Genomic DNA, 72,089 nt, shown 5'->3' with positions numbered 1-72,089 from the left:
ATGCCAAAAAATATTAAATAAAGAGAGATGTTATTTGAAAAATGCTAGGTAGACCGATGTTCTACCGAGGCATTTGCACCGATAGGTGCTTTCCTCTCCTTTTTTTATTTATTTTTATTTTTATTTTTTAATTTATAATTTATAATTTATTTTTATTTTTTATTTTTTATCTTTTTTTTTTTTTTCCTTCTTCTTCGTAACTGTTAAGAAATGATTTAAATTAACTGTTAAGAAATATTTTTCTTATTATTTAAGGGAAAAAAAATATTTTGGAGTGATCGGTTAGTTCTATCTATAGACCTATTCAGTCTCCATAGAATTTTCCATATTATTTATCATCTCATATCATGCATTAACATGCAATTTATTATTTTTATTTTTCTATTTAAATACATATATTTAGATATTAATATGCTTGTGTTTAAATAAAAAGATAAATCACATATTGATATATAATGTATGAGATAATAAGTAGAATTTTTCTTGAATCAATATCATACTTTCTATATATTATTTATATTCAATGAGAAATTACAATATGACTGTACTTTTAGAGGTTTTCCAAATGTTTAGAGTCCAAAGCACACATAAAATAGATACTAGAGAATTATTCAACCTTTAATACTGTTTGAAAATATTTTGTTTAAGAGAAAAAGTCATACTAGGCTTTTAACTCCACTTTAAATCCTATAGGAAGTTGGATGTGGAAGTGACTTATCATGCCAAATTTTGGTGGATTTGTCACTACCAATACACTAAAAGAGCCATTCCTCAATCAGAGGCCTTGCTACCATAATACTCCTCCAGATAAGAGAGAGGTTTCTACACTATCCAGGTTTTAAAAAATCATCTTTTGAAAAATATTTGGTAGAGTACTCTAGCAGCTAGTGAATGTGGATTCTGGAGCAACCACCAACCTTGCTTAGCCAACATGGCAAGGTTAAACTATTCTAGATCTCTACATCCAAGTCTTCCCACTACTTTAGCATTTTCCATTTTTTCTCATGAGCACCAATGGATTTTCTTTTCTTCAGTTTTCTGACCCCACCAATATTACTGCATAATTCTGTTTAGCTCTACTAGCATGTTTTTAGGAATCTTGAAAACTCTCATGCAATATGTAGGGATAGCTTGAATCATAGCCTTGAGGAGTATCTCTTTTTCAGTTTGGGACAAGTATTTCATCTTCCAATTGCTAATTCTGCCTCTCACTCTATTTAGAATGTTCTTGAAGCCTTTTGATCTAAACCTGCCAACCAGTGCTGGTAAGCCTAAGTACTTTTCATAAGGCTGTGTAGACTTATTATTACTATTTTGTATTACTATTCAATACTTTTTTATTACTTTTTTACTACTTTTCAAAGAGTATTTGAGATCACTTGACTATCCAAATGCAACCTTAATCCCAACTACTTGTGTAATGAGCTCCTTAGCTTCTACCCTTGTGTTTTTGCTTAACAAAATATAGGTTTTTTCTTTGTTTAGTTTTTTACCTAAGGCTTGCTCATAAGTTTCCAAAAAATGCAATAACTTGCTCCACTCCAAAGGGCTGGCCTTGCAGAATAGAAGATTGTCATCTATAGAGAAAAAGTGACTAATACGCATCTAGTTTCGAGCTAAAGGCACTCTTGTAAGAGCACTTGAGGCTTCTGCATTTGAAGGAGAGTGCTTAGTAACTCAGCACACAAAATAAAAAGATAGGATGAAAGAGGATAACTATGTCTAATACCTTGAGAGGGAAGGAAGGGGTTTTGAGGAATCCCATTAATAATAAGAGAATATGAGATTGTAGATACACATCTCATAATAACCTATATCCATTTGTAATTAAAGCCCATTTTCATCATGACTACTTTCAAAGAAGTCAATTCAATCTTGTCATAAGCCTTACTCATATCAGACTTCAAAACCATATAGCCTTCCTTTCCTTTTAATTGGCTTTGCATGGTATGCATTACTTCATATGGCAAGATAATGTTGTCTATGATTAATCTTTCAGGCACAAGGGCACTTTGTGTAGGTGAGATAATCGTAGGAAGGATGTTCTTCAATCTGTTTGCCAGCACTTTAGCAAGGATCTTATAGATGACATTGCAGAGACTAATAGATCTGAATTCAGTCACTTCAGTAGGATTTTTTACCTTAGAAATTAATGCAATGTGAGTGGCATTAAAACCACTAGGCCAAAGTCCAGATTGAAAAGCTTCTTGTACTACAAAACATACATCAAACCTCACCACAATCTAATGATTTTAATAGAAAGCAATAGAAAAACCATCTGGAACTGGAGAGCTTAAAGCATTCATTTGAAAAATTACACTTTCTACTTCAAAGGCAGTGATTTTTAAAGTCAATAAAGCATTCATTTCATTAGTAACTATAGTTTTAAGATGATGAATACATTCCTCTATCTTACAGGATTTGATGATGTAAATAGATGCTGAAAAAAACTTTGAAACATAAGACTCACCTCTTTAGGTGTATTAGCTAACCTTCCATCCTCATATGATATTCTCATGATTGTGCTGGTCTTCCTCCTCTCGTTGGCACACATATGATAGAATCTTGCGTTTCTATCTCTTTTTAGCCATTGTTGTTTGGCTCTTTGCTTTCACTTCACATCTTCCTCTTCAATCAATCTGTCCACCTCCTTCGTTAGGTTTTTTATACTTTCATTACAATCACCTGCATTGGCCTCTTGTAGCTATTTTAAGTTGAGTGAGTTTTGCATTTATGAGCTCCTTTTGGTTCTTGAAGGAAGCTTTACTCCAGTTCATAAGATTATCCCTACATCTTTTTAGACCATTTGTAGTTTCTTGTATCCTGGAAAATTGATGAATGGTGTTAACCCAAGCTTTGCTTATCATCTCATAGCATTCCTCTCTTTTGCTCTAGCATGCCTCATATATGAAAGGTCGTGTCAACTTCCTCCCTCTCAGGTCTTCATTGCTAGCAATAAGTAGAATTGGACAGTGATATGAACTCTGAGCAGCTAGAGTAACTACATTGAAACTTGTAAACATACTAAACCAAGCCTAATTTCTAAGAGCTCTATCCAGTTTTTTCTTAATGAAATTCCTCCTTCTCTTTTGTTGCTCCAGGTAAAAAAGTCCCCCTGAAAATTTACCTCACCAAGACCATAGTCATCAATTGTTTCTCTAAAATTCTCCATCAATCCATAAGGTCTCACTGCAGCCCCTTGTTTTTCATGTTGGTGTAAAATCTCATTGAAATCACCTATGAATAACCAAGCAATGTCATCATGTGGCGTCAACCCTCTAAGGAGGTTCTAGCTAGTAATTCTTTTTTAGGCTTCAGAGTTTCCATAAAAGCCAGTTAGAAACATCTTCTTACTTATTTCTCGGAGAGGCACTTTGAGAGAAATATAACTTAGTGTAGGTCTCCAATTCAACATCATTTTGATCTTTCCACATAAATGCAATACCACCACTTAACCCCTTGCTATCAACTACAAAGTTGTGCTTAAAACCAATCTTATCCCTTATAAGCTCTACCTTATTCCTATTACACTTTGTTTCAATAAGGAAAACAAAGTCTGGGTCCTTAACACTCACCTAATGGTGAAGTTCTCAAACTATTCTAGGGTTTCCAAGCCATCAACAGTTCCAACTTAAGCAAATCATGACTATTGGTGGGGCTACATAGGAGCTACCACCTTTGAAATAGTAGGATTGCTCTCATCGGAATTATCCTGATTCTTTGGTTTTTAAGTGCCATGGAGGTGTAGTGAACCCCTCAGAATTTTACTGCAATCTCTCTTCTTGGTTTCTTTTGTTAAACCAAAAGGCTCAGTAGACCTATTTTGAGGCAACTCTCAGGCTCTTCTCTTCCAACTTGTTTTCTTAACTGAGAGTAAATTCTTTATGTTAGATATCAAATTAGGAGGGACAGTGTTGCTACTATTGATGTTATCTTGTGAAGTAGGGGTGGGCAAAATTTCTGATATTCAGATTCCATCTGAACTCCAACAACCCTCTGACTCCGACTAAGTCGGAGGTTTCGGAACTCGGAGTCAGAGTCTAGAGGCCTTGTTGGCTCCGGATTCCGACTCCGAACTCCGATTATTTATACCTTATATATTATATATTATAAAATAAACATTAGATAGCCAAGTGGCATAATGGTTGAGGCACGGTTTTGGTTCTCAGAGAACCTGTGTTCGAGTCCCTCATGTCCCATTTCACATTTTGCATTTTCTTTTTAGAAAACCTAAAACAATACAATTTTTAATAGAATATAAATTTATCTCTTTCCTTAAAACCCTACACATTTATGATCTTCTCTCTTCCCTCTCCAGCGCCTCCACCCATTTCCTCTCCTTCGCACCACAGTGAAGATTGAAGATGCTCCAGCCAACAGCACAACGAGCAGCACCGATGCAATTCTTGATATGCAACTTCCATGGAAGAGCCGAAGAGGTGGGGCTTTTGTTTTGTGGAGATGATCACGGAGAGTCCCACGAGCCGAGGTTCATCATCTCATCTTGGTCTTTAACTCTTCACAATATCTGATTAACGGCACGAGGTGGACGTGGCAGAGCTGGGATTGGGAGAGTAGCTTGATCTCTTTTTTTTTTTTTTTTTTTGCTTTTTTTTTTCATTAATCTTGTGAAAAAGTAGTAGACTGCCAGACGCATTAGAAGTTCTCTATAGCTTGATTTGTGCATATAATTTATTGATGTGGGTGATTTTCGCAATTTGATTTGGTTTAGTTTTTACTTCTGTGGATGATTTGTATTTTGTGCATATAATTTTTTGATTTGATTTGGTTTTTGCTTCTGGTGATTTGGTTTGATCTTCATTTCACTTCAACGACTTCGTAGTTCGTAGGATCTAATCTCTACTTCAGTGACTTCACTGTTGGATTTATTATTATTATTATTGTTATTATTTTGTGGGTAATAGGTATTTTGGCAATCACCTCCGACATCTCAACTCCAACTTTGAGAGCTCCGATCAAAGTCGAACTCCAATTCTAATTGGAGTTGGAGTTGGAGGTGGTTTTGACATCCGACTCAAGTTGAAGTCGAAGGTGGGCATTCAGACTCTGTCGGAGTTGGAGCCCACTCCTATTGTGAAGAGTCTAGTATGGACCCACCAAGATCATATACTAAATTAAAGTTCTCATATTTCCTATCAACAGTTGGGGACTTAACTTCAAGAGAAGATATTGTCTTGGACATGATCTATTGTGATGTCCTTTGAATTGCCTTTTAAGGTGAGGTGCTATCTTTGGCAATTACTGCAATATGGGAACCATTACCTGTCATAAAGATTTGTTGACTTCCCTAATTCCTTTTTAAAAAACTAAGGTTACCATACGTGGTAGCATGATCTTCAGTTTCCAAATTCACTATTCTCTCCTATGATTGTGCCTCAAAAAGTTCCTTGAAATCTGCATTTCCTTTTCTGTTTTTACTATTGTCCCCCGCCATGGATTGCTTCTATTGCCTAAATTTTGACTGGTCTGATTCCTGTCGGCCGCCATATTTCCTAGTCTCATTCAAGTTGGTTCTAGTTGGGGCTGCTCTTAACGAAAGACCAAATTGTGTTGAAGAGCCATCCATTAGATGACTATCTTGCTTCTGTTTTGGACAGCCTCTCCCTTTATGGTTCAGGACACCACACTTAAAGCAAAAGTTTCGTAGCCTCTCATACTTGAAAGCAACCCATGTCTGCCTACTTACAACTTTAAGCCACCTACCACGAGTCAAAGGCTTGGTGAGGTCAATCTCCACCTTAACTCTAGGACATCTACCCCAACCCCTCCTTCTTGATCCACTTCTACTACTAGGACATTTCCTATGACAGAAGCAATTAGTTCACCATACTCTTTTAGCATTGCCACCAAAGGAACATTATGAAGTTGCACCCAAAAGGGTTCATGGTAGAAGATGGCAACATTTGGAGGGAGACTTCCATCACATTCTTGAAGGGATATTAAGGATCTGTCGAAGGTACAAGGCCTTCCTTTTAAAACTTTCCCAAAACGTAGAAAGATCTTTCTCAGCCATGCATACAGTCCACATACAAGAGTTTAGAGACAAATTTCTCTGCCAAGACAGAGAAACCAATCTTACTCCTCAGAGAAGGACTGAAATCATTTAATATCTCATACTAGGCTTTTATAAATCTGCATAGAACATTACAAGATGTTTAATATTGTTTGAAAACTTCACACTAGAAAAAATAAATAAATGCTACAGAGTCTAGTTTATATGTTTATCTCTCTCTTACTTTAAATTTTCTAATTTAGATAAAAACTTGAGTAAATTTCTTTTTCAATTTTTAACTTAAAAACAATATACACTAGGTAGAAGCTCTCGCTCGCTTTTTATTTTTTAGTTTATGAAATAACTTAATAAGGCAATATTATTAACAATCTAAATTATATAATCCACAGTTAGGACTTATTTTAAATAACTATATATTTATGCTAATCACTTGAATAAAAGTCACTTAAAATGCACAATGTCAACCAATGTTAATCTTGGCCTATAAACTTGATTAGATAATCAAATAGGACAATATTATTACCCATCTAAGATATATCAACCTTAATTATATCTACTCATATGACTTATTTTAAGTAACTATTTGTGTTAATTATTTAAATAAAAAGGTTACTTAAAATGCATAATGTCGATTGATATTATTAATAAAATAACTTAAAAATTAACAATAATATTTCTCAAATATTGTAACTAATATTCCTAATATATATATATATATATATCGAAGATTCAATAGTAGGCTAGAAATTAGAAATTTGCTTCAATTTTATATGGTTGGTGATAATTAATATTATTCTATCATATAAAATTACTCAATTATAATAAACATTGCAATTAAATGATTAATATTTAAGGGACGGTTTTAGAAATTAATAATATTATTCCATGTTAGATTGGGCCACAATGATATTATTGATTGTCACTTAGGAAATATGAATCAAACAATATTATAAGATAAATGATAGTTGCAGTTGTGATTATACAAACGTCGTGCAATTATTTTGAATAAAAAAAGAAATAGTATGGAATCCACATGAAAAAAAAGATTAATTTTTTAATAGTGGATCCCACTCTTTTCAAAACAATTACACAGATATTTATACATTTCATAACTGTACGTAACATTACTCATATTATAATTAAGAAATATTATTTTTGGGTCAACGCCCCTTGCGTTCTTCTTTGGGTGAAATGGAAATAGATGCACCATCATAAAACAAAACGTGTGGGGGATGCTTTCATTAAAGAATTAGATGTTGGTCAGCTAATACGAAGGTTGTTGCTAAACAATGAAGAGAGATATAAATTAAATTGCTTTGTTTTGTAATAATGATCTTACATATTTTGGTTCTAAATATGTAGACAAAAGTACACCTTGTACTATAAATTTTCATCATTTTTAATTGAGTGGCTCTACAGCCACACATTGGAGGATCCTCGGATCCTAACAGTGCAATTTTATTTATTTATTTATTTATTTTTATGTATTTTTTTAATATTTTGAAGTATTAAAAAAATTACAATATAATTAAAAATTATTTTCTTAATCATTAAGTAAAAAATGCCGAGATCTCCATGCATGACTTTAGCATTTCTGTTTTTAATTTAACTACATTTTAAGTAATATTTATATAACCAAGACACTAAATTATCAAATTTTCCAATTAATATTTGGAACTATCAAATTTTAAGAATTTGAATGTTTGGTTGGAAAAGACAACTTTAGCATAACAAAAGATAACAAAAGTGACCCATTTTGTATTAACATTTTATTTTTTGCTTTTTTTTTTCTCTTTTTTGAATGATGAGAAAGTGGGGGAGAAAATGATGAAAGGTGAGAAAAATACGATACAAGATAAAAAGGTGATCGTTTTTTAAAGTACAAATTAAAAAGAAAATGATTAAAAAACGAAATTATTGTACTTTCTCAAAATACTTTGTACGTGTAGTGGCAGGACACATACACAATCACAATGTCCTCTTCAGCAGTTTAATTTGAATTATTAATTTTGTAATCATTGTGATGTGTACTAAATTCCAGCATTCTCATCATTGCAAATATAATGGCATTGAATTAGTTCTGAAAAAGGAAAACGATAAACTTATTTTTTATTAACAATTTGTATGTAATTATCTAATAGAATAATATTATTTTAAATTTTATTTTGATTTTATTAATAATTTGATGTGTTTAAATATAATAAAAAATATTATTATATTTAAAATTATTTATAAATTATAAATAAGTTAGTGGTATATTATTATTCTTTGAAAAAATAATTGAAGCAAATGCCTAATCAGAAATGCAAAACTACACACGATTGTGGATTTGAATGTGATTTTTTTTATTTAGTAATTAAGAAAATATTTTTTTAATAATGATATAAATTTTTTTATAAAAATATTAAAACATATTAAAAATATACAGAAAAAAATTTAAAAAAATTATTTTAATCCCATGTGTGCTGTAGAGGCACTCAATGGCCAATATATCTAGTCATGCTTTTCTTTTTTTATTTTTAATTAAATTGGTAAGATAATATATATATATTTGTGGTCCAAAAATTGAAAAGATAAGATCGATCATATATTTGCGACTTTATTACATGAGTGCCTTAGGAATTTTCTTAAGGTTTTTAATTGGATAGGACTCCAATTAATTAAAAGAAGGAATATGTTAAAGGTTTTATTGTTTTATTTTTGAAAAAAATATACTTTGTATTCTAAACTATCATATAAGTGTCTTTGGGAAAAAAAATATAAATAACCCCATCAAACTACCACTCTAAACGACATTAAAAATAAAAAATAAAAAAAAAGAAAAAGAAAAAAGAAAAAAGTTTCAATATATAAAAAAGTGAACACAGATATTTTTTCATTACAAATTACAAAAATAAAAGAAAGAAATAAAAGAAAATAATTATTTTATCTTTTGGGTCACTTTTTCTGTTTTTAATATATATATATATATATACACATATTTTCCTTTTAATATAAACCACATCCGAGCCATTTTAAACATTATTAGGGAAGATAACAAAAAAATGATTATTAGGCATAGGCGCCTTTTCAAAGAGAAATATGATGATACATTATAATTTGTTGATGATTAAAGAATGATTATCAAAATCATTAGTTTAGAGAGTGATGATAAATGATGCATTTGAAGCTAAGGGTGACCCATGTTGTATTGTTTTTTTTGTTAATTATCGCTATCGTATCTCAAATCATCATCGACAAGATATTTCCTGCAAGTGTACCTCAAATAGGTGATTAAACAAAAATTAATCCAATAAATTTAAGAGCATGAATGTGAAATTCTAAACTCGGAATATTTAAATTATTTGGCTCATTTAATAATCGCTATGTCACCCCTTGCCCCTTGACATGTTGTATTTATCTATGTTGTATTCAGTATTTGTCTAGAGTCCTTTTACTCATCATTCATACACCATATACTATAATTTATTTATTTTTTTCATTCTTTTTAAATTAAAAAAATTTTCTACTCATCATCCATACATTACACATTTGCTAAAAAAAAAAAATAATAATTATGTGTAGTATGCGATATAGGGATGATGAGTAGAGTTTTTCATTTGCCCAAGTGCTTACGTAGCCTATGATCTCAACTGATCTGAAAACTTGTCTATGGAGTTCTGACCTGCTCCAATATTGCCATAGTTCTTTTGGCTCTATCTGTTTAGATGTCACTCTCCAGTGGAAGAGTGACTTCATTGTGTTTTTAATAATGCATGATCTTCAACTATTAGTGCTTTGAGCACAAAAACGCAATATATAATGTAGTCATAGAAAATGGTTACTTCTCATTGTATATGTGACTCTGAAATTCTATAGCTGAATCATTACCATATATCCATCACACCACATAAGCCACAGTTTTCATACAAAACATCAAATATATGTAGTATTTGAATTAAGTATAAGAATGCAGTTAATGAGATTCTATATTACTCAAGAAGGAGAATTTTCTACCCTCTCTAATGTTTTTAATAAATTCTAATTATAACATCGACTAATCTTGTAGAATATAGACTCAGATACACTATAAATCTTTCTAAATTATAACAACTACTAATCTTATAAGAGATGCTAAGGGTTCGTTTAGACACTTAAAATAATTCAAAATTCTGTGAATGATAGTTAAATAATTTGTTAATAATAGTGAAATGATTTTAGTTAAGATGTTTTTATTGAGTTTTGGGAGAGGAGAGAGAAAGAATTGAATATATTTTTATTTTAAAGTTTGAAAAAATTATATATATTTTTTATTTTATTTAGAAGCTTGGAAAAATTGTGTTAGATTTTGTGTTAGGATTATGATTAGGTAATGATCAGATGAAAAAGTTAAAAATTTAAAATTAAAAGTATTTTCTCTTTAAATGATGTTAGGAAAAGAAATTATGAGAAATTTTAAAAAATTTTAAAAATATCTGAAAATATGTAATTACCCAAATAAGGTCTAAGGCTCATTAATCATTAGAGAATACATTAGTTCAAGTTATATAGTTGTTTAGTGTGCAGCATGAAGTAGGCAGCACTGAAACCCCACCCCCCCCCCCCCCCCCCCCCCCCCCCCCCCGCGTATTCCCTTCCCCTCCCCTGTTTTCCTCTAAGATACAAGGCACTTTCCATCTGGTTTGACTTGTTTGAGAGGGACCCCATGAAACCTGTGTGCATATATATATATATATATAAAAGGATAGACTTACTATTTATTAACAATTTGTTTATTTATATATATATATATATATGTATATGTATGTATGAATGTATGTATGTATAATATTTTAATCATAAAAAAAATTCACTAGAGTAAATTTACGATCTGATGCAGGTCTAGCTCAAAGGGTAAACGACTTAAGCATTTGCTTGAGGCCATATCGTCAAGGCCCCCAAATTGATTTTTTTTTATATATTTATTTTTTGTCAAGATCTCCCGACTTCTCTTCTTGTATTCTTTTTTAAAATTCAATGCAAGTTTCATGAAAAAATAAAAATAAAATAAAAAAAGGAAGAAGAAGAAGTGAGCAGGTATACTATCAATTTGATATTCAATTCATAATTGTGTCATGTTCGCTAAGGGACCCTTTGATCTATTTAAAATAAATAGCGTTTGCATTCCTTGTTAAGGAATGCAATAGTTCATGTTTTGATGCCTCATCAAGGGAGACACTTTATGAGTAGGTCGGTGTCTGTAAACCATAGTGTTGTATATGGGCCGCCAAAGCCCATGAATTCCCTAGGTTCACCCTGAAGTAGCCCAAGATGGGGTACAAGACACAAATGGAGTTAGTTGGCAACTTGGCAGGCAAGCCATCACCCACAAAAAGATGGTGGACAAGTCACCACGTTGGCAAGATGGTGGGCAAGCCACCACTCATGGCGAGAAAAGCGTAAAGACGAAGCCCCATTCGTAGCAAAACGAAAAGCAAGTTACCATTTAGATGTTGTAGTACTTATATTTATTCTTGGTGAAATGCTGAAATCATGTATGGGGAAACCACTTTAAGATTAGTTTTATTTCAATGATTGATGGATTAAGAGTGTAACTAGTCCGGTCTGATCCAGATTTGAATAAAATTTAAAATGGAATCGGTATGTATCAGTTTTGTATTTTTTAAAACTGATTACGTATTGATTATCCTCTTAAATTGATACTCCAGTTTTAATATATTATATACTATATAATATAGTATATTATAGTATATAAAACTATATTGATAATATATCGTAATATATTATAATTATATTATAGACTATAGTGATATATTATAATGTATAATATGGTGATATATTATAGTATATTATAAACTATAGTAATATAATATTTTAAAATCTAATATTATATTAATTAGTAATTTATCATATAATACAAAATTATTTTATATATAATTATATATTATATATATAAATTATATACAATATAAAAATTAAAAAATATATATATGAACCGGTCCGGTTTTAGTCCGGCTTTAAAAAAAGAAAAATCAGAACCGGACAGATTTTGACTAGTTTTAAAAAAGATAAAATGGGTACCGGTCTAAACTAAACTCAGTACTGGACATAACTCGGTAATGATCATGATAATTATACCCATTTGAACTACTATTAGCTGCCCCTTCTCCATTTTGAAAATCTAAGGATTGCATGAATTATAAGATCGTTGTGCCCATAAGGATTTGTTTGAAAATGCAATTGTTCTCATATTATTTTACTATTATTACAAATAATTTACTACTATTCATAAACTATTTTATTATTATTCATAGATAATTTGAAATACTCGTAACTTCCAAAAAGAGTACATTAGATGTCATAACCCAACTGAATAAAACACGAATGAAATATTGTTGAGACATGCATGACATAACACAAAAAACATTTTCTCTTCGCCGCGTGGGTGAAGACGGCCCAAAAGGGTATGAAAAAGTTTTTGTATTATTACAGCTCACATATACAATATTCATCTGCAGCACAACACTTGTATAGACAAAGTTTTTGTAGGCCCTTTCTGTGGTTTGGTATAAAAAAATAATAATCAAGGAAAGAGTATTAAGGATTCAATTCGTCTTTCCAGTTAAGAACTATAAAGATTTTATTTTTACATCAAGAATGGGAGTGATTATATCACTATACAATTTACAAATGGAAATGTTGTCTTATCACGATGGAGATGCATGATTTATGGGAGTTGCCCTCAGGTTTGTTGAGCTATGATTTCTTTAGAGACGATGTCCGATATTGAGCTATGATTCTTTGATCTTAGCTTTCAAAGAAGAGCTTCTACTTCCATGATCTGTAAGTGCAGGATATGAGCGATTACGCCCCCCCCCCCCCCCCCCCCAAACTCATCAGAGATGCACAGAAAGTGAGCTTGGTACACATACATGAGAGTTTTGGAGAATTTGGTTTAAATGTTTGCGGGTTGATCTTTGCTAGAGATGAAATGAACTTGAAGTTAGGCTTGAGCAAGTACTCTCTCACAAATAAAGTAAAAATTAATAGCAAGGTTTTTTGGACGTGCATGAAATATTATTACAACTCAATGTAGGAGGTTGATGCTTAGTGTTGGAATGCGCAATTGCTTGATGCTTGAGGAAGGTCCAAGAAATAAGATTACACTCGCATAGCCTTATTCTATGAGTCTACCTACGCTACGCGCCTCTCTTTGAGAGTCTTTCTGCTGTTTTACTTTATCGGCGTCATTCAGTGCCCTTATTTGTATTCGAGCAAGCTTGGGAAAGGAAGGAAGGCGTTCGAGATCATGAAATGGATTAAGACATGGGACTTGGCATTGGACATATTTGTCCTTTGAAGGATGCCTTTGATATATTTACTCTTGCAAGGAAAAAGCCCATCTGATTCAAAATGGGCCGCAATGCCCAACAAGTAACCGAGGAAGATGGTATCAAAGACGATGCGCCAGTTCATCTATGATTCTATGGCATGTTGAACAAGAATATCATCCACATTGATCGAGACTTGTCATCCTCAGAGCAGTAGCATCCAGCTGTGTACACGCATCAAGTTGCCACATATATGAGGAAAAGTGAGTAACTTTTGTCAAAAATCGTTCCACGTCCGGCCCCACATCCGGCATCAAGTTGCCACAGAGCATGCAGTAGCTTTCAACTGTTGTTTCGTAAGCGCATTCCCATCCTTATCATTTTTCTTAAATCTTTTTCATGAGAATCTCTTCTACTCTTTTCAATAAATAAAATAAGGAGAGAGAAATCTTAAAAATTTTATTTTTTAAAATATATTAGAATTTATGAAAGTTAATAGATAAAATTAAAAAATTATTTGAATATAATTTTATAAGTGTTTTATTTTAGAGTTTGTAAAAATTATATGAGCAATGATATTTACAGTTTTAAGATATATGATCCTCGCACTCCATTTGTAAAAGTGAATAATTACAAAATTAGTATGAAAAAGTTATTATTTTATTGCTAGACTCTACTTTTTTTTAAATAAAATGTGCGGAACTTTTAACTATATTTAGCATTATTCAAATTATATTAATGATATGAAAAGTTGAAATGGCATTTTTTTAGATTTAAGTTATAAGTTGATGCTCTCATGCTTTTTAGTTTGGTTTAGTGTTTTTTTTTTTTTTGTTTTAATTCTTTGCGTCTGGTGGTGGGTGAAATGAATTGTAGTAATGTGTATTAAGCACGTTGATTTATTTTTTTTTTTATTTTTATTTTGGTTCCATTTTCTTGTTTAGACTGATTGTAATCAAATGGATTAACTCATTAGCAATTTTTCAAAGATCAGAACCCATTACTAATAGTTGTAAACAGTAGTGAGACCCTTTGAAAGTACTCATAAGAACTTTGAAATGTGCTCCAAAGGGAATCTCAAACAGCTAAGTTAACTTTAGAACTTTGAAACGTGCTCAAAAGGGAATCTCAAACAGCTAAGTTACCTTTAGCCCCATTGGTCTAAATAGAAAGATTGTATTTATTAATTATATGTGGTGATTTTAAGGGCTTTAAGCCAATGCACTCATGATTGATCATAGCTGATAGTGGTAGAAACCAAAATTTTGTAGGTGTTGATGTAACACACAAAAATAACGCAGGCTACTATTTCTTAGAAATGTGATTGTTAAGCACTTACATTTTCTAATTGGATCAAAGCTAACCGATCATTAAGGCTTCAACCGTGCTTTGAGATTGCTCGTGAGATGGAACAGCGGGAGAGGAATGTTCCGTGCCTGCTGTCCACATTTGTGCATGGTTTGATGTAACATCGTGCCCAAAATTTGCCCCTCCTTTCCTCAATTAGAGATGCTCCATTGTACATCTAGGGACAAGTTCTTTGCTTGCTTACTCGGAAAGAAACAACCGTTGTTGGTCTCTATCGCCTCTCTTAACGCGCTTCATGGGTGGTTCCTGTTCCTATGTTGCTGCTGTGCATATACAGTCGGCAAGGTCTCAGGTGTCTATCTATTCTGTTGTGTTCCAGGATCGGAGGTGTATGTCACATCATCTCTATGCAACGTACACACTCAAGTAATTGCCCATTATTATCAACTAACATGTTCTACTGCTCATTTTGATGTATGAGCTGTTTTCACAAGTGTAGGTTACATGGCCCATGTAATGCACCACGGGACTCATAGCTTCGCTTGTCATGAGGTGGAGGTCAAAACGTGGATGTCCAGTTGATTCCCATCCAACTGTGGGCAAGATTAGCGAGTCTCTTGCCCATCTGCTTCTAGGTTGGGCGCTAACCCCATGGACAGTGGTGTTTGTTGCATGGGCATGCCAGGGATATTACGACCTTGCTCCCCATGAGGTGGAGGTCCTTGGCGAGCAGTCAGTTGGCATCCCATAGACGTTCACCCATACTTTTGACGTGGGCTTGTTGCTTGCCATGGAGGTGGCGAGTTGGGAAGGCCCGTGTGTTGCTCATTGGTGACTCATGCCTATTAGTCTCCATGTTGGTGAGTTGGGAGACATGCTTGCGACTGTTGCTTGTCACAAAAGTGGCAAGTTTAGAAAACATATGAGCTGCTTGATGGAATGTTTGCCGCTTGTTGCCCTTCATGGAGAGCTCATGTGTTGTCTTCATGGGCAAGGAAGGTCAACAAGTTTACTAATAGTGCATGGTGAGGAACACTTGTAGGTGAGCAATCATTGTGAGGAACTAGTTGTGGCGAGGAATACTTGTGGGTGAGCAACTGGTGCTAGTAGTGAGGAACTTTTGTGGGCTAGCACTGGTAAGTGTGGCGAGGGGTTGGAACTTCAGTGGCAGGCATTGGTGGCGAGAAGCTTTCATAACAAGTATTGCTGGTGAGTGACTTTGCAGTGGGGATGTAACAAGTGCAAGTAGTGACTGCCGACGACTTCATTGGCTCACTATTGTCACAGAACGTGTAGAACCATGAATAACTCATGTTAGTGTTTAGGTCCTTCGGCAACTAAGAACTGGCGAGCAACGCTTCCATGGTCTAGGATCTTATTTGTTGGTGGTAAAAAATGCCAGTGAGGTAGGTGGTGGTTGCTAGTGGCTTCAACAACTCATGGTCATCATGAGAGCTGCAAATTCATGCCCAATGATGAGAAACTAGTGGTAGGGTAGCTAACAAGATTAGCATCCATGGTCAAGGGCTTCCTTCTCGGCAGAAGAAAATGCCTGTGGGTCAAGTGGTGGCTTATTAGCTCATAGATGCCTAGACATGGCCCTTCTAGCTTGCTTATGTGGTTCTCAACGGTAAGAAGCCAGCTAAAAGCTTCCATCGGCTCTGTTAGGTTGTTCGTCTAGGTGATCGACATTCACCTACGACAGGCACAGGAGGTGGTGGGTCCTCATGCCCACCAATGCAAGCCATTGGGTGCATGGTGGTGTGCACCTGTCAGCCCCACTATGCATGACATGCATAATTGGTTCCTTAGGTGCATGTGGGAGCCTTGTGTACACAGTGCACGTCCCATGTGTTTGAATGGTGGCTTAATTTTCAATTGAAAATGCCATTCCAGAGACTTTGCTTGACTGTGGCTCAACCCTAACTCAACTTTGGCTCGAGCGAATTTCAAACAGATTGTTTGCTCGACATCTGCTCGACATGTCGCTCGAACGAATATTTAGAAAATCTAGTTTTCACATTGTTTTATTTATAAACATATTTTTTGTAAAGTGAAAATTGCGGCTAGTATACAAACAAAAAGAAAAGTTCTTATGTGAGATTCTTGAGAACTAATTGGGTGTATTAGGACTTTGGGATTGAGAACTTTTGTAATTTATCTCTTGTACTCCATCTTTGTGATAGTGAATTCCTAGAGATCAACTCTACTAGTGGATATAGACTATTATTTAAGCCGAACAACTTAAAACTTGGTATTTTTTTGTGTGATTGTTGAAGCTTTTGTTATTTGCTTCTGCTAATCTATTTCAAAGTCATATCTAGATATTGAGTTAATCCCAACACCACGTATTTCACAACTGTTTTCTCTCGCATTTTTTCCTCTCCTTAGACATGGAATTAATGAAATAAAAATAATGGGTGGAAAGCTGAGAGGAGATCTTATATGTTTCTTAGAGATGCTCTTGTAAGTTGAGGAAGAATTCTTTTCCCATTGTTGGTGCAAATAATAATTCAAGATCCTAAAGATGGTGCCAATTATTCCTAGCCCAAGATGATGATTTGGGAGTTGATACGGTATTTTTCACGTTCATCAATGAAATAAATAATAAACAAGCAAATAAAAGATAATTAGAAAGACACAGAGATTTACGTAGTTTGGCATAAAAGCCTATATCCACATGGTGTTTGGGAGAAAAATTCACTATAATAGGTAGTTTTACAATCTCTCATAGTCACACGTATCTCTCAATACAATTGAGAGATTTAGGATTTTGGGAGGGGTTAATGATACACTTACTATCCTCTTACCACTCATTTATAGCTTTACTAATAGTCAATTCCTTAACTATTAAGTAAACAAAAAAATAAAAAATATAAAAAAAAAATAGTAAAAGGGTGGTAGGAGGGTAGTAAGCCTATTATTATTCTTTGAGAGGTTAAAGATGATGCTGCCCTTTAAAAAAGATCTTTTGGAGTCATCTTGCTTAAGAATGGGCAAAACCTTCGGTAGCTTCGAGCCCAGCTGATTTCCACTTCGACGTCAACTCCAACGGAGTAAAAAAAACTCAGAGTTCGGAGTTACTCTGAAAAAATATTCAGGGTTGACTCCAACATTTATACTTGATATATTTAATATCGTAATATATATATTAGGTAGTTGAGTGACCTAGTGGTTGAGATGGTGTTTTGGCAACATGAGAACCCGCGTCCAAGTCACCCAGTTCTGTGTTTTTCAAATGTTTTTTTAAGAAAGTCTTAAATGATGCTATATTAAATAGGCTATATATTCATCTATTTCAAACCTAAGCATTTCCTCTCTTCTCTCTTCCCCCTCTAGTACCTCCACTCCTTATGTTACGTTTGCCACTCCATTCTCTTCCTCTTCTTCATCTTCCCTCTTACTCTTGTCTTTCTCGAGTTTGCTTGCTTGGCTGGCTTCTAACGCTTCAAGATTCAGCCCAAGGCCAGGTTATCTTCAACTGAAGTGTTTTGCTACTACAAGGACATCATGCACATGTTCTTCCTCATCGTCTGTCCTTTGCATGTTATCTTCAAACCAAGTGTTTCATTGCAATTCTTTCTCTGTAACTTTATTTGTGCATATAATTTCTTTCTATGGGTGATTTTTATAATATGATTTGGATTGGTTTTTCTTTTTGTTGATGATTTTGGCAATCATATTTGGATTGTCTTTTTTTTTTTGGACTATTTTTTTCTTGGGCTCCAACTCTCTGACTCTGACTCTAGCAACTCTAATCGGAGTCAGATTCGGAGCTCAACTTGGCCTTTGACTTTGGTTGGAGTCAAAGCCCAGCTCTATCGTGCGTAGAGAAGTCGTCAAGGGTCAGTCTAGATTTGTATAGATATCCTCATTTTATAGATTTCTCTTTCTTCTTTTGAGTAATTGAGTCATACTTACCTTATGAAACTCATTCCTTTCAAGGGTTTGAGTCAACTTGTCTTATCTTTTGGCTTTATCTCTTCTTTTATTATTAGTGATAGGTTTTCAATGGAGTTGACCCAACTTTATCCATGATAGAATATTTTTCTTGAAAAATACAAGGGAGTGGTGATTTAGAAAATGCTAAACACAAATTTATTTTTTCTTAACTATTTTGCCAATTTATATTGGTGGTTGGTACTATCTTGTTTAATATCATGATTATTTTTGGAGGGCCTATTTAAACCGAGGGCCCATTCTATCATAAAATTCCAAAGTTGGGAAAGCTCACAGGAGATGTCTGTGTCTGATTGAAGGGAGTAAGGGAGTCCTAAGTGCATCAAAATTATACATGCACAACCCCATCTTTCACGGAAAGATAGAAACTTCATGTAGTTACGTGAACATTTTAGGTATCGGGTGATGATCAGATAGATACTTCATACAGTTACGTGATCATCCCAGTTATTGGGTGATGATCCATACTGATAAACTCTGAATAAGATAAGTATCGTGTATGAACTTATATATGCCAGGTAACCCTTGATAGTAAGGAATTGAACTCTCTTTTTAATTCTAAATTCTTTGGTTACATTTACTAACTTAAGCATCAAAGTTTTTCCAGGTGGTTACACAAGAGCCTCTGAACAGTACGTCGTTGAATGGTTACAGAGGGGAAGTGGGACACGTCCTTAACATTGGCGCTGTCTATGAGATCTTATAATTATCCAGTGTGGTTCTCACATGCCAATTGTAACACATTCCGTAGCAACCTAAACGGTGGATACATTGCCACCATCTATGGAGGCACAGTTAGCAGCAGTAGAGGAAAGGCTAAGGAAGGAGTTGGAAGCCATGGAAATCTTGCAGAAGGAAAACGACAGCCTGTGGTGGAAAAATGTTGAATCTGGTGATATTGTTATGCCTGCTCACAGTGAGCAAGGTGAGGATGAGGCACACTGGAATACTAAGGCAACTATGGGGCGAATAGAGAAGGAAAGAATGCATGATAAATTAAAAGAACTGGCAAGAAAGTATAAGGAGATGGAGAACAAGATGGGGGGATCTTCCTCAATGGAATGCCTGCTACACTAGACAGATCTGCCATACAGCAAAAGGATTATGGTCATACCTCTCCCGCCAAAATTCAAAGTCCCCTATATAGACATGTATGATGGATTCAAAGATACAGTAGATTATTTGGAAAACTTCAAGGCACACATCACGCTCCATGGTTTTTCGGGCAAGATTGCATGCTAGGCTTTCCCTTTGACCTTGAAGGGGACGTCAAGAGGATGGTTCGGAACCCTCAGGCCAAAGTTGATAGATAGCTTCGAAGAATTAGTAAAATAGTTCCTAACTTGGTATATGCCTATAGGAGGCATCGGTGCCCAACCGCCTACCTACTAACAGTCAAGCAGAAAGAGGATGAGAACCTGAAAGCTTACCTTAACCGCTTCAACAAAGAGCAGTTAATAACGAATGACTAGGATGAAAAGATTACCCTTGCCACCCTTTTAGGAGGAGTATGGCCATGCAGTCGCTTTATGACGAAGCTGGCCCGAAAGACTCCTTCTACCCTAAGAGAATTCATAGATAGGGCGGATGACTTTGTTAATGCAAAGGATATGTTGCAAACTTTGATGGATTCTTATAAGGAGGATAAGAAGATCGAAAGGAGGAGCGGGCAGGTTGACAAGAAGGCTAAGGCAAGTAGGCAGGAAAGAGCACGAGAAAGGAGGCCAGATAACAATCCTAGACTGATACATAGTAATTTAAACATATGAGAGGAAGAGAATGAGAGGGAAGAATGCTGCCCACTCAAGACAGGCAGTCGCTACTGCAAATACCACCAGACAGGTTCACACTGGACTGAAGACTGTACGACCATAAAGAAGAGAGTAACTGAACTATCAGGAATAGGCAAATTGGAATGGATGGTGGTAGAGCAGTCGAAGCCCAAAAGGTGTTATCAATCTAGGCAAGAAGCTAGGCAGGGCAGTAGTCTAGAACGAAGGCACCGAGCTAGTGGTTGCCAGAACGATGGAGACAGGACGCCCCTAAGAGGCGATAGGAACAGAGTGCCCATAGGAAAAATAAGGACCATAGCGGGAGGTTTTGCTAGGGGTGGCGTTTCTGCATCCAGTCAGAAGGCATGTGCACGAAAGGTGACGTATGAAGAAGTATTTGTCGCAGACAGAGCTCCCAAGTAACAAAAGCTTAGCAATGATCAGATGGTAATATCTTTCGGAGAGGCAGATGGAGAAGAAGTGCTATAACCGCACGATGATGCTTTGGTAATCACCCTTATGATAGCTAACTATATGACCAAAGATGGAAGTTCAGTTGATATACTATTTTGGGAGGCATTCACCAAGATGGGTATCAATGCTGGCAAGTTAAGGCTATCTCCAACACCATTAAAGGGTTTCTCTAGAGATACGATCCAGTTTGTAGGGGCTATCACCCCTCCGATAACCGCCGGGGCTATCACCAACATGGACGGCGACCATCATGACTGATTACTTGGTGGTAAAAGTTTGCTCTTCTTACAACGCCATATTGGGAAGACCAACACTCAACCATCTCGCGAGGTGGTGGAATCACGGGGCAAGTAGGCTTTAGCCCGAGAGAAAGGTCTGAAGTGAAGTTTATGTAGTAACAAAGCAAAACAAGGCGTCCGCACCACCTTTGGCACCACCATTGGCTGTGACTTTAGGAAAAGATGTGGAGGTCAGGGACAACCAGAGTCGACAACATGCTGAAGTCAATGAACCATTGGAGCTCATGACGTTATATACAGACCGCCCAGAAACTACCACACGCATTGGGACACAAGTCCTGCCGGCGGATAGAGAAGCCCTGAAGTAGCTGTTGATAAAGCATAGGGATGTCTTTGCATGAAGCCATGAAGAAATGCCTCGTATAGACAACGATGTCATTGAACACTGCTTGGGTGTGGACCCTACTCACAAGGCAGTTTACCAGAAAAAAAAGATCATTCAGTATGGAAAAAGTACGCTGCCATTAACAAAGAGGTAGAAAGGTTGCTCGCAGCTGGTATCATCAGGGAAGCCCATTATCCAGAATGGCTGTCTAACGTGATTTTAGTGAAAAAGGCGAATGAAAAGTGGAGGATGTGCATAGACTTCATAGATCTGAATAAAGCTTGCCCAAATGACAGCTTCCCATTACCACGCATCAACGTTATCGTGGATGCAATGGCAGGACACCGTATGTTGAGCTTCATGGATACATACTCAGGTTACAATCAAATACGGATGCATGCAGCAGATGAGAAAAAAACCTCGCTCATAACAAACCAAGGGCTGTATTGCTACCAGGTCATGCACTTCGAATTGAAGAATGCAGGGGCTACCTACCATAGGTTGGTCAATTGAATATTTAAAGAACAAATCAGGAAGTCTATGGAGGTTTACGTCGACAACTTGTTGATAAAAAGTAAGGAGCCCACCTTACACCTAAGGCTGTACAAATAAACCGGATGGCTGACCCGACCGTTTTTCGACCCAACTTGACCCGAAATCTCGAACCGCTTACATGTAGAATTGGAAACGGGTTATGCCATAACCGTTTATATTTTTATCGGGTAATACCCGTAACCCGATTCCATCCAAAATGTGCAGCTCATGTTGGCGTTGTTCTGTTTGCATTTCCACAGTTTTGATTCTCTCTGTCGGTGTTGCTGTTGCTCAGAAGGTCTCCCTCAAGTCTCCACCTGATTTTGGGAATAATCTATAGGTATTACTCTCTCTCTCTCTCTCTCTCTCTCTCTCTCTCTCTCTCTCTCTCTCTCGCTTTGTTATTGTGATTTTCGTACGTGTATTTTCACTTTGTTAGGATGCTTTTCTTTGGGTTATGAGATTTGGGTTTCATGGGAAGGTGGTCGTTGGTGAAGTGTTCCAGCTAACTTTTTGGGTTTCATGGGATCTGGGTTTCATGTAAGGCAGCTATTTGATTAAATGCCGGTTAGGAAAGTCTTGCATTAGGAAACCCTGATACCAGTAAGTTCAACTTGTGCCACTGCTTCATTAATATCATCAATGATGTCCATTTCACCCCTGCTTGCGGCCTCATCCATTGGAGTCTTCTCATAGCTGAACACCCAGGATCATGATGATTACGAAATTAGAAGGGAAAAAAGAAAAGAAAAGAGTTTATCACTCTGACTCTAACACTAGAAGTTGAGATTTTCTTTTTGCCGATGAGTACAAGATTTGATCCATTAGGCAGATAAACTACTTAGTTTATCTTGTGAGTGTCTCCAAAACTCGTGAGTGTCTATTGTTATGAAAGTCAAGATCGATTATTTCGTCCTTAGGAAACAGTCCAAGCCATCTTTATTGGCTTTGAAACCATCTGTTTGTCAGTAAATAGGGACAAAGTTGTATCATGTAAATATGTTAGACACTGTCCAATTTGGGAAATTTCTAAACTACTCAGTTTGCTTTCTAGAAGCTAATGGTTTGTTTGGTCTGATTTATGTGTCAAGCTACATTTCAAATTTTGGTTTAAAAATGTGGGTGCTTGATTGGTTGAGTATTAGCCATTTGACAGATCCTTTTGCAGCTAAAAAATGCAGTTAGGGGAATTTACAACAAAAAACCCCTATCTATTAATGTATTTAATTAACACTTTATAATTTATCACCTCTACCATGTGGGTAGTGTATTTAATGAGTGGTGTGTAATAATTACTTGTGGATGCTCCCAACATAGCGGTTAGTGCACTAGGGAAGTAAAGAATTCCACTACCAATGGAATTCTTGGCTATGCTAATAATGACAGTACTCTGTCTTTCCTTGTTGGAAAGATTTCAAGTATTGCGAGGTAGAATATTTATTAAGGAATGGTTATGGACCCCCGGCTTGCTCTTTAAGAACACAGATTGAAATCATATTCTCCTTCTTCTTCTTTAATGGCTCGTGAAAAAGCTCATTTTGTAAACTGCATATAGAACATGATTGCAGATAAATGTCTAGTACTTGTTACAGGTCTAGACTGAGCAAGATATGCTTGTTTTTTTCCCGGGCTTCATTTTGTAAACTACATACAGAACATTTTGTAAACTATTGTTTTTATAAAGGGTATGGTTGACTTGGTCCTCTGAAAGTGATAACATGCATTCTGATTTTGGTTCTTGGTTAATTTTCATGTTTGTATACACATGTGTATTTGATATCCTTGTGCGCTATGAATTTAGAAGAAATTCCTTACATGCAGCGATGTATAAGTATTACAAGTATTATAATATATATATTTACAAAAAAAAAAAATAAGGGTTGGAACACTATTTCGAATTCTTATCAGGTTGGGTATCAGTTATCGAGTAAACGGGAGGCAGTATTATCGGGTCGGGTCGGAATGTGTGTTTATTGGGTCGGGTCGGTTCGGTGAACAGTGCTGCTTACACCTTAACAACCTGTGAACGGTGTTCGGGATCTTAAGCTACTATAAAAATGAGGTTGAGACCTACAAAGTGTGCCTTTGGAGTCTAGTCAGGGAAGTTCTTGGGTTTTATTACATCTGAAAGAGGAATTGAAACCTCCCTAGAAAAGATAGAAGCCATACTCAACATGAAGCCTCCAAAAAGTCTAAACGAAACTGAGCGATTGGCGGGTAACGTAGCCGCCCTGAGAAGATTCATAGCCAGGGTAACGAATAAATGCCTCACTTTTTTCCAAATACTATGAAAAGTGCATCTCTAGAACGAAGAGTGTGATGAGGCATTCGGGAAGTTGAAGCAGTATCTGGCCAGTCCATCCCTTTTGAATTGGCAGAGAAAGGTAATGTGCTCTGTGCATATCTAGTAGTCTCTCCGCATACTGTGTCCACCATCTTGGTGAAAGAGGAGGGGATTGCCCAACATCCCGTGTACTACACAAGTCAGGCTCTCGGAGGAGCAGAAGCAAGGTAACCTTAGATGGAAATGATAGCATTTGCCTTAATAACTGTGGCTAGAAAGCTTCGCATGTACTTCCAAGCCCACACAATAAGGTGCTTATGAAAGCTCTATTAGCAAAATCCCTGAGAAAGCCAGATAGCACAGGAAGACTGATCGGATTAGCGATCGAGTTAAGCAAGTTTGATCTAGAATTTGGGCTAAAAAAGGCAGTTAAGGGTCAAATATTGATAGACTTTGTGGCGGAGTTCTTAGGCTTTCCAGAAGAAGACACGATAGCCCTATTAGGAAAGCCATGGGAACTTTTCATAAATGACTCATCCTGTCGGGCAAGCAGGGGCCTGGGAATACATTTGTTAAGCCCTGAAGGCCAAGAATGGTACTATATGGCCACATTGGCGTTCAAAGTGACAACAACGAGGCTGAGTATCAAGTACTCATAGCAGGACTTTCTATAGCTACCAGGATAGGGGCAACTGAGATAGAGGCCAAATCGGATTTGCAAGAAGTGGTAAATCAAGTGTTGGGCCTGTATGCTACCAAAGGCGAAAAATTGAAAAAATATTTAGTATGAGTCTGGGAGGTGCGTGACCTTTTCTCGTACTTCACCATAACTCAAACACCAAGGGCAGACAATGAAATCATGGACAAATTGCCACGAGTAGCATCGAGGATGGAGGATATGCCCTTCCCATGGCAAGTTGAAAGAAGAGCCATCGAGGTTCCCGCCATTGGTGTAGAAGTAGGCGCCTTGGGCTCCAACATCTTAGATTGGGCAAGCAGGGTGGTTGAGTACTTAGACGAAGAAAAGCTACCAGAAGCAAAAGAAGAAGCAAGGAGGATGAGAAGGAAAGCGGCAAGATTCCTACTCATAAACGGAGTCCTTTATAGAAGGGGTTTCTCTGCCCTACTGCTGCAATGCATTTCCACACAAGAGGCACAATACGTATTAACAGAGATACACGAAAGGATATGTGGAAACCATTCCGGTGGAAGGGCCTTGGCCAAGAAAGTAGTCAGGGCAGGATACTACTGGCCTAACACTTTAAGAGATGCTTGAGAGTTCATCAAGAAGTATGTTGGGTGTCAGACGTATGCGCCTATACCGCATGCCCCCCAAAGGAGTTAACATCTGTGACTGCACCATGGCCTTTTGCCTAGTGGGGTGTAGACCTGATGGGAACTTTCCCACAAGGAAAAGAGGGAGTGAAATTCATGATAGTTGCTGTAGATTACTTCATGAAGTGGGTCGAGGCAGAACCATTGACAATCATGACCAGCAAGGTCGTAACAAGGTTCTTGTGGAAAAATATTGTTTGTAGATTCAAAATCCCATAGAGCAGAGAGACAGACAATGGATGCCAGTTTGACTACGACCATTACAAAGAGTGGTGTGCCAAGTTGAAGATCAAGACAAAGTACTCCTCGCAGGGCCACCCCAAGCAAACGGGCAAGCAGAAGCAACAAAAAAAGTGTTACTCTCAATCCTTTAGAAGAAGGTTGCGAAAAAGAAGGGAGATTGGGCAGATGAGTTGCCTGAGGTACTTTGGGTGTATAGAACATCAGTCAAAACTCCAATAGGGGAATACCCACTCACACTGGCATATGAATGAAGGTAATCCCACTAGTCGAAGTAAGGCTTCCAAGTTACAGAACGAGCTACTTTTCAGCCAGCCAAAATGATAAAAAGATGGAGGAGTACCTTGAGTTATTAGAGGAAGAAAGAGAGATAGAGAAAGCCAGAATGTTGCAAAAAAATGAAGAACTGAGCAGTACTCCAACAAGAGGGTGAGGCCCAAGACTTTTAAAGTGAGGGATCTAGTTTTAAAGAAGGCCAAAGTGACTACCCAAAGCAAGGGAAAAATGGGGCCCTGATGGGAAGGGCCCTATCTTGTAATACTTAACAACAAGCCTGGATCATACCGTTTGAAAGACAGCCAAGGCAAGGAGTTGCCACATCCATGCAACGCTGAGCATTTAAGGAAATTTTATCAGTAGCATTTAGAGCATTGTCATTTCTTTCGAATTTATTTCTTCAGTATGTACAATATTAAATTCATATTCATGTTACGAAAATATTTGCGTTCACTTATCACTGTCTAAAAATTGTTGTGCTCAATTTTATTAGTAACTTTCCGATAAAAGGTAAAGAACATCCGATGGAGGACATTGGTGCAAAGCCTGACAAGTACAAAAAGTAACGGGTGCGAAGGTCATGAGATCATGCCACCCCTAAACACCAAAAGCAAGCCTTAGTAGCTTGTGGTGCTATGAAAAAGGGCACCGAGGTCATTAGACCATGTCACTCCTAAACACCAAAAGAAAGCTATAGAAGCTTGTGGTGTCATGAAAAAAATGCGCGAAGGTTCTTAGACCACACCACCTGTAAACAACAAAAGCAAGTCTTAGCAGTTTGTGGTGCCATAAAAAAAGAGCGCGGAGGTCATTAGACCACACCATCCCTAAACACTAAAAGAATGTCTTAACAGTTTGTGGTGCCATGAAAAGAGAGCATGGAGGTCCTTAGACTATGTCACCCCTAAACACCAAAAGTAAGTCTTAGAAACTTATGGTGCCATGAAAAAAGGATGCGGAGGTCATTAGAGCACGGGACCCCTAAACACCAAAAGCAATTCTTAGCAGCTTGTGGTGCATGAAAAAGGGCGAGGGGGTCATTAGACCATGCCATTCTTAAAACACCAAAAGCAAGTCTTAGCAACTTGTAGTGACATGAAAGAGGGCATAGAGGTCATCGGACTATGACACCTCCAAAATACCAAAAGCAAGCCTTAGTAGTCTGTGGTGCCATGAAAAAGGTTGTGGAGATCATCACAAGCTGACCAAGAACAAACAAAAAAATAAAAAGACAGAAGAGCCGAAGCAGAAACAAGAAGACCAAAGAACAAAGATGTGCAATAGCAGAAGTAACAAGATACTCATCGTTGTAAACCACAGTCTATTAACAAAACAATATTACAACATGTGAAAAGTACAGAAATTTTCACAAAAACAAAAGGGAGTAGGCCAAGAAACTAAGGAGCATTGTTGGGAGGCGGCAACGGAGGTATGCCTATGAAAGCATCAGGCATATCATCATGCCAAAACATGTTGACTCAACGGCAAGCATTTTCCTCAGGAGAGAATAAACTTCGATCTAGAGTTTTGAGATTGGTGGCAAGGTTGGTCAGAAGGTGGTTGCTAAGACTCAGAATGCCAAAATCGTGGTTGTAAGCAAAGGCATGATCCCTTGTAGCAGGAACGTAAACTAATTGGGCATGAAGTTGTGCGATCTCCACCTGAGCAGGAGCTAGCTCATTTGCCTTCTTAGTCAGCCTTTGGTGCTTGGCTACAAGAGCCAAGTTTGCCTTCCTAAGATCCTCATCAAGGTCTTTACAACTGTCCTTGTACTGCTCGTGGCAATTTTAGAGTTCTACCAAGGACCCCTGTGCCTCTAAAAGATCAAGGACAGTAAGGACAGTAAGGCAGGCTTTCTCCATGGCAGCTGCCAACTCCCGTGATAGCTCACTACAGCCTTCTTGCGAGCGAGCAAATTCTTCACAGGTTGAGTTTAACTCCTCGTTGTGGGTGAGAAGTTTAGAGTTTAGGCAGGCCTTCTCGGCTTCAAAATCATTTTGAGCCTTAGATAGTTGGAGCCTGGCCGAGTCCCTTTTAGACTGAAGAAGTGGCAGGGCAAAGTCGTCTCTGACCTTAGCCTCTTGGGCAAGGCGAGTAACTTCACAGAGCTCGAGGATTTCTCCCTCACTCATTTCTAAGTCGCCCTGCAAAGAGTGAGAGTAACCTTCTGAGTACTCCAGCAGAATCTCCAACTCTTTCTTCTTCGCAGTTAAGGCTTCCAACTTAGCCTTATCAACTAGCCACTTTTCAGAAGCACGATTGGCAATGTAGCATAACTTATGCCGCTCCCTGACCTCTTCCTCAAGGCAGGCACGATCTGCCACAATCCAGGTTGCCAGATCGTTAATGCCCTGTAGAAAGAAAGTGAAACAATCCAAAGTAAGAAATGGTGTGTAAACAAAAAAGGAAGAAGAACAAGTTGCATTGTACCTCAGAGAACCAGAGCTTTCGCAAGCCCCAGAGGTGAATCCACCACCTTTTCTGATAGACCCCCGAGGCGTGCAGGTGGAAGGGAGGGTGTAAGCCAGGTCAGCCTCCATCAGGCGGGCATCTTCTTCCAAAAAGTTGCCCCACTCCTCCTTAAAGAAGGAATCAGTGTCTCCCCAAAGGATGAGGCGTGGAGGAGAGGAAGAGAAAGCCCTTCACCACTACCAACCGATGAGGGGTGCTTCCCTAAGAGACAGTGGCTGGTGGGTTCTCTGGGGCGGTTTGCTTTGCCCCGGTCTCGTTGCATGCATCCTCGCTACGAGAGGGCATGCACTCTACTACATTGGCATGGCCACCCTTTGGGAGTGGGGAAGCTTCATCTGCCCCATCTATGGAAAAGGCTCTGGCTACCTCTCCACGAATAGCTTCAGTCAAAGGGGGTGGGTGATCCCTCACACCTGTGATAGAGTTTAAGTTAAAGGCAGCCACCACTTCAGCATCTAGCTCGCCTTCCCTCATCAGACTCTCTAAGATAGGAAACTCAAATGCAAGGTCGGACACCAGAAGGCGCACCTGCGGGGTGGTCAAGACTTGGAAGGAAATAGTCAAGTCAAAGAGGGCTAATCTAGCTAAATCCTCAATGTCCCTCAAACTGGAGGAACACGACTGTGCGGGGACAGGAGGGTGATGGGAGAGCGGCAGTATCTAGCGGAGTGAACAATAGGACCTATTTGCCCCCTGAGGGTATGGCAGTTTTCTTTAATGGTGGTCCCGAGAACGCAATGGTGGCTAGCTGCACAAGTGGACGAATCTGGGTGCCATCCAAGGGTGCCAAAGCTCTTGTAGGTGATGGTGCTAAATGCATAGTTGCGGCTGGCGACGTTGGCATTTGGGCATGGATGCCCTCTAAAGGTGCCGAAATTTTCTTTTAGGGAGGCAAAGGGAGAGGAGAGTCTTCAAACGGGTCCTTTTTCTCTGGCTTTCATCTTCATTTTTTTTCTTGCTCCTTTTCTCCCTCTTCTCAGTGTTCTCCTCCTTTGCATATCGCCTTTTTTTCTCTTTGTTTTATTGAATGGCATGGTCACGCCTCTTACTTTCTTAGGAGAGTTTCGGTAGATGAGGGGGAACAATGGCTGAAATCATAAATGAGCGCCCTTGAACATAGGATCAATTGGGAGACATCAGGAACTGGACAATATAAACGGGCGTCAACAAAAAGTCAGTCCAGAGGCATTAAGATGAGTTTCAATCCAAGAACAGGCAGTTTCAATTCGGGCTAGTTCCCGACATGATAAAGGTTCCATGGTAGCCTCAAGCTCTTGTCATCAGGTACAGGGCGCCAGATCACCCTAACTGGAAAATCTCTGAAAATGTCTACTTGGGCTGGAAACTCCCAGGCCTGACCTGTAATAAAGAAAAACTTGGTTGTCCAAATTTTGGCATTGGAGTATCGAATCTCAAACAGGGCCAAGGTCTACCCGTTGTCTTTCTTGCAAAAGCTGACAACATTGCCCTTAATAGCAGCCCTTACATTATAAAAGGCCAAAAATCTTTGGGCAGTCAAATTGGAATAGGGGTCACCGAGAGGCTCCAAGACCATATGGAAGACGATGCAAGTGCAAAAATAAGCTCTCAATGCAAAGGGGTGTAGTTGAGCCAGTGCCAAACCAAGAAGGTCCAAGATATTACGAAGAGGGAAGCAAAAGGGGCGAGCCTCAACCTATGTGACAAAGGGATATGGTTATGGCAACTTTACCAGCAAATCCCTTGTCATCACAACATCCAGACGAGGGAGCCTCCATCACAGTCGTTTTAGGGATGCAATATTCCTCCCGAATCCGTGGTAAATGCTTCCCTTGGAGGCCTGAGCGCCACTCGTATCCATCGAAAGTTGTGCCTTTCGGGACTTGGAAAGGTTGTATTGAGCTATTGCCTTGTTTAGCCATGGAAACTGGAAGAGAGAAAGGAAGCAAGGAGGCGAAGGAAGACAAAGTGGGAAAGAAGCAAAAGCAAGAAAGGAAGCACGAGGAAGAAAGCTAGCAGAGTAACAATTAAAAGAGATAGAGAAGGGGTATTTAAAGAAGAACGAATACGGCATACCAATGACCATAGACTCATGGCCTGACACTGAAGCAGAAAAGTAACCGTCGCACGAAAGCTCCCCTCCCCTGCTGCCACGATAACGGGAAATCATGGGTGCTCCTTGATTTTTGAAAAAGTGAAACGGCATAGGAGAAGAATATGAAAGGTCGGCGGGCACTCAAGGGTTCATAGATGGGCTGAGCTTATACCAACAGTTATTTGCTTTCTGTGTGCCCAAGCCCATGGTAAACCATCAAGAGATATAGGGTTTGGAAGCAAGGAGGAGGCCCATGGCGAGGTTCACAACATTTACAATGTGGCAGGATTAATCAATATAAATTCCTTATGCCTAGGGGCGAAGAGAATTAGCAGGGTAGCTGGAGGGTCTATTTAAATTGAGAGCCCATTATATCATAAAAGCCCAAAGTAGGGAAAGCCCATAGGAGAGGTCCTTGGTTGATTGAAGGGAGTAAGGGAATCCAAAGTGCATCGAAATTATACATGCACCACACCATCTTTCACAAAAAGATAGAGACTTCATGCAGTTACGTGATCATCCCAAGTATCGGGTGATGATCCACAACGATAAATTCTAAATAAGATTAGCATCATGTATGAGCCTATATATACTAGCTAATCCTTGATAGTAAGGGATCAAACTCTCTTTTAAATTTTGAACTCTTTGATTACATTTACTGACTTAAACATCAGAGTTTTTCTAGGTAGATTACACCGGAGTCTCTTAATAGTATATGGTTGAATGGTTGCAGAGGGAAAATGGGACGCGTCCTTAACAATTTTAGAGATGGATTTCATCAGTCTTGATTAATTTTTCTTTTACCAAAGAAAGTTTGAGGCATAATGGGAAAACAAATAATAGAAGAAAAGAAATTAGATTAGGATAAATAAGAAAAGAGTTAAATTTATTTATATTGAAAATAAATTGAACTATAAAATCACGTTATTTAAAAGAATAAAGTCATTGATAATTAAAAATAATATAAAAGGATAAAATAAGAGTAGAGAAATAGTAAAAAATTATATTTAGCTAGAATAATTAAAGATTTGAAAAGAAGTCAATTAAAAATTCAGGTTTCAGCTTATATTTTTATATTCTCAACACTGATAACTAATATTTTTAAAAGAATAATACTATTATATCCCATAATTCATATCACTCGATTTACGCCATCTTAATTTTCCCCTAATTAGAAGAGTGGATTTTTAAAAAAAATTAAAAAGAATTAACAAAAAGTAATTTTATGCAGAGTTGTGGAGTGCATAAATACCGTGCAGTCGCTTTAAAAAAAAATGAGTTTCATTATTAAAAAATTAATTTTTTTTATGTAGATCTTATTTATATTCATTTTTTTAAATGATTGCATAATATTTACAAAATTACGATTATAACTATTATTTTTCTATTTTATTTTTTTTAATAAGCCATAGTTGGTCACATCAAAAAATAAATTGAGTGATATAAATTAGAAGATATAGTATCAATTTCTTTTAATAAAAATAACAATTAAGAATAATTATAATCATTATTGTAGGTGTATAATAGTTTTATAAAGATATTAATAAAAAATAAAAATTTATAAATAAAATTCTAAAATAAAATATAAATAATTTATTTTATTCAAAATTCGAAGTTAGTTAAATATTAAATTAAGTATTTATAGTTGATTAAAAAGTTGAAACCCAAGCTCAAAGTCAATTAAATTTAACTTATACTGAATCAACCTATATAAAATTGTAAAAAACATTCGCATCAAATGAATGACATCCACAATAATGAATAAAGTGGTACAATAATATAACCATATTTAATTTAAAAGTAATAGAATAAATTGTATATTATTTTTAAATAAATAAATATAAAATTTATATTAAAATATTAATTTTTTATTAATAAATCTTTTCCCTCTACAGCATTTATACGATCATAATTATATATAATATAATTATAAACTGACAAAAGATTGTCATGTCCTGTTTTTCGAGATCCACGCGCCTTTGCATCGGAAAAATAATTGAGACTCCTCCGTTAAAAATACGACACGTGTACAGCCGATTTTACTTCGAAAAGAAACTCACCTTCCAGCCAATCATCTCCCACCGACGAAGCTTTCGTGGAATTTACCTTTGCTTCGTAGATTATATAGACTTGCGCTTCGCTTTCTCAGTCTCGTCTCCACTACCACTCCACTCCCCCCGGCTTCACTTCCGCTTCCATCCCTAAATTTCCTATCCAACAGTTGGCTGTAGATCTAGGTTTTCTGAAATTCCCCAGCTCCCATCGCGCAGAATGTAATTAGATGTAATATAATGTAGATTTCTCCGTCCAATGCTCCGATTCAGTATGGGTCAGACCTGGTTCGAGCCAATGCAGCCTAGGGTTCCGAGGAGGGTCTGGTTAGGGTTCCAAAAATCAATGGGTGTCCTCGTGGGTGGGAATCACACCTCCTCCAGGTTTTGCACTCGCTAATCCTTTCTATTAATCTCGTTTTGGCTTATTTCCTCTCAAAGTTTCACCAAAATCCCTTAGATTTAGTTAAATCTACAACACTTGCTCTCCGATTTCACTCGAGATCTGAAAAACCAAATCCGTGCAATTCATGGATTTGAAGGCCGTGAGATATCAGATCCTACATGGCTCTATAGCCAGGCGCGTGCTTTATCGCAGTTTCGTAATCGCCTCGGCTGTTTCGATAATTCCCTTGCTGCACATCTTATCCGGTTCCGATTCGGGAATATTTGCTTCTTTGGCCACCAGCGACTGTGCCTTCAATTCAGACTTTTCAACCGCTGCTATGGTTCCGGCCACGTATTTGTTTCGTGCCAGGTTCCTGAATCCACTCTGGGGCTCATTTCAATCGGTGCAGTGCAAGGAAACTGTGAATTTGACCGTTAATGTGGTAAGAGAGCTTGTGGATAAGAAGTTCTTGAATTTCAATGCGAAAGCTCTCTTTGTTGGAGAAGGGTCGGTCTTCGGCGTGATGGCACTGCGAGATCTGGGGTTCTCCAATGTCTACGGTGCTTCTAGGAAGCACCGGTTTGTCTCTCTTAATCGGAAACAGCTTGTAAATGAGCTTGATTACAAGGACAATTCATTTGATTTCGTGCTGTCAAGGTATAATGACCAGGTTTCTACTCCTGCTTTGCTCGTTCTCGAAATGGAACGCACACTTTTCCCTGGTGGAATCGGCGCCATGCTTGTGGGTGTTAGCAGCATCGTCCCAAATGGATTGATCAGATCTGCAACCCCAGTTTCATCGTTACTGAAAAGTTCGGATGTTGTGCATGTTGGTTATGTGCACAACTTTACTCTGGTTGTCTTCAAGAAAAGATTCGAAGATTCCAGTTGTTTTGAGCAGTATCGCCTTCCGGCCGACTGCCCGTCTGTCACAAATAACAAGCCTTTCATGGACCAAATTGAGCCTCTTGTGGAGGAAAAATCAATGGGGCTTGAGAACTGGTTTTCTTATCTGCCCAAGCTTATGGAGGTTGATACTAAAAAGCGGTTGGTCTATATTGATATTGGGGCAGGGGTGCATCTGAACTCTAATGTTATGAACTGGTTTTTGCCCTCTTATCCAGTGGATAGCAAAGCATTCAATGTTTACTTTGTTGACCATAACACTTCAGTTCTGCTATCCTACGTCAAAAAGCCTGGAATAACTTTTGTATATCATCCGGGTTTGGCAGGAAACTGGACTCCTGCCAACCTTACTTCCGATGAAGATGTCGATCCGCCTTTGCAAAACGAAGGGTTTAATTTCTTTTCTTGGTTTAAAGAAACAGTGCAGCATGCTGATTTTGTGGTTCTGAAGATGAACTCAGGCGAAGTAGAAAGGAAATTCCTCTCTGAGTTATTTGAAAGTGGTGCAATATGCTTTGTAGATGAGATGTTCCTTCACTGCTCGGAGGGAGCAGATGGTGGAGGTGCGTTAAAGGGAGACTGCATGGACCTCTTCAAGGGGCTTAGAAGCCGTGGTGTCTTTGTCCATCAATGGTGGGGAGACTAGACTGAATTTCTGTGTTGTTTGAAGTGTTGTGTTGAGACTTTAGTTATGATGTGTGTTATTATGTTGGCCGAGTTTAGGGTGTATGAACATCCAAATGCTTTGTGGTTGGGCATTTAATTAAGCTAAATAAGCAACCACTATGGTAATGTTTAAGTTTGTCGTCGTTTAGAATGTTTGAAAGTTCGAGTACTTGCTTTGAGGTTGGGCATTTAAACTAAATAAGCAACCTCATGTTTTCGATTGAAAAGTTGTCGTGTATTTGTTCATGCTGTCTCCTTCATTGCTTTTCAGTTGACACTTAATTATGGTGTGGACGAACCCGGAATGATGTGAAGTTTAACGACTGTAGTCTGATGAGCTTTAATACCTAACCTTATATGTAGGCTGAACAAATAATATTGAATTCATGACCATGGTCCACGAATATGGAACAAATAATATTGAAAGGTGAAATTATATGTGACACACTCCTATCTCGCTTTTATTAATATTATTCATAAGTTTTTAGATATTACTATCTAATGAATCATCAGGTCTATGCACATGGACCAACTACTGAGTGACCCGAATTAATTGACCCGACCGACATATGACGGGGTCATTATAAAGTCGATTCTCCAACCTGACTAGTGCCGGGTTTTTTCTTCGAGTGTTAAACCCACCGGACTATAAATTTGTTCTTACATTTCATAACCTTAGCCTCCAAGTCCCATGGATGAGACCTCTAGCCTTCCAAGTCCATCTAGCTGCTCACCGTCGCCTATAAATAGCATTGAATTCATGATACCTGCTCGTTGATCTCGATGACGATGGTGTGCTTTTGACTTTTACAGACTCGGCTGGTTCGGCTGTGGTAGAACTTTTGGGAAATGGCTTCGTGAACGGCGCTGTTCAGTGTTCACCTTAATATCCACATAGTCACCAATCTTGTGGGGCCTCGTGAACTTATGGTGCATGCCCTCATGGACTGCGCTGTTTTTGAAGGGCCTAGCAAGTAGATCTCTAAACCAAGTACTGACAAAGTTTCCAATCAAGTTAAAAAAGGACAATGATACTATTCAATTATAATTTATTTATAATTTATTTATATTTAATTTTTTTAATTTTTTATTTTACTTAATAATTAAGAAAATGAGTATTAATAAAATTATATTTTTTTTAAATTTTTTTAATGATTAAAAATATTAAAAAAATACTTAAAAAAATAAAATAAAAATAAAAAAATTTGAAATATACATGAGTGATAAATGGGTTGTAATATTACTATCCATTAAAAAAACTCCTAATCAAAGTTTCCAATCAAGTTTCAATCAACTCATAATCTGTGCAGAAGGTTCAGGTTTGTTAAATGAAGATTTTGAGATAAGAATTTTAAATTTAAAAATAAAATATTTTAATATTATTATTTTAAGATTTGAAAAAATTAAAAAAAATTAAATTATTTATTATATTTTATATAAAGATTTGAGAAAGTTATAATGATGAAATAAAAATTTTAAGTTTGAAAAGAAATTTTAAGTACTACCCTTTGATTTTATTTTATTTTTCATGCATTTGCCATTTATTCAAAGAGTTAATCTTCAAAATGGTCCATTTCTTTATATTAAAAAAACAGCCCTCTAATAGTTAAGTTACGCAGCCTCCTTACTGTACCTACCATGTGCCCCCACTGCACACACGCAGATAGATCCCTCATCCCCTCTCATTCTCTCCCCAAGAATCCAGTTTTACGAAATTTCATCTTCCCCCCTCCACCACTCTCTCCGCCTCATCTCTCCATCGTTGAATGAGGAATGCGACCCTCTTTGCCCACTCTCTCCTTCGTCGCACAAGGAGCGCGAACTCTGATGGATTCCCTTGCTGTTAAGTCAGGTTTTCCCGTCCTCAACTCAAATCCTCATTTGTTGGAGCATGCGAGGACTGGTGTCATCTAGGTCACACTATTGTCGAATTATGGGTTCGAAACTCTTCCTCCGACTTTGGGTCAGTTGATTTCAAACCCGACTCAATCACCAACGAAGACCCACTCATGGTCCTTGAGCTCTAGGGATGCAAGCGTGGGTTTGAGCAAAGAGAAGACCCCCAATGATAGGTCCCAACAATTGCGAATGTCGATAACGAAAACAATTCTCTTCGGGTGAGAAATAAACCACAACTTTTGAATGAAATACTTGATAATCCTTTGACGATAGTACTGGCTATTTAAATAAACAAAGCCATGAACAAACAACCCGAAATACAAGGAAAAAAATAACAACCAACAAAATGGACTTAGCTCACGTAAAACAGAGCATAAAACAGAGTACTAAACAAACTGAAATAAAACAATGTAAAACTCGCAACATTGCATAAAACTTGGAACCACTTCTTTCTGCACGTAGAACGGCCACGACCCAATCTCTTCCTGCATAGTTGTCTTCTCCTCTCTACTTTGCATGCACCATGCAATGGTCCTGCCCATTCCTGCTGCTCATCCCAAATACTTGGGATTCGGCTTATGGCCTCTCTCAGAGCGTCTCGGCCTATCAATACCCTCCCCATGAAGTGAACGCTTGTCCCCAAGGTCCATAGAAGGAAACCATTCAAGCAAAGACTGGTTGGTCTCCCACGTGGCATCCTCGACTGGTAGATGCTTCCACTGGACCAGACTTTCCTCTTCAAATTTATTTCCCCATTTGGCCCAACAAGGATCCAGTGTATTTTGGGGTTCAAGCAGAACAGCTCCTTCATCACTTACTGGTGGCAGCTCCTTGGACGATGTAGCAAGCTCACCCACGAATTTTTTTAAAAGCGAGACGTGAAAAAGGGGATGAATACGGGCTCCGTCTGGCAGTTGAAGTTTGTATGCAATTGCCCTAATTTTTTGTATCACTGGGTATGGTCCGTAGAAGCGACTAGCAATGGTGTAACTTAAGGAACACCAGACCTCCCACTTCAAATGAAACGTCTTGACATTTTTGATCCGCAATTTGCTTCATGCAATTAATGGAAGCCTCCAGATTGCTTTTGAGTTAACGTAGTAGTTCGTCGCGAGCCTCTAAGCTTTGGTCTACTTCATGCATAGAGGAAAACCCAGTCTGGTAAGTGGGCATTGGAGGAGGCAAACGTCCGTAAAGTGCCTGAAATGGGATCATTCCCGTGGACACATGATATGTAGTATTGTACAAGAGTTCAGCCCACGGAAGGTAAGTGCTCCACTTGCGCAGCCATTGATGAACCATACTCCGGAGATATTGCTCAACACAGCGATTGACAACTTCGATTTGTCCGTCTGTCTATGGGTGGTAGGCGGTACTGAGATGTAGCCACACGTTGCTCTAAGAAAAATTTCAAGCTATGTTGATCTGTGAGGATAAAGAATTTTTTTCCCAATAGATAAGGTCGCCATAGGTGTATGGCCTCCACAATTGCAAGCATTTCCTTGGCATAAGTGGATCAAGATTTTTTTGTAACCCCCAAAGCTTGACTCATAAAAGCTATCAACCTGCCTCATTGTGATAATACTGTGCCAATTCCCTCTCCAGATGCATCAGTTTCGATGGTGAAGGACTCATTGAAATTAGGCATTGCTAACGTCGGAGTCGTGGTCATAGCATGTTTGAGAGCCAGAAAAGCTGCGTCGGCTTCATCACTCCAGCAAAATTGTCCCTTTTTGAGCAAGTTGGTCAAGGGCCGTGCGATGATGCCATAGTTTTGAACAAACTTCTGATAATATCCCGTCAAGTCTAAGAAACCACGTAACTCAAAAATATTAGTGGGGGGTGGCCATGCGACCATGGTTGCAATTTTACTGCTATCAACCTTCACTCCTTGGTATGTGACGACGTGCCCCAAGTATTCCAGTTATTGCTGACCAAACACGCATTTGCTTACCTTGGCAAAAAATCGGTGTTGCCGCAAGATGTCCAATGTTTGTCTAACATGTACCAAATGGTCATCCCAAGTTGGACTATATACTAGAATATCATAAAAAAAAAAAAAAAAAAAAAAAAAAATCTAAGATGAACTTTCGAAGGAAGGGACGAAATATTGAATTCATAATGGCTTGAAATGTCGAAGGTGCGTTACAAAGGCCAAAAGGCATTACGAGATATTTGTAATGGCCATTATGAGTGCGAAATGCAGTTTTAATAACATTGGGAGGATTCACTCTTACTTGATGATAGCCGGCTCTCAGATCAAATTTGGTGAAGTAAGTGGCGCCGTACAATTCTTCTAGCATATTGTCAACTGTTGGAATGGAAAAACGGTCATTTACAGTGGCAACGTTAAGTAATCGGTAATCAGTACAAAATCGCTAACTCCCGTCTTTTTTCCTTACTAGTAGTACCGGCGATGAGAAAGGACTGGTGCTCGGACGAATGAGCCTAGAATCCAACATTTCTTGGACTTGCTTCTCGATTTTGGCTTTCTGGAAGTGGGCATACCTGTAGGGACGTACATTAATTGGCTCGGTTCCCTCCTTTAATGTAATGCAATGGTCCACTTCACATGCAGGTGGTAGACTGGAGGGCTCCTGGAACACATCTTCGTATTCCTTTAACAGCTCTTGGATACTCTGTTGTTTGTCGCTAGTGGGTGCATTGGTTGGTGTAGGTTCCACGGTCGATTGAAAACACACAGTAAAGATCACATGCCCGTGACAGAACTCCTTCGTAATTTGTGTTGGTGAAGCCGCATGAATGGTTTGCACGTCCACCCTTTGCAATCTCCAGTTTTGATTTTCCCAAATAAAATCCATAGTCAACTGTTTCGAGTTACAAACCACAGATCCCAACATTTCAAGCCACTAAACCTTGAGGACCAGATCAAAACCTGATAAGGGTAGAGAAAAAAGGGTAAGGTAAAATTTGGTGCCCTGTAAGTCTACCCGTACCTTGTCGTAACGCCCCTGGCATGTAAGTTTGTCTCCATTGGCCACTCGGACAGGGAAGGTCTCAGTAGGTATTACAAGTAATCTGAGCATGCTTGCTAGGCAGTTGCTGATGAAGTTGTGGGTCGATCCACTGTCAATCAAAACCATTACCTTGTGGGGACCCATTTTCGCTATTACTCGCATGGTTTTTGGTGCTGTCCATCCCGTTAAGGTGTGCAAGGTGATATCTGGTTCAGGTTCAAGTTCTTGTACTTCTACCGTATCTTCTCTATGGTCATCTTCCAGTATTTGATCAGTAATGTCTTCACATGTCATATTACCCATATGGCCTTCCAAGAGTAACATCTGTGGCTTCTAACATCGATGACCTACTGTAAATCGCTCGTTGCAGTTGAAACAGAGGCCTTGTGCCCTCTTTCTCTGCATTTCTTCCCAAGACAAACTGGTATTCGAAAAACTGGTGCACCCTGTTGAACCACTCGGTTGGTCATCCCCTGAAAATCATGGAAATTCCAGCTTCGCCATTTTTGAAGAAACGATCTGTCGACCCCCATTGTTGCCTTCTTGGTGTGGGTTGCCGTGGTTGGGGTTCTCCTAGTTTATGATCAACATACTCAAAATTTGATTGAGAGCTTCCTCCATCCGCTGTAGTCCTTCTTGAACGGTACCAAGTCCAAACTCCAAGTGCTCAATATGCTCCTTGTTTGTCCCCATTATCAACCTTCTCTGATGCCAATGATAGGTCCCAATAATTGCAAATGTCAATAACGAAAACAATTCTCTTCGGGCGAGAAATAAACCACAACTTTTGAATGAAATACTTGATAATCCTTTGACGATAGTACTGGCTGTTTAAATAAACAAAGCCATGAACAAACAACCCAAAATACAAGGAAAAAAATAAAAATCAACAAAATGGACTTAGCTCACGTAAAACAGAGCATAAAACAGAGTACTTAACAAACTGAAATAAAACAATGTAAAACTCGCAACATTGCGTAAAACTTGCAACCACTTCTTTCTGCACGTAGAACGGCCACGACCCAATCTCTTCCTGCATAGTTGTCATCTCCTCTCTACTTTGCATGCACCATGCAATGGTCCCGCCTGTTCTACACGTTCCTGTTGCTCATCCTAAATACTTGGGATTTGGCTTATGGCCTCTCTCAGAGCATCTCGTCCTATCACCCAACTCCAAGGTTTATACCTCACAACAAAGATCAAGCTAGAAGTTTCACTGGAGAAAAACAAGTAATGGCCTAATGGGTGTGATTATGATGCTCTAGAAAGAAGGAAAGAAAAAAAAAAAGAAAAAAAGGAAATCTTTTCATTTTTGCTCCCGAGTTTAATGGACTTGTGTCTTCAGCTTTTCCATATTCAATCAGAGCTTTGGGGATGCGAGTGTGGGTTTGAATGTTATGACTTCGAATTTTTGGGTATCAAATTTCTCCTTGTTCTTTGTGTTTGGTAGCTGGGAGAGTTTGAATGTTATGGCTTCGAATTTATGGGTATCAAATTTCTCCTTTCTTGACCATTGGATATTGTTATTTTGCTCGATTGAGTGGCATTTTAAGATTGGGGTTGGAAAAAGTTTGCGTGATAATTATGATTTTAAGCTTTGCTTATTCTAAGAGAGGACCTTATGCAATTAGATGTTTTGCCTCCTCTGTTTGAGTGTAAGAGTTTTTACTTTTTACAGTTATTGCTCTGAACAATTGAAGTTTCAGTATAGCTTGAAGAGATAGAAAAAATAAAAGCAAGTTGGAAGAACACAGCGATGGGCGATAGTGACAGAGATGGGTGATGGCGGAGAAGGTGGGCTATAGCAGCAAGAGAAGAGGTGATCCAGCACAATGTCTAACGTGAGGGATCTAAGCATACAAATGTGGTTATTGAGAATAATAATCTAGTTTGATACACCTCTTTTAGCTTAATGTAAAATATCTGATATGTCAAATTTTTATTGGTGTCCGTTAGCTCCTCAATACCAGCCCAACCGCCCCAAATTAAAACTTTTATTCAAAACCTCATCTGGGTATTTGGACTTGTGTCTTTCGGATTTATGCTTGTTTTTTGAAGCTTTAATTCCGTTGTTGGAACCACCCACACTGTTGTTGTATCATACATGATTTCTTTAGCCTTTATGTTTATCAATGGCTAAATCGGTCAGTAATTTCTCATTATCAATGGCTTTTGTTTGATATCATTTATTGTATAACGGGGTGGGGTTATTGAACGTAGATGGGTATTCTAAATTTATAACGGCTTGCTTGCCTTATAAAGGAGTGGAAGAGGTTTCATAGAGGAGTCAGCAAGCCATATCTTAATTATTGCAAACACAGCAGAAGAACTCGTATAGAAAATGGAGGTACTTGAAATGCAATATTCTTTTTTAATTTTTCAAATAAAAAAAGTTTTCAAAGTGAACATCAGTAGGGTTGGTGGCTGAATTATTGTAGAGGATGACAAAACAAAGTAGGCAAAAGTGGGGTTAGAATTGTTATTGTTTTTTATTGAATATTGTAGGAGTATGCAAAAAAGGGACAGCAAAATGGGCCCAAATATTTTTGTCTATGTTCAATTATCTTAAGTGGCTGATTTTTTTTTTACTATTCATAAGCGTTTTTTGCACAAAGGTAGATATATGATATGAACCAGACAAAATTATATTGTTATAGATATGGGTGTAATTAATCCAGTTCAGTTTAGTTTTAGATATATTTTATAATCGAATTGGTATATACTGGTCTTGAGATTTGAAGAATCAATACCGCACTAGTTACATCTCTAAATCAGTACTTTTAGTTTTATCAGTTTGGTCTAATTTTTATGATTTTTTTTATATATAATATAATATATTATAATTATATTATAGACTATAGTGATATATTATAGTATATTAAAATATATAGTGATATAGGATTTTTAAATTTAATATTATATTAATTGGTAATTTATCATTTAATATAAAATTATTTTATATATAACTATATAAGTTAGATATAAAAATTATATATAATATAAAAAATCATATAAAAAATATTTTATACAATATAAAAAATTAATATATATATATATAAATATGGGTCTGGTCCAGTTAATTTTAGAAAAAAGAAAATCGGAATTAGACTAATTTTGATCGATTTTGAGAAAAATAAAATCTATACTGGATTAAACTAAACTCGATATCGGATCAAACTCATCATGAATCTCTGATTTCTCTTGGGAAACCATATGTTTTTAGAAAACAACTTAGTTTTTGAAAAAAGAAAAAAAATCATAGCTTAATCAAGGGTAGCATTTCACCCCATTGTGGTCGTAACTGTTGCATAAACTATGAAAACAAATTTTGAGAGAACATTGTATTTTGCATCAGAACTCCTTCCCCTAATCATGAATGAAAATGAAGACCCCCGGGAAATGATAAGAAGAAAAATGCTTCTTGTAACCGGCCTGTGCAACCGACAAGGAGTGCACGTTTCATTTTTACATTGCAATAAGTGGGATCGTGAGAAGAAAATGTAGCTAACACACGGGGACTCCAAAATGCTCTTTGCATTGCCACTCTCTTGTAAAGTTCTCAAACGGTCAACTTCCTCCTCTCGATCTATTGTTGCTGCTTCTTCTTCTCATTATCTGTTTGGTTTAAGTAATTGATTTTCTGTTTGAACTTTCCTCCGATCGTCTCATCCAAATAAGTCATGCAAATATGAATTTCTTTTCAATCTGATTTCAATCTGAGAAAAAAAAAAAAACTAGTGTTTTCTTCTGCAACTATTTACATTTACTGGGGATTTTCTTTTCTTGGATTTGAGCCGACTATATGTCTGATTCCAAGGAACATGGGTATGACTTGAGTACGGGAACGTAAACAGAGGAAGGTAACAAAAGATGGGTTTGCTTCCACTCTGTCACTGGTCTTTTTCATGGTCTTCTTTATTTCTTTCTAAATGGGCTTCAACACCACCTTTCTGTCGAAATGCTCTCACTCAAGCAACGTTCTTCCCAAATGATTGAAATGCTTACAGTGTAAATTCTCTATGCGATCTGTGCGAAATGCTTTCACTCAAATATGAAACTTTTCTCAGATCTTCTCGAGGTTCTACTTCTTCTTAGATGTTTACAGTCCAATCATTTGATAGATAACTCGCATTTTGTGCATACACTTTTCTTGTCATGCATAGAGAATTAAAACGCTATGCCTGGGTTATATATCCGATTCTCGGTGTGCACGCTATATATCCGACCATATATCCAAGTTATCTGATTTTCTTCCGTTCTACTTTTCTCAAATCTCTCTCTCTCTCTCTCTCTCTCTCTCTCTCTCTCTCTCTTAAATTTTCTGACAGATGCCGACGTGGTAGTCAGCCGGTTGGTTGCACGTAGGAGTTTTGTAAAAAGAAAAAAGACAGAAATTCAGCAAACATGTACCATATATATTCCAGAGGAATTACCACTAACACCCCATTCGCCCACACAAAACGTATTGACAGCATGCTACTGCCACAAATTACTTAACAAACATATTCTTTCCAGTAACTAGAAAACCAGAAAATGTGTAAAAGAAAAAAAAAAAATAAAAAAGAAAGACAATATGGCCATACGGCACTCTAGTGGCGGAATACATCCTCTTTTTTTATTCCTCAGATCCATTGTTGACCTTTATCTCCAGAAGCCTGTCAACTGGTTGTCTGCATATCGGGCACCGGTTTGTCTGGAACCTTAAAACCTTTGCACATTCACTGCACATACACTGCAACATGGAAAGACACCCAACCAATATTACATTAAGACCAATTTATTATATAAATTATCTACATTCAGGCTTTGTAAATAAGCGACTGCTGGAACAGAAAGAGGATGGATGTATCTAGTGTCAGCCCATTCACTCATTTACCTAGTGATTTATGAGCAACTTAGAAACTTAGAGCAAACCAAGGTTACAGTTAATTCCTGCTCAAAAAATATTTTTGTTTTGTTTTTCTGGTAATAGTTTATTTATTTTGTCGTGGTGGTGGATAGGGAGGATGTAGAAAGTCGACTTTCTAAAGCAGGTCCCAGACTTATAAATGAAAACTACCCCAACAACCATGGTATAAGGTGCTCTGATTGGCTGGGAATTGCAACCTGTGTACAAGAAAGTAGAAACTATACTGGGCGACTGACTCTGAACTATAACTACAGCTATTCGCTTCCAATCAAATCACAGAGCTTCAAATTAAAGACAATAGAGGTTTGATTACCATATGTCGGCAGGGTAGGACGGTTGTGTCCCGTGGTTCCGACAGGCAGATGACACATTCTTTTCCTGGGTCATTCCCATCCAAGTCACTCTCCACAGAATTCCCAATCCCATATATCTCCTGCAGCTCATACCTCATTCCATTGACCCACAAGATCTGCTTTACTACCCTCACCTGGTATTCACCTTTCTCCTTCTCAAGGACTGCCTTAGTTATCTGTGAATTGGTGGTTGGAGGTATTGGGTTTCCATCTGTACCAGTTCCATCATCGTTAACAGGAGTTGCCTCTGCTTTAACTGCTAAAGGATAGATCTCCATGTCACCCACTTTCAGTAACTCTGTCTCTTCAAATATCGAGAAGTCAATCCCAGTTCCAGAGGGCTGCCTGAACTTCTGGCCCAGACCTTGTTGGAAATGTACTGTCACAGGTGCAAGTAGGTTTTCCTTCATTGGTGTCAGGTTACAGTCTTCACCTTCTTTTGCAAAGAAAATTACCGTAATGCTGTTGAGCATAGCAAACAAAACTTCAATTGAGACAGAAATAATAATAATAATAATAATAACTGAGAATAATATGATATAACAACAACAACATAAGATCAGAAAGGTGGAACCCTAGAACAAACGTAGACAACATTTGAAAATCTTGATAAATTTGAAAAAAAAAAAATTAAAAATCCGATTATACAATAAAACGAAATGTTTCACACCAAAGAAGAAAATATATAAACAACAAGAGTGTTGCCTGCTAGCATACGAAACTGCAGATTGGATACAGTTGAAATTTGAAAAGAGCACCACCATCAAATATGCTAATTGGTAATATTGCATTGAAAAATAATAATAACAATGATACATATGATATATTTGGTAAATTTATAAAAAGTGCTTTAAGCACCTAAAAAAAAGCTGAAAACCCACTTTTTTAAAAAGCACCAAATTTAAGATTTTGTCAGAAAGCGCCTGCAGACAATGATACACTTTTTAAAACCTCCACAAGTAACTTAAAAGCTCTTTAGGCACATTTATACCAAACAATAAAAAACTTTTCAATGGTAGAGCTTTTTAGTAAAGCTCTACAATTGAAAGCTCTATTTCCTACCGCAATCTTAAATAGGCAATAAATAAGGAAATGATTTTAATCTCAATATTAAGATTGTCAAATATAATGTAAATAACATTAGTCTTTTGTAGTTTTGATAAGCAGCAACATAAACCACAAAAATGATAGAAGATAATGGAACCATGCATACACTGTGACTATATCTTGAATCTTGTTTTCTACTTGCCAAATACAGCCAAGGATCTTCACATGAGCATTTTGTATTGCCTTAGAGATTTTTAGGTCCAAATAAACCATGTCAATCACTTGTAACTAATTAAAAAGACTATCACTGAACACTACAGAAACAAACTCCTCATTGTCATATTATCCAAACCTTCATCGCATCTCTGTTGTTGACATGTTTTGCAATCGACTTTATGGAAAAAGAAAAGTATAATCAATGATGGGCTTGATTTCAAAATTTCTCCATCACTCTCATCCTATTCAAACCCACTGCAGCCTCATCTTTTCACCAATACAATGGGCTGAGGGACACAGTTAAACTTTTTTTCAAACTGCAAAGAGTGCCAAAAAATCTCAATCAGCTCTCGTCTAACTTAAGCTTTATTGTAGTCTCTTTCAATTTTCCTCACCACATGGAATAATCTAATCACTCCAGTAGGGGTAAATTTGGTCTGGTCTGGTTAGTGTTTTGGGGACCGGACTGAACCCCTTTGGTCCAGGATTTTTCCACCTTGGATTGGACCAAACACCCATAGGGATTGGACCAAACCACTAGCTATCGGTCTGGCCCAATAAGTGAATTATTAATGTGGATTATATAATTAACTCATTACAAAAAATATTTAACTATAATTATATTTATGATGTTGATAATTACTACTTACTTAGACTTTAGTATGCATAATTATTAATAATGTCCTATATTAAAAATTAAAATTCTAACATTTTATATATGATTAATGAATATCAAATAATTTTATTGTACATAGATTATTCATGCTTGCTTGCAACTTAGGTTTTTTTTTTTTTTTTTTAAAATTACCTAATTAGTTTAAATAAGTGTAAATGGTAGAGTATGTATGAATATATTATGTATCTACATATATTATCATATGATTTATGATACATTATTAATTAATAGCATATATTATTTAACATTTTATATGGTCAATGATAATAGATTAGATGAAAATTACATAATTAACTTATACAACTACTATATAAAATAATATATTATATATAATAAAAATATTTTTAAAAATATATATACTAATTCAGTCGGTTTTGGTCTGGTCTAGTCCAAAAATCACAGACCCCGTGACCGGACCGAACCCCTTCAGTCCCACAAATGATGGACCGAAACTGAGCACAAGAATTTTCGATCCGGTCCGGTCGGTTTTTCCAGTCCAAGCCGAAAATTCTTCAGCCCTACACTCCTGGTAGAACTATAAATGAATAGAGCCATTCATAATGACTTGAGCTAAATCCATATAAACTTGACTTAATTTTTTTTATTTTTTTCTATGTTTAATAAACGAACAAACCAAGTTTGAGCAAAATTTTAAGGAAGTTTATTCAATGTGCCGAAATTGTATATACTTGTTTCAGCTTGTATAAACTCATATAACTTCGTAGATATTATTTTTAAATCTTCAAGTTCAAAATAAAAATCTTTAGTATCTAAAAGGATAAAAGAAAATCATGTTTCTATTTTATGAATGCAAGCCTTAGTGTAGATATGTATGATTGTGTATAAAAACCAAATAAATATATTTATATAGTATATAAAACGTCATAAAATAAAATAGAAGATAATCTATTCTTCATAAAAATTCATACATATTACAAATGCAAGATATGTAACAAATGAAGAAAAGTGCCAAAGAGAATTACAAAATACTACTTACTAATTAGTATGACTTTATATGGTATGTCATATCTACTTTAAAATAAAATGAGTTTTACGTTCCAACATACCACATCAAGACCCTTAAACTTTAAGGTAATTTTTTTTTAATTCTTTATGTGGATAAAGCATTTCCCATAAATGAATCGATCATGCCTTTTATGCCTTCATTAATTTCCTAGCCAGAAATCTAGAGCTTTCAAAATAAGATCACCAACATGAACAAGGAGCAAACATGAAGGTAGCATGGTGCATGTGCAACTTGTCAGGGGATGGCAGAAGATGAAGCTCATCTGATGGGTGACTATTTGGGCATTTTTTTTAGTAATGCTATTCATCAATCTTTTAACCTGCCAATCATTTAATACCCATCAAGAGATGATATTTTTTTTTTTTTTTAATAATTAATAAGAATTTTATTACCAAGAATAGGCAAAGCCCAAGTACATAGGATGTATACAAAGGAAATACCTACTACACTCTAGAAAGCAGAAAACAGAAGAGATAATGGTTAAAATGATGATGAATAGTATTTTTCTTTTTTCTTTTTCTTTTTTGTTTTGATTGGTGTTGTGAAGTAAGGTATAATGAAGATATGGAAACTCATGATTGCAGATAGAAAACAATCACATGGTGCGCAGATACCAATTTGAATTAGGACAACAAAGAATTAAGTGGAACGCTTAAATAGATAAGTGAATAGAAGATAAAGCAGAGAAAAAGCTAAGTAGAAGCAAGGAAAAGAAGAAGCAAAAAAGAAGAGGGTAGAAGCCAAAGGAGAAAAAGAAAGAAGCACAAGAAAAGGGGTAGTGAAGAAAGAAGCTCGAGAAGGGGAGGATAGAGGAAGCGTCATTTTTCTTAAAAAATTTCCCATTAAAACTATTCTATCTCCATTGGAGTGTCAAAGACTCTTAAATACACTAATGGAGGTTCTGATAGAATTAGGACTTTATTTTAAATAACTCCTAAACAAATGAAAGTCCGAAGAAAACTCCAATCCTAACTTAACTTTGACTTAACCACCGAATTGGACTCTTAACTGTTCAAACCAATAGCATTTCAAATAAAAGATAAAAGCAATTATGAATAACCTAAACAGACTAAAACACAATTTTTTTCTTGTATACATATATTCCACATCACCACCCTATCAACGCAAGTAAGGATCCATCCTACACAGAAGGGTATGGGAGGTTTCACCCTGTGCAACACAGAGAAAGGGGAACCCCAACTGTGACGTCACTCAAGGTGGGGATCTCCCTTATAGTGGTTTCCCTCAACCATTTCGAGGGCATTGGGAGGGGAATAAGCAGTAATTCTCCAAACCCATTTGAACGGACATGGTGATATGGATCTTGAACCTTTTCTTTTTATGACGGGAAACACCCACTGCAGAGCCCTTAGGACTCACCCATAGAACCTAAACCCCCAGGGAGACTAGCGCAGCAACTCACCACCATGGCCTCCCACTCATCATGCACACAAGTTCGCCCTTACCATTTGGGCTACCCACGGGTGGGTTGGATCTTGAATTTAAGATCAGTTAAAACTCTGGCATCGAATCTATGAAAAGAATAATGTCTTGACAAAGAAAATTGGGAAAGCACACAGCGTTTTCATCTTAATTTCGCTAAACAGAAGCACAAATGCAACCATATATGAAAATAGTCACAGTAAGGTATATGACTAACGTAAGATTGAAACATCCATCCATGTAAAATTAGTTTTCTATATACATCTTCATAGTGCAGAATAGTAGAGGCCTCCACAAGATGCTTGCAAGATTCCAGTGGTGCAATTCTCCAATTGGTCTTGGTGAAACTTCAAAATTGGAATCTTTTAAGTATTTTTTAAGGAAATGGAAATTTTCATTCTAGATCCAAGAATATCTACATCTATATGTATATATATACGTATACATATATTGATGGCCATTCAGGGATTGAACTTAAATAAAAAACAATGGTCTTCTACACGAGGTGAAACATGGACCATTTACATTGGAACTAACATCGGTAACCTTTTCCTCCTTTTTAAAGCAACATTCAGCCCATCCACTCTTCTCTCAATGCTACTTGCAGAATTTCTCTCCTCTTCACACAAAAACCTATCTTCCTCTTGAGCAACGAGATTCCTTTTTATTTAAAGTAAAAAACAATAATTAAAACTTAGAAAGAGAGTAGCCTAAGTACAAATGATTTATTCAAGAGAAGACAACTAGTTAGGAATTAGAGATCAATACAAGGAAATCATAAAAACTAACACCATTAAAAATCTATAGCTGGAGCCCAAAGAAATAAGGTGTTGAAAACCAGATTTGTAATTCAGATATCTTCAAAAAAAACATATAATGTGCTTAAAGCTAAAGCAAACTGGATAAAAGCTCTCTTATCAATAGCATACCTCTGAAAAGTAACTTCAGCTGGTACAAAACAGCATTAATAAAAATAAATAAATTAAACCTTAAATCTTAGAAAATATATTACAATGGAAAAGAAAAAGTGACACTGTTTTGAGGACTGATCTAAACTAAGCAAAACCTAGGCAACATAGAGCGTAGAGCTTCCTTTTCACTTGTATATTTCACTGTGCCTAATTTCATTGATATTAAATCCAATTTCAGTACAAATCTGCAGAAAAGAGGAAAAGGTACTATAGATAACATTTGATCCTCAAAACAGACAGAGCCCATGAATCTCTTATAAGAACTTATAGTGTATGGCAAATGGAGACTGAGCAAAAGTGTTCTAAAAATATCTAGACTAGCCTAGCTGCCTAGTAGTGGTAAATCACAAAGTTCTTAAAAACACTCAGAAACCCACAAATCTTCGCACAGAAAGCACTGACAGTGGCCCATACCATCTCTCCCCATCAACAGAACACTTAATTTAAGTCAGTGAAGCATGAAATGAAAATCTTCACAACATCACACAAGACACAAATTGAAAGCAACCTATATATTTCATAGTTAAGAATCAGACAACAGAATATAATATAGATATCTCATGCATAGATAGTCAATATAAACTATCATCGTCATTTCTCCAAGAACAAACTCCCAACCTCAAAGCATAGCAGCGATCCTAAAGCAACCCTTTAAACAAATAAATAATTACGTTGAAATATATTTCGATATTATACAGATGAATCCCAACCTCTAGCTTTCTATAAATCTCAGACGCTATATACGCAAGCAGCAATATTTCAAGTTCTCCTAAAACAAAACAAAAAAAAGAAACTTATATACCTGCCGGCAACCGTGGCATCGAACGTGAAGGATACGAGGAACTGCCCAGGGTTTTCTTCGTCCGGTTCGATCCTCAAAGTCTCTTTCTTGAGATTAACATCGTTCCGTATGGTAACTGCCTTCTGGTGCTCGATATAGGGGGCGGGAGGAGTCATGACGGGCCCACAGGGGTACCTCCCGCCGACCCAATTGGCATGCGCCTGGGCAGGGTCCACGGAGGGATGAGGATGAGAATGAGGACCACCGGTACCGCGGTGGTGGTGGTCGTAGGGGGCCGGTATAGGCATCGGCATAGCCGGCGGTGGAGGGGCATAGTAGCCAGGGTACTGGTAGTACGGGTGGGGAGGATTTGAAGGGTTCGGGTACTGGGAAGGGTATGGCGTAGCGGCGGCGAACACATACTGGTTGGGGGAGATCTCCGGCTGCGGTGGGGCCTGAGGAGGAGGGGGCGGGTGGGTCCGCCTGCTCCCGTGTCTGCGACGGCCGTTCACGCAGCTACTACAGATGTTTCCCATAGAATTTCCCTTCCCGAATTCCGAGGTGCCAAACTGAGAGAAAATCCAAAATCTTCTCACTCTGCTTTCACTTATAGGAAACGAAGTGGATCCGCATGTCATACGAGATGCATGAATTGGTTGAGAAAATAAATTGCACACTCAGCTCTATTCTTTTGCTTTCTTCCTACAACCGTTGCGGTCAAAAAAACTTTGGGGTGCGTGTCCAAAGGAAAGGAAATGAATTCAGCGGTTCTGAGCCGAAGACAGGAGGAAGAGCTTAAAGAGGAAAATTAAATGCAAAGGCAGAAAAAGCCATAGAATGTGGAAGACAGGATCACAGAAAGAGAGAAAGGAGAGGCGGAGAGGAAGAGGCAGGGGAGGGTGGGCCGAGGAACAGAAAACTTTTTAAATGGTTGGCATCATGGGATTGCGTAAAGCTCCACCCAAAGCACCATCCATGAGTGTGTCTTGATTATTTTCCCAAATAAAAATAAAAAAGGTACTACCTTCATTTTCTTTTTCTTTTTCTTTTTTTTTTTTTAAAATATTATTTTCCCTCTCCTATTAATATTTACTTTATTTATTTATTTATTTTTTAATTCAAGTGTCTAATCTTAGCTTAAAAATATTCTTTTATAATAGTTTATAACTTTCTTTTTAATTTTTGTAGTATATTTATTTGGAAAATAATCACTTTTTTTTTTTTTTTTATTGCGATGAATCCTAGAAAGGATAATAGGTTAAAAAACATGCTTAATTAATTCCTTTTAATGCAACATATGTTACAAAAATCCTCGTTGATATCAATCTTGACATAGGTCAGCAACGGCCATACACAAACAAGCATATATACATACATGTATGCTTGAAAAAAAAAAAAAAAAACTTGAATTGTATAATATTTTTTCAAATTTTAATATAAAAATAATATAAAAAATAATATTATAATAATATTTTATTTATTACTATTCATAATATCTCATCTCATTTTAATTATATAACCAAACGGCATCATAATCTTGTTCGATGGTTAATATGAACTTATACCTTATAAAGATTAATCGTACTAACGTTTTATTGATGATCGTAATCTTTCCTTTTGCTGTTGAAATCAATCAGATAATTCAATGATTTTTCATAAATGTTTAGGTAAAAAATCTTAAAAGAGTTAAAGTGAAAGTAACTCCTAGATCGTGACGAAAAGACACATTTAACCATTTATTTTTCCACCTTACCATAATTAAGATTTTTCATGATAGAGCATATATTTTTTTGGGATCGAGGACTTGACATTACATTAAAAAAAAGGGGGGAGGGGGATATTGTGGCTCCCTTCCACATACAATTGGAGATCAGGCTGCAACGATTGTGATCATGCCCCCATGCATGGCCCCCCTCCCCCATTACAATAAACCAAGGGTTGAATTTTTTGCCATTGCACAAGTTGGATGCAAAATAATTGAGGAGTTTTGAATCTTTTGTGTCCTTTTTAATTTTTATTTTTTTATTTTCTTGAAAACCATCGATGCCTTTGGGTCTTAATTATAAGCTTGATATGAAGTGGGTGGGTGGCTGGGTTTTGTTGGGTGGGTGAGAGTGTGAAATGATAACGTGCACCGTATGGCATACACATACCATGTACATCGGCTGTCCCTACTGCCATCAACATGCACTGTAACCACGAATAGATGACCATGCACCGGCCAGCTTGGACAGAGGGCCTTCCATATCAGTTATAAGTTGAGCGTTTCAACAAGTAGACTTGCAAGTAAATTTTTTTTAGGAGTAATTATTTACAAATTTTGGAAAATATACAAGATAAAGTTTATGAGAATTTTGAAGATCGCAAGCCTCATCACTCCCTGTCATGGGGCCATCAAAGGCCCTGTTGTCACCTATGATTAGAGTTATTTGCCATATTGGTGGAGGAGCTTCATTTTTTATTGCATCTATAACTAGTAATGCATCAACTTCCAGTACCAATGGGCTTTTGCGAAGTTGTTTTGCCAATTGAGAAGCCAGAAGAGCTACTAAGGCTTTGGCTATGACTAGGTTGGTTGTTGAAATTTTTGAAATCCATATATTCAGTATATTACCTTCTGAATCTCAACATATGGCTAAGGATGCAAAGAATGGGTCTCTTACTGCCGCATCATAGGAGAAGCTCCAATGATTGGAGATGGAGGTACCCAACTTAGTCTTTGGTAGACTATAAATTTTTGCTCCCATGGTTGCTTATAGATACATCTTTAATTTCCAGATGGATTGTTGCTTTTCTGATCAAGATTGCTGCTAGATTATGAACTACATCGTTTCTTTGTCTCCATAAAAAATCTAGCACTATTACTTCAAAAATCAATAAGTGTTTCTCTGCTGCATTTAGGTTGCGTTTGGATGTTAAACTGAGTTGAATTTTTTTATAAATAATAATGAGTTAAGATGGTTGAGTGAGTTTTGTGATGTCTACTTGAAATGAGTTTAAATGTGTTTAGATATTAAGATAAGTTTATATATATATATAGAAAGTTGTAAAAATAAATAAATTTCATCATTAGCATCTACTATTCACCTATCATTCCTTCTCACTACCGGCACAAAAGACAATTTTTTTTTACAAACTCACTTGTAGCCATGGTGCCAATATGCAAAAGCAATAAAGTACCACATAAAATAATAAAAAGTATGCAAGTGGTCTACTAGTATGGTGCCAGCCATGTGGACCCCACGATGAATTCAATTTAAACTGGACTCAAAATGGTATAAACCATGTGTTTGAATATTGAGGGCAGTTTAAATATGAATTGTATTAAGTGCAGTCAAGCAATCAAACGCAACCTTAGTCTCAATATTGGTGCTGGATTGATTATCAATTGGATCCAATTTGATTGAGTTTATTAGCAACAAGGCGAGGTTGAGCGACTAGTTGCTTTGTTGCCACAGTATGTGGGAGATTGGACATTCTATAAAGAGGTGGATCATTGTTTATTCTCCCTCATTACACAGGGGTCTATAGTACTGGGGTATTTTTTTTTTAAAGGACTTCATGCCATAGTCCTGAATTTGGTTGGCTCATTTCCTATCTCGTTATTGCTAGAAGCACTAAGGTGATATTTTCCATTGATCTTACTCCTAGCCCACCTAAGTTTTTGGTTTGGCAGATAGATTTCCATAATTTCAAAACAAGGTTATGAATTTGATTCTTTAGAAATCTCCATTAGAAAATTTTAAAGCATGTATTCAACAACTTGCACATTGATTAAGGCAGCATAAAAGATAACATTTGGTATGAAGGAATTGTGTTGGCCACTGATTTGATTAGCGTAGTCCTCTCTGCTTATGAGAGTAATTTAGACTTCCATCCTTCTAATTTATTGTTGATTTTCTCCATTAAAGTATTGATTTTTTTTTTTTTTTTTTTGGGCTCTATGAAGGAAATTGGGAGTCCTAAATATTTCATTTTGGATGAGGATGACTTGTAAGGTAGTATCTGATTGATGGCGGCTTTGCTTGTAGGATGGGTGTTTCTAGTGATGAAAATTAAGGATTTATTGAGATTTTATTTTTATCCTGACCAATCCTAATATCAACCAGTTAATTGGGAGGTTTTGACTTTAGTCTAGATGATTTTATGGTACAAGAGAGTTGTCCATGCAGTTCGCTAGGCATTTCTCTCTTCATGATCGAGCCTTGAGATAAGATGAGTGAAAGTGTTATCAAATTCACAAGTTAGTCACCTCTTTGGGGGTTTGTCCCATTTATAATTTGTGGGTTAAAGTTGATAAAGATTCTTAAAGATTTCAGTCACTTTCGTGAATGGTCGAGTTTTCATGCTCTTTTGATTCATTTGAAAATAATTTATGCATTCACAAAATTATCCCAAACTTTTACAAAATATTTAGACAAACGCAGAAATCTTTGAACCCAATTATAATAAATAACTAATCTACATGGTTCAAAATAGAGGCTCCATGCATTGATCGAAGTATAAGCCCTTTGTATTGACTTAAATGAGAGTTTATTAAAATAATGTATAACTAAGCTACCAGCTGTAAGTTCATGGTATAACATTTACAGTAAGCTAGAATCATATAGAAAAATCAAAGAAATGATTTGAGTAGCAAGACTCTTTGCAACAATGAGAGAATTCTTGTCTCTTCATTTCCCCTCAAGCTCAAGGCGGGATAGGGCCGATGTAGAGCTTGTTTTTGTTGGGAAGAAACTTTGGACCACTTAAGGATTTAGTGAAAATATTTTTCACCTAATCTTGACTTGGAATATGCGTAAGAGACATCACACATTTGAGACTCTTGGGAAGATTCATATACCACATAAGTTTAGTTGTCGCTATTGATAATGCCCAGTACTTCACTTCAACTCTTGAACTAGAAACTATTGCCTACTTCTTTTCACCACATGAAAGTAAATTTTCACCCATGTAAAGGGCAAAACCGGTGGTTGAGCAACCGTCATCCCCATAGCCCACCTAGTCAGCATCACAAGACCCACTAAGTACAAAGAGAGACTGCTTGGAGAAATGGAGTCCAAGATTGATGGTACCCTTTAAATAGTGGAAACTTCTATTGATATGAAGGAGATGAGACTCTCATAGACTTTGCATGAATTGGCATACAAAGTGGACAACATAGGCTATGTCGAGGCAAGTCGACTTGAGGTACTAGAGGGATCCTATCATTTGACAGTAAAAGATGGGTTCAAGTAGAAGAGACCCTTCAATAGTTGAGACTTGAGTGCTCGAGGTCAAAAGAATGGAGATTGAATTAGCTTCGTCTAATAAGGGTGCTACACGCACCCTCCAAGGCAGGGGCGCCCACTTCCAGAACCCCGCCCTCACCCTGGCGGAGGGTGGGGTTAGTTGCCCTGAGATCCAGCCCTACACCTAGGGGGCCTCGAGGTGCCAGGGGTGGATTTGGACGCTTGATTTGTTCGCCCCTTGTCCGGCCCCAAATGGGCCCATAACCCACTAGGCCCAAAACCTATTTCTATGCCCAAAATGGCACAGAAAATGTTTTGGGCCATTTTGAGCCCAATTTTTTTTTTTTTTTAAAACATTGTCTAAAAAAAATTAAAAACTATATTTTACATATAAGTTTATAACATAAAATGAAACAAGAGTTGTTAAAGAATAAAACATAAAAATTTAAGTATTCTAAACTATTATAATAATACAAATTAATCTAAAACTATTAAAAATTAATATAAAAATATTACAAATTGTCAAATAATTTAAATGAATAATATTACAAAATTACAAATTGTAGATAGCAATATGGCTTTGAGTACTAAGATTGGGATTTGGGGGTTGTGGGCAAGTGAGATTGTGAGATTATAAAACCTGAAACATTAATAGAAAAAACAAATTAGAACTACAAACAATATATACATATGTAGAAAAGTTAAAAACATAAAATTACAAGTACAACCCAAGTGAGACTATCAAGGATTGCAGATTAGATACTTGGGAATTTAGGATTAGGGTTGGGCAAGTGAGGGTGTGAGACTATAAAACTGGAAAAAAAAAAATCATAAATACAAACCAAGATAAGATTGAGATTAAGATGATATCATTAGGATTGAGCATGTGACAATGAGACTATAAAACCTAAAAAAAAAATACAAGAAAACCAATTAGAATTACAAACATTATATACATACTATGAATAAATAAGAGAACCATTATACAAGCCAATGGTAATGGGGGATTGAACTAAGAAGTCATATCATATTGTAGCTGATATAGACATTGGGGCATTTGTTGAAGTTGTCCATATAACAATTAAATTTGAATATAAGTAATAACACAATATATTATAAGTAAAAACAAAATTATACCAATATCAAAGGTAAGAATGATTATTAGAAGTAGGCTGATCACCACCTATCTCCTCGTCAGTCTCCACAAATTCTACCATAACTGGAATATGAATTGGCTTCCCATTGATCCAATTTTGAGTGCAAATTAATGTATCCACAATGATAGGAGACAATAAATTCTAGAATGGATCTAATATGCAAATCCAATATAAACTCCACAATGCTAAAGGTCGACTTTAAGGCTTCGATGATAAGAGGGATGACCAAAATATTGTGGACTATGTATCCAAGAACGGAATACTTAATGGCATTGACTTTCCACCAAGATAAGATATCAAACCCTTACATAAATAGGTTCATCTCTATTGCCAAGTACCTATCCAACTCTGACTGTATCTTTGAAGGCTGAATAAGCTTGGCAACCTGCCCTAGCCTCTCACCCCACCCTAACCTTACACTTTCTCCCCATCCAGACTTCGTGAGGAGCCAAGGTGGTAGGTGTAGGTGCCGAACTATCACCACCTCGAAATGTGGCAAACTCACCAAATAATCTTTTAAGAGTTTCCCGTACTTTTACCACAATATGATCTACCTATGCCTTCTCATTCACTAATGCCAATTCATATACCATGCCATCAATTTTGTACTGGGGGATCAAGAACAACAACCACTTTTAGAAAATGTTTAACCTACTCAAATCACCGCAATACTTGTCATACTTGGTCTACATGCTCATTACCATTTCTCATAGCCTAATTTAGTCACTTCTGCACATTTCATCCAATTGTTTTTTTACCTGACATACTTACTGACAAAATTCATGAGATGTAACGTACAAAAAACCAGAAATGGGGGTTGTGACCTCGTAGAAAAACCTAAAAATTCTATAAAAATCCCAACAACAATCCAATCATCATCATTAGCCTTGTCCGATCTCCCCTCATCATTAAAATGATTGATATATTATATGTCCTCCTCATCCAATAATTTAAACACATTTTTTAAACTCTTGGGTTGTCTCCAACATGAAAAAAGTTAAATTCCATCTTTTAGGAACATCAATACATAAACCCCTTCTTGCATTGAATATCCATAGCCCTTACAGCAACCTTAGATTTATCAAGTCTAGCCAATGAGGATCTCACAAACTTCACTGTAGTTCTAACCCTTGCAACCGAATCATACACATACTTAAAATCGTTAGTCACAATATGATTTAGAATATGTGTAGCACATCTTACATGTAAGCATTCACCACTCATGATTGTCTTATTATATTCTCTAAGTTTATTCTTAATATACCCTAAAGCGATATCGTTAGAAAAAGTATTGTCAACCGTTACTGTTATAACTAGCTCTAACCCCCACTCATCTATTATAGCCTCTAAGGCCTTCCCAATAGTCTCACCATTGTAATTAGAAATTTGAAAAAACTTGAGAATTTTTTATTGAATTGCCAATCACAATCTACAAAATGTGTTTTCAAAGACATATAATTAAAATTTTGGACCCATCAATTGGTTTCTCAACAGTTATCTATGTATAGTTTCATAATATCCTTTGCCATCTTATAGCAAGAAGGAATGTCGAATCTAGGTTCCAAGTACTTAGAGTATCATTCGAATCATTCACCATTCACAACCAAAATGGTGGCGCGTCTACTATCACCATACGAGCTAGGTATCTCCTACTTCCTCTAAATCATACTTCGTATACCTCTTCAATTTCCCCTCCCTCCAGTATTTCCCATCCACCATTTTTTTAAATCCAATCAAGTCTAGGTTGACTCTTTTTCTTGTAACATCTATTTGGACTCTTTTAGTATTGTTCTTTTTAGTGGACCTTCAATTGGGATATATCATATCTCCGGTAAATTTACCACAATGGTTACACTTAACTTGGGGATTGTTGGAGTGATCACCCTTTATTTTGGTAAAGTAAGACCACACAATTGAAACTGATTTCTTACTTGGTGGGCCTATGGATGTAAGGGTAGGAGTAGGAGTAGCAGTAATCGTAGAAGGGTCGGTAGGGTTAGGAGAGCTAGTAGTAACACTAATGGTTGAATTTGACTCACTATCCATTCCTATTGGCTGACAAAAACTTAACATGATGGCATGATGCAAAAATCACATAGCAATTAAAATCATATAGTCATGAACATTCAAGGAAAATTTAATTTAGGAGTTTCAGTTTCGAAACTTTAATATGTTATGGGGTTTCAAAATTGAAACCCCAAATCTAATTTAGGGTTCAGATTAAAACTCTAAATCTGTGTAATTGTGCTTGAGAATCTAGGGCCCTAAATTACTTTAGGGTTTTAATTCGAAAACCTAAATTATGTTAGATGTTTCAATATATGTTTTAGAGTTTCAATTTTGAACCCCAAATTTAATTTAGGATTTCGGATTGGAACCTAAAAAAACATATATTGAAACATCTAACATAATTTAGGTTTTCAAATTAAAACCCTAAAGTAATTTAGGGGTTGGTATTGAACCCCTAGATTCTCAAGTACAATTACACAAATCTCTACAACACAAATTACAATCGCATCCTCCAAATCTAATCTCATCCTCCAAATCTATTAATGAATCTCATCCTCCAAATCTAAACATCAAGACAAAATCCACAATAAATCTTTCAAAAATGACTTGGGATCTGGGATACTTACAAAATGTAGGAAAGAATGCTTGGTAACGACGTTGGCTACAATGAGGGTGTGGGAGTGAGAGAAAGGGAGTAAGAATGAGGGTCTGTGAGAGAGGGGTGAGATTCTGAGAGAGAGAATGGGACCCAGCCAGTATTTCCCCCAGCCACCACAAGGGCCTCAGATATGGGTAGAGTACCATGCCCCCCGCTACCAATGGATAGGGCCGCAGCCCGCCCAGGTGGGGGCAAGGCCCTGCTGCCCTCCCCTACCGTCCAAACCAAAATGTTGGGGTATAAAGAATAAGTATTGGGACTGAGTGGGAGCTAGATCGATATCATCATGATGGACTTGAATGCCTAAGAAGTAATGAGGATCTTTGAGGTCTTTCATATGAAAAACTGATGATAGATGCGAGAGAAACATCTGGATTTGGATGGTGGAGTTGTTGTTGATAATTATATAATCGACTATTAGAATATCATTCCCTTGATGACAAAAAATTAAGGAAGCATCATAGGGATATTGTTGAAAACCCATTTGTTGAATGCAAGTATGAAATTTCATGTACCAAGCTTGGGATGCTTGTTTCAACCCACACAACACTTTGTGAAGATGACAAACATAATTGGGGTGAGTCAAATATTTAAAAGCCAATGGTTGAGTTAAGTGGACTCATTTCTGTAAATCACCATGCAAGAAGGCATTACTTTAAGGACCATCCTTGAGAAAGTGCTAATGTAAGAGCTATATCTATAATTTATCTTGGTCTCGACTCAGTAAGTTGAGCTCCCAATTGGAGCCAATGGCTCGAATTGTTTAATTATGATTTATTTTTTATTTTTTGAATAACATTTAATAATTAAGAATTAGAGAAATTGCAAAAAAAAAAAAATATGAACTTAATGGAATTTTTATAACTGACAAATACACAATATGTTGAATTAGAAAATTGTAAAAATTTATAAATAATTAATATGTAACTAGTTTATATATGTCCATAATAACCATATATTATATGTCTATATAAACTACTATTGTACAAATTATAAAATAGTTACTATAATTTAATGATTTAAGCATTTAAGTAAATAACATATAACTATGGAGTATATTTAATATATAGGCATAAGTGACTAGGTATAAGTAATTAGGTTAGATACAATATATTTAATTATAAAAGTTGCTATGCTTATATTTTTAACTAATATATATGTACACCCACACATTCATCGATGCATGAACAGGTTTTAATCAAGCCGAGTTAATGAGTCGAGTTGGGTATAAATGAGTTGGTCTTAATGAGCCTTTAATCGAATCGAATCGAGTTTAGTTGAATATGTATTATTTAATAATCAAGTGGGTATTTGTTTTCATGGGTGAGCTTTTTTTCTCATGAGTTTGAGCTTGATTCGAGTTTATCCAGGTGGGTATCTAGCATCCTATCGAATGATTTGGTTCATTTTCAGCCTTATGCTATACAGAAACTAAAAGAGCATAACTTTTACAATAAGCTAGAATGATGTAGAAAAATCAAAGAAAGGATTTGAGTAGCAAGACTATGGATAACAATGAGGAAAGACTTGTCTCTTCAAGAACAATGACCCCAAGGACAAGTGATCATATAAAATTTGAAGCTAAGGGATGTCATACATAGGTGAAGAAATTAACTTCACTAAAGACCAAATAGAAGAGCTGAAAAGGAAGAAGAGATAAAGTTGGCTGTTCGCATAAGGCCTTTTATTTTACTCTTCCTTTATTCTCTTGTTGGGTATAAACTTATCTAACCTTTTTATTAATGTCGTGCCGCTTTTGAGCCTAATCCAAGAAGATTCCCCTTTTAATTTACAGCTCCATCCTACGTCATGTGGTGAATATGTTTAACCATATCCTTCAACAAATATAATTTTAAGTAGGGCTGAGCAACCGGGTACCGGACCGGGTATCCGGGTATACCCGGCCCGGAACCCGGATTCCAAATCCAGGTCGGAGTCCGGCTCGGATGCACCCGGGTTATGACCCGGGCTGGAACCCGGATTGATCCGGGTTTTTACAACCCGGAAATCCGGGTTCCGGCCTATACCCGGGTTTTTTTTTTTTTTTTTTAACAAAGCTTGATTATTAAATTTTTTTTAGCAAAAAAATATTGTGAATTTGATCCCATTGTCATGCACCATGCGTACGTATATACAATATGCTGGTCAATTACATTTGTTATAATATCAAAAAATTAGTTACTTCTGAGATTTCACCGTGATCATAATTTATACATGATTACAATTAATCCCGCTGCTTAATTTCTAGCTACATGCGTTAGTACTGCATGCAAGCATGTCATGCACCATGCTCCTCACGTTTCCCGAGAACCCCTCTTTTGCTTGCCTTCTCTACCTGCCAGAGTAATGATTTTTTCTTCTTTGCAGGTTGTCAGGCTGACAGATTTTCGCGTACCAGGAGCTGATGCCAAAAATATCTTCTACTTGAGAGAAATTGATGATGCCGATAAGCTTGTAGAAGTTATTAAAGCAAAGAAGAATGCAAAGGTCGTGGTTGTTGGAGGAGGGTACATTGGCATTGAGCTTAGTGCAGCTTTGAGAATCAACAATTTTGATGTCAGCATGCTTGTTCCTGAAAGTTGGTGCAGTATGTAGTGTTTAAAGCACTATTGTGTATAATTAATTGGACAATTCAATTGATTCATTGTTAGAATTCTTTTGCAGAGCATGTTTTCCTAATTCAAGCTGTGTTTTTTGACATTTTGTGATTGGAATTTACCCTTGATCACAATTTCTCAATACCATACACACTTGAAAGATATATAAAACTTGACTATCTTGGTCAGTAAAGGGGGCAATGTTGATGGATACCACTGCTAAACATACTACAATAGTCCAAAATGTGCACACTTGCGTGTATGGTTTTTTCCAAAACATTTGATGCACATATATGAGGCAAGAACACCCATCACAATACCAAGACAAAGTTGAAAATAATTACCGTTCTCCATTAGCAAACATTATATCGAATACAAACACGCAAATGTCAACCTGGTGTTTAAAAGAAACCATCAGAATCATATCTAGAAGTTTAAACAAAAAGCATATTACCTTTAAGGTTCCATTTAAGGAAAAGCTCCATAGCTTTCATATTTAAGCATTAAAGTATTGGACTATATCATTAAAGTATTCACTGTGATAAAGGTGTCTTTGCTCCCTCTCCCTCGTGAAAATAGTTCTTGGAAGGACATGAGTCTGCAGCCATTCTTTCTATCAACTGCAACAACCTGAAACCAGGAAGGAACACATCCAGAATGATTAATGCTTATTTTATGATCTTTCATGTACCAGCTCAAAAATAAACCATCTAACCTTAAAATAGGATTAAAGAAAAACCACTTCATAGTCAAATGATCACATCTTTCAATAATATTTCAAGCATGGTAATATGCTAGATGCATCATTTCTTTGGAGAAGTTTGCATTGATCTTTAGATCTGGTATTTTTAATAGAGAAGAGGCTCAAGTTATATGTACTAGTCCCCTAAACAGACTGGGAACTAGAGATAAACTGATTTGGGGTCCCTCAAATAATGGAAAATTGTATAAAAAGTGTTTATCACCTTTTAAATTGATAAATTGATGCAAATGCACCATCTATGCCAACAAACATCTTATATAATAGACCAACAAGTACTACTGATCCTAACTTACACGCAAATCATGCTTGGCCTCATTGAAAACTTGAGATCCAGCTGGATCATTCATCACATATAGACCAAAATATTGTTATATATACATGCTTTTTCTAGAGAAAGCCGGCCATGTAATATATATATGTTTTTTCTAGAGAAAGCAGGCCATGTAAAAGAGTAAAAGATCAGTACAGATTGAATAGCCAAAATTTGATGGCATCAAAGGATTTTCTATTTCTATTTACAAGTTCGCAGCCATCTTAGAAACTTAAGGCTCCATTTACTTCGGATTAGTCAGGAATGAAGTCTCTGTCTAACAAATCACACCCAAAAATAAATCACACCCAAAAACAAATCACACCCAAAAATAAATCACACCCAAAAACTAATCACACCCAAACAAATCACACCCACTAAAAAAACCACACAATAAACTAAAGAACCGAAATGGAAGAGTTAATCAAAAACTAACCTGATTTGTAGTGTTTTTGAGGATGACTAGATGCAGGCGACGACGGGATGACGGCGACGACCGGACGGCGACGACTGGATGACGGCGACAACGGGATGGCGGCGACGACGGGATGAGGCTAGGGTTTCTGGAAGATTCGTTGAGAGAGAGAGAGAGAGAGAGAGAGAGAGAGAGAGAGAGAGAGAGAGAGAGAGAGAGAGAGAGAGAGAGAATCAGATTGGGGGGGGGGGATCGGGAAAGACAGGGTAATAACCCAGTGGCACTGGGTTTGGGTTTAAAAAAAACCCGGGTACCGGATTTAAAACCCGGGTACTGGATTTTAAATCCGGTATCCGGACCGGGAAGACCCGGTTTTTAGAAACCGGGTACCGGCCCGTGTGTTTTCCGGGCCGGTGCCCGCAACCGGAACCCGGTTATCCGGATTCCGGACCGGGCCGGAAAAAAATCCGGCCCGATTGCCCAGCCCTAATTTTAAGTTGTCGTTTAATATTTAGTAATGATATATATATATATATATAATATACATGGAATATGGATTATCTTTGATTCCCATGAAAACGACGCCAACAAGTTGCCGCCCCGGACAAAAGAGAGAACTTTAGATTACAATATTTGTCGACAAAATTCCAAGGAGTCAAAAGTTCTTTTCATACAGTCCTCCATATTCTTTAATCCGATAATGGGATTTGCCCTGAAAATTCCCTGGTGATCAAAGGTCGTATCACATATGTTTAAACAGGCCCACTCAGCACTCCTGGGTCGTTCTTAAATCTCTAAATTTGGCCCTGTCTTGCTTGCCTGTTGTGTGTGTGTGTGTGATATTCATCATTTACAGGAACAACTTCAGCAGCAATGCGCATGATGGACGCCTCATGAATAGTCTTGACCTGATTTTGTAATAACCTCTTTTATAATTAGAGTTGTTACTTTCTGTTTATAATTATTATGACAATAAAAAAAACAAATGAAATACTTTGACACCAATCCAATGAATTCAATTCCAATCAATTTCAACTTGAATTTGACTCTAATTAAACAGGGCTACTAGGTTTTCTAGGAAAATGACAAAGAAAGGAACAAAAGAGGCTAGGTACAGTTTTTCTGTTTGGCCTAGGAAGTTTGCCTTCTTCCGTGGGCATCGAAATTCAAAACTTCACGTGAAGTTTTGTCTTAAGACCAAACAGGAAGTTTTTGCCTTCTTCACGGACAGTTTTTCTGTTTGGTCTAAACAGATTGCCTTTCGAAACATCTACTACGCACGAAAGGAGTCCTGATCCTTGACCATATTTCATAATCTAAGACACCAGCTTGATCGAGTTGAAGTTTGGAAACTTTCTTTTGACTCAATCAGAGGGCAGGAATGCATGCAACAGAAGAAACGTGGATTTAGCCTTTTTTTTTTTTTTTTAAATTGTTTTTTGGGTGGGATTATCTTATTCATTTGACGGGGTCATTTATATATATATATATATATATTATTTCTAGACATGTGTTAATTGTGCACATTTTTCACGTTGGATGGTTGGCCATTGTTTTCTTTTTTCTTTTTTTTGGGAATAAGCGTTAACAGATATAAATAATTCAACCATCTTGATTTCTTCAAATGAAAATACTGTCCTGATGAAAACCGCCCGCCCCGTCGCCAAACCAAATCCGACCCGAACCGAAAATAGATTTTAACTAATAAGCTGGTTCGACCCGTACAGCCCGCAAGCAACTTAAAAACGTCTTATGCTTGAGTGAAAAAATAAAACCCTAGTAGCAGCAGCTCCTCCCCCTCAACGCTTAGATCTACATTGTCCAACCAAGTTTTTCCGTTTGTCCGCCAGTTTTTGTTTGGTTGCTGAGAAGTGGATATTACACCAAGTTTTCGTTCATCATCCCTCCATTGATTTTAGTTTCTCTGATTTCTTTTGGGAGATGATTTCACTCTCTCTCTGTGATTTCCGTTGATTTCTATTTATTTGAGTTCTTACAGTCTGGGTATTACAACAAGTTTGTGTGGCTGTCGACTCCCAGGTTTTGTTGAATGTGTGAGGAAGTTTCACTTCGGTGGACAAATGCTGAAGAACAGAGATTTAAGAATATTGTATGCTGAAAAACAGAGATTTTGGGTATTGCTCCAAAGAATGTTGATAGATGATGAATCAGAATTCTTACGTTCTGGGTATTACTCCAAAGAATGTTGATATGGTACATTTTCTATGCCTAGTTATATTCCAAATCTACTTGCATGGCTGGTAAAAACCCAATAGTATCATTGTTAACTTCAGTGCTTCTCGTGGATATTTCTTGTTGAAGGAGATCGATCAGATATAGATCTCTTCTTTTCGTAGTCCTCTGCATCACTCTTCCCCTCATCTTCACCATTACATGTTCTTACGGATTGACCCGACTTGTGTCAGATCGAATTGGTTTACACTAGCATTGGGTCGGGTCGGGCCCATATATTGAGCGGGCTGCTTAGGTTGCAGCCTTTATATGTAATCATAAGCATTTTATGGACGATCGGTTGTCGCTTATGCTGAACAACCAATTTTAGTACGTACTGCTTTGATGTCAATTAAACCCATCCCTATTATTATTTATTTATGGATCTCTAACCCATTTTAGACAACTTGGCTGTTGTTTAAAACGTATTTAATTTAAAAAAGCAGAAAGTAGAAAGTTTCAAACTCCAACGCCTGGGAACTTCCCAAAAAAAAAAAAAACACTTGGGAAGTCGTTTAGAGAGAGAGAGAGGGAGAGGGAGAGGGGTCTAAGGATTCGGGATGTTAAAATATTGGGCTGCGCGCCGTGTCCCTCCCATCTGCGCTTAATTTCACTTCCTTCCAAATTTTTGTTCTTTGGATCTCCACAATGTTTGCAGATTAGCCCGTGTAACAGAACTTAGTGGATCTTTTACACGGCATGAAGCTCTCCTGCACAAGTTGCTTCTCTTCATCATCAGGAACGGACGTGAGCAGGCGCGGTAAACATCTGATACCTTTTTCATCATCATCTTTGTTTTCATGTTTTTAACGTTTTATACAGGCTGTTTGTTTGCTTTTCCTCGATTACAAGAACAAAACATGTCGATTCGGCCTGTTCCTTTATCCATTTATTTTATCTTTCTCAATTTTGATTGACTAATTGTTTGCTTTTCTAAACATACCCAACAAATCCAGAAGAACAAGATCAAGGTAATTTCCGGGTGTTCTCTTATAACGAACTAAGATCTGCCACTACCGACTTCCATCCCTCGAACAAGATTGGAGAAGGCGGCTTTGGGTCTGTCTACAAGGTCAATACCTTTTTCTTTCATTCCACAGATAGAGCATAAGACTTTTCGCATTTGAGCCTAAGGCTGTTTGGTTTGACTTTTTAAGGGCCGGCTGCGAGATGACTCATTCGTGGCTGTAAAAGTGCTCTCAATCGAACTCGACTCGATGCGAGGTGAGCGAGAGTTTATAGCTGAAATAGCATCACTTTCCGACATCAAACATGAAAATCTCGTTACCCTTCGAGGATGTTGTGTTGATGGAGCTAATAGATATGTTGTCTACGACTACATGGAAAACAACAGCCTTGCCCACATCTTACATGGTGAGCATATTCATCTTTCTTGTACCATTATGATTGGGATTTTTGGAAAAGTTGTTTAATTGTTATGTGTTGATCTTGATTGAAAGGTGGAGAGCAGAAGAGGCTGAGCTTTAGTTGGGAAGCAAGGAGGGATATTTCGCTAGGAGTGGCTCGAGCACTATCCTTTCTACTTGAGGAGTCTGAACCCCACATTATCCACAGAGATATTAAGCCCAGCAATATACTTCTTGACAAGAAATTCACACCAAAAGTCTCCGATTTTGGTTTATCAAAGCTACTCAGAGATAACCGTACCCATGTTAGTACTCGTGTTGCAGGGACATTGTAAGTTTGAAATCTCTTAAAAAAGCTGAAAATCTCTATGGATTTTACATTGTTGAAATGCTGTTGCTAATGGGGTTTCTTGTAATCACAAAATACCAAAAAAAAAAAAAAAAAAAAAGAGGGTATCTTGCTCCAGAATATGCCATCAGCGGACATTTGACACGAAAATCAGATGTTTACAGCTTCGGAGTGCTGCTCTTAGAGATCGTCAGCGGGCGGCCTGCCGTGGATTTCCGCGTTGACTATAAGGATCAGCTGCTAGTTCAGAAGGTAAAAAGTTCAGAGCTTTTTAACGCATCATTTTCAAAACCATTCATGATCATAAGGTGAATGAATCCCTTAATTTTCTCAAATTTCTGCTATCATATATTTATGTACTTGAATTTTGCAGGCATGGGAAGCCTACAAGGCTACAGAACTTATAAACTTGGTGGATCCGAAACTCGAAAGGAACTTTCCGGAGGCAGAAGCCGTCAAATTCTTAAAGGTGGGACTGCTGTGTGCGCAAGAAAACTTGAGGCTCCGGCCACTGATGTCGGAGGTAGTCAAGATGTTGACAAGTGAGACGGATCTCCTAGATGTTCAGATTTCAGAACCTGGGAAAGTTTCAGATTTCTCGAATATTAGAACGCGGCAAACGCCATTGTCGGAGGTGTCAAGTTCCTCTTCTGGGATATCCAATATGTGGAGTACTTCGGTAAATCTTGGCAGATGAAAGCAAATGTTCTAATGGGGGGCAGGAGATCACAGTTGAGCATTCCGATCGATAGGAACAAAGAAAATATTAATGGGTATGTTCGTTAGGGTACGATCAGATTATTTGTTCAAACTCCAATTAAGATTAAGCTCACAGTAAGCATCATCAGGCCACCTATGAACATGCTTTTTTGACGGCCATCACACTGGTTCTTGCTTGCGTGTGCGTGTGTTATTTAATTTGTTCATGGAAGGCCAGTCCTCGAATTCCCTTGAGCGTATGCAATGGGTAGCTTTGGAAGCTGGCTATCTACTTTGAGATTTTCATTTTTTTGAATTCTTTTTTTAATCAAATCAAAATTTTCGAATAATATTAATATTAATATTCGATTGATGTATTTTATCCTTTTTTTTTTTTCCCATAATTAGTGATGTAATAAATATTCAATAATTTTCAATTGAGACCATCTTGTAATAACACAAAGTATTCATTCTTGAATAGAAATATATCGTATTTCATGATTTGTGTACAGATAGGGATGTTGAACCTTTATGAGGCAAAGAAATTACAGCTCGCGTCACGAGTCTTCCTGCTTATAAACCATATATATATATATATATATTTTATCTTATCCGAGCCGCCCATGTACGTACGTATTTGCCGTAGTGGACTGGAGACGTTCCATGTAAGACCGTGGTAGGAGGTCAATTCAAATTACACTGATGTGATCTTGAGTTGGCTTGAATTTATTCGGCGTGACAAAATTTGAATATGGTAAACCTTCAAATTTGTATTAATTATTTATTGTTTATTAATATTTTATGTAAATAAATTATATGAATTTTAATTCTCCACATTCGTTAGTATAAAATCAACATTTATAATAAATATACGTAAATTTATAAATTTATTTTTATAAAATCTATTTAATAACGGTGGTATTTTTCTTATAAAAATTGAAGATACTAGACCATCTGGACGCCCAAAGTATGCATATCTCGTGTACGACTTTTGGATGAGCATCTTCAACACAACCGTACGGGCGTACAACGTATATCCCATCTTACGTTGGACAAAAGATTTTACATTTCTTATTTAAAATATTATTTTAATATTATTTTTTTTTTGAGATTAACAAAATTATATTAAAATTTAAAAAAATTAAATTATTTATTATATTTTATATATAAATTTTAAAAAAATTATAATAATAAGATTAAAATTTTGAATTTAAAATAGAAATTCTCATCTATCAAACCCGCCATAGTCGTGGATGATGAGATGATAAAAAACAAATTTTCCGAGTATGGTCCCATAGAAACTCATCATTAGAAAAAAAGGTTAAAACTGCCCGAAGACCCTTAGATAATTCCTCTTTGATATAAACCGCCCGGACGCCCGTGACTGCTGCTTATTCCTCTACAAGAAAACATCAATTGTAGTAAAGTTTTCCACACATTTTAGCCAACATGATAACCCCACACATTTCAGCAAACTTTTATCTCCTTCAAAGTTCTAATTCCTCTTATAAAGCCTCATGTTTTTGTAGAAAATTTTCAGAAACAATCCAAACGGAAAAGTTGATTTCTTTCCTGTGGTTGGCAGTATTTTGTTGAGGATCGAAAATCGCTCAAGTGATAGTTATTTCTAGCGATTTTTGGCTTTTGCTAGTTTAGCTTATAAGTGAATAAACAAATGCAACTAATGCTAGGCACAGTAGAAATAGTTGAGAAAGACTAATTACAGCAATTTTAATGATTATTTGCATAGATTAATGGTGTTGAAAAAGATTATTTTTCTTATAATGTCGAAAATCGCTAAGTATTCGGGGGTCGACAACATAATTTTTGAGAAACAATATTATTCCTATAAATGAGTATAAGGAGATGTTGATCTTAGTAGTTTTATTGTTATATCAACTTTAAGAACAATATATGATGGTTAACTGGAAAATATTTGCGTGTCATTGAAGTCATCGCTATGATCATCACTTTCTTACACCTTGTTAAATCACCCTTGCACTGAGAAAACCTTTTAAGATGCATGTGAGTCTGTTGGCCTCAATGGTTGTCTAAATAATAGGCCAACTGATAATTAGTACTATTCCTAGGAGATAAAATTTAGGCAGTTCAACAAAGAGATTAACTACTCCTTAAAGTCCTTTTAATGTGAGGTTACGGCCAACTGATAATTGCTCTCAACCAATCACAGCAACAAAAATGAGATTTTGGGATGACTATTTTTTGGAACGAAATAAAAATCATCCCAACATATGAGTTATTGGGAAGAAATTCAAATCCTGTCCCAAAAAAATGACGGAAGTTGTTAACTGTCTGAACAGTTTGAATGTATATGTAGGAACAAGAAATTTCAACCCTAATAAAATATTTGTTCAAAAATTTACTAAAATGTTCTAATATAATGAAATAAACATTCGAATGGATATTATATATGTTTGAAGGAGAAATTAGAGCATTAAGTGACTAAAATATTTAGCGGGATATTGACTTATTATTCGAACAACTTATTACATCGTTCGAATGTCAAGGTTAATTGCTATTCAAACGTAAAATAAATAGTTTGAATGGAGATTAATTGCAGAAATCTTTTCGAATATAATAAAATAAACTTTCAAACTGAAATTATATTGGACCAAACGAGGAATTGGTGGGTTAAGTCACTAAATTAAATGGGACATTAACTTACCATTCGAATAGATTATTACACCATTCGAACATCTATATTAATCGCCGTTCAAATAAAAAATAAATGGTTCGAACAGAAATTTATTGTAGAAAGATTTGGCACGAATGGAAAAATGTTCGAATGCTTATATATTACTTTCAAACAATGACATAATATTTACAACTTTTAATGGCAATACAATACCTTATTTAATTATGGAGAATTATTTAATTTATATAAAAAATCAAGAGTTAAAGAATATATATATAAAATAGAAATAAATAATTAATTTAAAAAAGGAAAAGATGATTAATAATTAAATTAATTTTACAAAATACATAATATTTTCCATACAAAAAAAATGCAAATAAAATATGCACACTACCATCCACCCAAATCTCTAACCATATCCTCGACTCCAGCTAGGTGTGTCTTTAGCTATGTTAGTTGAGTATTGATCGTCACCTAAGTCACAGAAATGGTAGCAATCTCTGTACGTAAATCAGTTTAATCTTTGTACGTAAATCAGAGATGGCACTTCGGATCTCCATACACACTACATCGATCATCTCTGATGTCTATGCATGGCTCTCTGCACGTATTATATCTGCATTCTCCTTACGAATAG

The 72,089-nt window shown here is 36.8% G+C and overlaps 3 protein-coding genes and 1 long non-coding RNA gene across 5 annotated transcripts in view; 2 read left to right on the top strand and 2 right to left on the bottom strand.

Annotated features, from left to right (window-relative positions):
• The first annotated feature begins 33,278 nt into the window (after window positions 1–33,278).
• On the top strand, window positions 33,279–34,688 carry LOC122277034. Its single transcript, XM_043086917.1, has one exon. The coding sequence runs from the start codon at window positions 33,279–33,281 to the stop codon at window positions 34,686–34,688; it is 1,410 nt and encodes a 469-aa protein (XP_042942851.1).
• A 9,291-nt stretch (window positions 34,689–43,979) lies between these two features.
• Window positions 43,980–51,973, bottom strand: LOC122276492 (probable E3 ubiquitin-protein ligase LOG2). Its single transcript, XM_043086267.1, has 3 exons — window positions 51,030–51,973; window positions 44,808–45,309; window positions 43,980–44,317 (listed from the first exon to the last, which is right to left on the bottom strand). Exons 1-3 carry the CDS (start codon window positions 51,644–51,646, stop codon window positions 44,201–44,203), a joined length of 1,236 nt encoding a protein of 411 aa, XP_042942201.1. The 5' UTR covers window positions 51,647–51,973; the 3' UTR covers window positions 43,980–44,200.
• Window positions 51,974–65,881: 13,908 nt separating this feature from the next.
• On the top strand, window positions 65,882–69,042 carry LOC122277502 (putative serine/threonine-protein kinase). 2 transcript variants are annotated; one of them, XM_043087500.1, is made up of 7 exons: window positions 65,882–66,363; window positions 67,040–67,141; window positions 67,338–67,453; window positions 67,539–67,755; window positions 67,842–68,079; window positions 68,199–68,349; window positions 68,471–69,042. In XM_043087500.1, exons 2-7 carry the CDS (start codon window positions 67,081–67,083, stop codon window positions 68,792–68,794), a joined length of 1,107 nt encoding a protein of 368 aa, XP_042943434.1. In that variant the 5' UTR covers window positions 65,882–66,363; window positions 67,040–67,080; the 3' UTR covers window positions 68,795–69,042. The 2 variants fall into 2 exon arrangements, with proteins under 2 accessions (XP_042943434.1, XP_042943433.1); XM_043087499.1 differs by having other exon boundaries at window positions 65,883–67,141.
• Window positions 69,043–71,753: 2,711 nt separating this feature from the next.
• LOC122277289 overlaps window positions 71,754–72,089 on the bottom strand; it is a 3,258-nt gene continuing 2,922 nt past the window's right edge. Inside the window, exon 3 of the long non-coding RNA XR_006228972.1 lies at window positions 71,754–72,089. This exon is cut by the window's right edge and continues 177 nt beyond it. This is a non-coding gene — a long non-coding RNA (uncharacterized LOC122277289).

This window comes from Carya illinoinensis, chromosome 9 (genome assembly GCF_018687715.1).
Source record: "Carya illinoinensis cultivar Pawnee chromosome 9, C.illinoinensisPawnee_v1, whole genome shotgun sequence".
Classification (NCBI taxonomy): Eukaryota; Viridiplantae; Streptophyta; class Magnoliopsida; order Fagales; family Juglandaceae; genus Carya; species Carya illinoinensis.
Note: the sequence above shows the minus strand (reverse complement) of the source record. Positions and strands in the feature narration are given on the sequence as shown.

What these genes read in the sequence shown, in the direction of transcription:
- LOC122277502 (XM_043087500.1), top strand. Translation starts at nt 67,081, where the DNA reads ATGAAGCTCTCCTGCACAAGTTGCTTCTCTTCATCATCAGGAACGGAC. An exon ending in CCTTGCCCACATCTTACATG is followed by an intron (nt 67,756 to 67,841) that starts GTGAGCATATTC and finishes CTTGATTGAAAG; the next exon opens with GTGGAGAGCAGAAGAGGCTG. An exon ending in ATCAGCTGCTAGTTCAGAAG is followed by an intron (nt 68,350 to 68,470) that starts GTAAAAAGTTCA and finishes TGAATTTTGCAG; the next exon opens with GCATGGGAAGCCTACAAGGC.
- LOC122277034 (XM_043086917.1), top strand. Translation starts at nt 33,279, where the DNA reads ATGGATTTGAAGGCCGTGAGATATCAGATCCTACATGGCTCTATAGCC.
- LOC122276492 (XM_043086267.1), bottom strand. Translation starts at nt 51,646, where the DNA reads ATGACATGCGGATCCACTTCGTTTCCTATAAGTGAAAGCAGAGTGAGA. An exon ending in GATGCCACGGTTGCCGGCAG is followed by an intron (nt 45,310 to 51,029) that starts GTATATAAGTTT and finishes TATGCTCAACAG; the next exon opens with CATTACGGTAATTTTCTTTG. An exon ending in TCCTACCCTGCCGACATATG is followed by an intron (nt 44,318 to 44,807) that starts GTAATCAAACCT and finishes TCCATGTTGCAG; the next exon opens with TGTATGTGCAGTGAATGTGC.